This window comes from Hydra vulgaris, chromosome 12 (genome assembly GCF_038396675.1).
Source record: "Hydra vulgaris chromosome 12, alternate assembly HydraT2T_AEP".
NCBI lineage: Eukaryota > Metazoa > Cnidaria > Hydrozoa > Anthoathecata > Hydridae > Hydra > Hydra vulgaris.
Genome location: NC_088931.1, coordinates 31,717,792 through 31,789,880, shown reverse-complemented (window position 1 = coordinate 31,789,880; position 72,089 = coordinate 31,717,792). Strand labels below are relative to the sequence as shown.

Here is a 72,089-nt window from a genome sequence, read left to right as displayed (position 1 = left end):
TTTAACACTCTACTCCTATTCATTAAATCTACTCTTATTTATTAAATCAGCCATGATTAATATTTATTAAATCAGCCATGATTAATATTTATTAAATCAGCCATGATTAATATTTATTAAACCAGCCATTATAAATAACCAGTCGTTACGCAAATTTAAATTGATAATTTTTTCACATGTTTTGAATAAGTACTCTCTAGTGGACGTTTGGTGTGTAAAATAATTTTTCCTAGTACAATATAACTCGCTTTAGATCTTTAATTGAATAATACTGTCTTGTATTGCTCTGTTATTTATATTCGTATACATTAACACCTATTTGTATATACACTCGTTTGTGTTAAATATTTATTTTTTTGGTAATTCTAACTCAAATCATATTTGTCTCCTGATCAAGGCTGCCAATGGAAATGATGTGTAAAAATTCTGAGAAAAATTATATAATATATAATATGGCAGTGCTTCAACAATTCCTTCTCACGTCAAACCCAAACATGGAGTATCTTAAAAGGAACACCTGTTGTCAAATACAAATGTACTTAAGAAACACAAAATTGAAACAGAAACAGAGACAAAAGAAAAAAAAAGGTGGATGCTTGATCAAAAGTCAGAAATATGCTTTGAACGACCAAAAGTAACTGAAATTTGACTTTGAGTTGACTTGGAAGTTTTCAAGCTTGATTTTTTCTTTTAAAGAGTTTGATAATGAGGGAGATCAAAACTTTATGTTGCAATATGAATATTAAATTTACTGCCAGGTATGCATCAACATTTAGATGACAAAAACTTCCGTTGAAGAAAAATGTAAAGTAGGGATTACAAAAAGAACTTGATAATGATATTTAATTACACAACAGAGTTTTTTAATTTTACAACAGATTTTTTGATATACCAAAGCAATGATTTGGTTTGTCCAATATAATTTACAAATATTTTAGTTTAATAATTTCTCTGATTGCTTGCACACCACCCCCTAACAATTACTGAAACCCTAGGCTCTTTTATTTCAAATTTAAACTTAAACAAAGAAGTGCATCAAGCCTGTGGTAACGATAATACCAGCTACATATTTTAGCTGCTAAAGAAAGCTGATTGTTTTACGAATGACGCGATAGAGTAAATGAGTTAAGGTCAGTTCTTAAAGCTAAAGAGCACATCAAAATATGAAAATTTAAATAGCAATTTGAAAGGTCATGCTTTCCAAATGATTGGTGTAATACATTAAAACACATCTTTCTTGAAAAAATTTACAATATTAAAGTAGTTTTATCAACTGACAAAAGGCTAAAAATATACAATGTTATGCCTGAACTTTATTTTTTGCACCAGAATTTAATTGACTAGAAGCATTACAGACATAAACTAACACAAGTTTCCGTCGAAATTCAGAACAGAAAGACAAAAAGGTGTCCTCTAAATAATGCCGAACTTCTTATTAACTGCTTTGCAAATTACTTGGACCCACACTCCCAAGATTTTATGGAATATAACAAATTTGATGAAATAAAAAAAAAAGTTATTGACTCGAACCGAGCAAATTCTTAACCACGTGGTCTTACACATGAGTGGTTTATTTTTGAAGTTTTAACCGTGTTTTGTTGAATAATTTTCTTTTTTGCAATATATCACAGAACAAACAAAAATAAGAAATATAAAAATATAAAAATTTAAAAAAATCGTATATAAAGCTTTTTTAAGCAATGATTTTGATGTTTGCTTCTTTTTATTTATAAAACAGACCCGAAATATGCATTCTAAAACAATCAAATTACTTTGAAAATTTATAACTTTCAAAGTAATTTAGTTGTTGATCAGACAGGTTGAAAACATTTTAGGTAAAGTAGGATGGGATGGTAAGGGAATTTTTCCACACAAAATTTTTATATGAGTACTAAAAATAAATGTTTATAAAAACAAATATAATCTAAAAAATTATCTAAGAAAAATAAACAAAATTAAGCTCCTTTTGTTACTTGAATAATTTTGTCTTTTCCATTTTCCTTTTGAATTATATGTAAATTAAGCTCCTCAGCAGCTTTTGTTATGCTTTGAATTTCTTCTTCAGTTAAGTTTTTAGGTAAAAACATTTCCGATTCATTATTATCCTTGAATCCTTTTAAGGCTTCTCTAACAACATCTACCATTTGTTGGGTTTCTTTTGCAGGAGATTTGTCAGGTTTTTTTTCAGGAGTTAGATTCAACATTTTCCTGGATAGCTGCTGATCATTTTTCTGTGTTTTTTTCATTTCTTCATCTAACTCTAAAAGCTCTTGCATTACCTCTTTATTTCTGGGATCAAGTCGATGGGCTTTAGAAATCTGTCGTTTTGATTCTTCATACTCTCCTAAACATCTAAGACTTCGAGCTAACCTATATAGGGCTTTAACATTTTTATTGTCAATATCTAAAGCTTTTCGTGCATACTTTACAGATTTTCTATATCGCACTTGTTTCAAATCACACAAAGAAATATTTAGATACAGTTTTAGAGCACATTTTTTCATTTCTTTTTCCTCGTTTTCATTTTTTAAATTAGTGTTCTCTAAAAGGCGCAATGCTTGACTGTACTTACTTGATGCTCTATTATATTGTTTTACCATAAAGGCTTCATTACCTGTTAATCGAATAGAATCAACAACTTTGATAATTTCTTCAAAAGGTGTTTTCATCTGCTCATCTTTTGAAAAGTTTTGAAAAATATCAGAAGCTAATTGATCAACATAACTTATTAATTCTATTTCAAACAAAACCTCTGCGTTACTTGGTATGCGAGGCGGACAGCCCATTTTTCCAAATGCAACAGTTGGATGAAGCAAAAATCTGGAAATTTCTCCTCTTTTCATTGTTGAAATAGCAATTTGCCAGCCTTCAATACCCTCGCCTGATCCCAACTTAAACTGGTGCTGCTTTCCACGAAGACGACTAGAGTCAAAAGGTTCATCAGAATATTCTATGTAACCATTATAGTGGACTCGACATAAAGAATTCGGAGGAATTACTGTACCAGAACCTTGTTTCATAATTTTTTTTAAAACCAAACCACATCCTGTAATGTCTTCCATACCTTTTTTTATTTTTTCAAAAGGTGTTGACTTTTCATCAGAAGAATCACAACCATCATCTATGCATTCATAGTTAAGTTGTTTAAAAAGCTCTTCTTGCTCAAAATACCTTGACTCTTCATTTTCTGGTAGATCAACAGATGATGGATTAACAGAAAACTCTGTTTCTTTTCCAGCACGAAGCACATCTAAATCAATACCAGTTCCCTGGAGATCAACAGCAACATAATTTCCTTGAGAACCAAGATTTGTCATTTCATCCAATTCAGGCAATTCATTAAAATTTTCATCCATTTTTAAATAGTTTTCAATAGAAAAAGCTAAAAAACAAATATATATATATATATATATATATATATATATATATATATATATATATATATAAAATAGATTTTTGTAGGTAAATGCCTAATAAGTGAAAGTTAAGTGTTTGGATAGTAGATAGATTGAGTGATTGTGTGTTATCTAGCTCATACATTTAAAAATCATTCCATGAATGTGCAGTTTACTAAAATTAATCTTTAACAAAGTCTTAATATAAAATTTAATAAATAAAGTCTATATTTTGAGTCTGTTAATTTTTTTTTTTTTTTTGCTTCGTAACAAAATTTTTAAAAAGGTTTTATGTTCCATTGCAAAACTTGTAACTAAAAAAACTAAAAAATTATAAAATACTATGACTAATGTCTGTTTATAAAAAAATCACACTCAACAGCTTTGCTTTTACTACGCCTATCCCTACAAAAATCAACCTATATCAAAAAATCAGTTTATGATAAAATCAATATTTTATAAAAATAACTATGAAAAAAACTATGACAAAATATGAAAATGATAACCATAAAAGTAATACCAACAGCAATAATGATAGTAATAAAATAAATTTGAAATTATCAAACTCATAAGTAACATTTAAACATAATGTCAACGGTTTAGAATTTTGTTCATCACGTTTTATTCCTAGAAGTCTCTCCTAAAGGGTGTGTAAAATTTTTTTTTTATTTGAAAACTTAGAATTGCGCAAAAATTTTATCATACAACCATGAGTGGCTTTTTGAAAGTAACAATATTCCGCATTTAAAAATAATTTTTATTTTTATACTTTAGCTTCATATTTTAGGTAAGTAATTCAAGTAAGTTCAAATGAACGTCAATTTTAGGTAAATGTATTTTTTTTTTAGTTTAGATATTTCAAATAATTTTCTCGACGTACCAATTACATCTTTTTTATATTTTATAGTAACAAAAATATATATAAATAAATAATATTTTTTTTTAGTTGTTTACAATGTCTGGCAGCTGCGAAGGGCCAGAATCTATGTACGTTAAACTTATTTCAAGTGATGGGTATGAATTTATTATCAAACGTGAGCATGCACTAACATCAGGAACAATTAAGGCTATGCTTAGTGGACCAGGTAAGCGTTTATAATTTATTTTTTTATCTTACAATTTCTAATTCAGAAAATTTTTCTTTTCACATATATTAACAGATATTCTCAAACGTTTTAGGTTTTAATCATTAAAAAATATTACCGAGAAAGTACTATTACTATTACCACTTATCGGCTTTGAACCAAAATGCAACCTTCAAGTGTTTATCAATTTAAAATGCCTTTATATAGTATGTCAAATATACAATGTTTAATACAAATAAAACTGTTAGTTTTATGCATAATGAATTTTTTACTATAATAATGGGTAAAGTTATCTTAGAAAACTTCTTTATATATAATTTAAGAAAAAAAGACCTTTCATTTGAATAAAATTTATTGAATAATGTAGAAATCACCATCTAGGCTGGCAAGTGCTTGAAATTTAGTATATAGATGAACATTTTACATCACAATTTTACCTCAAAAGTCTAAAATAGTGAAAGTAAATTAAAAGATAAAAAAATAACTGCAAAGTATCATGTTAATTGTAGACTATTTAAAAAAAATAGATTTATTAAGAAATAAGTTATTTATATCAAATCCAGCTGAAACAAAATTAATTTTATCAGGAAATGTTATCTAAAATTGCAATTTTATTTTGTTGTGTAAGTCAAATAATTTTTATTTAAATATTCTTTGTCATCAAAATTTTTCAAAAAAAAGTTTTCAAGTTTTTATATTATATCATACATTTATAAGAAAATTATTAATATTAAATACCATCAAAGATTTGCCTTCTATATTTATAATGTGAGCATTTTTGTAACAACCTACAATAGCAATGTCTTTTATTTTTTAAATTTCTGCCTTCAATGGTCTTGATGTGTAACAGTGTCTTAATGTTTCCTATAAAAAAGAAACACTTAGTTCTAAAAAAAGTGAACATTTATGTTATACAAGTTGTATTTTGTAAAGTTTTTTACAAAGGTTTTTAGAATTTAAGTATCTCGGGTAAAGTAATGTATTCACTTCAAAGACTATGTATCTTTATTTTACAATGATAATTTTCATTTACTCCACTAGATTATAGAGAAGGAAACATCGTGACGGCAGAGCTAATTGAGGTGAGTTCCCTTGGTACTGAGGTACCACTCATATGCTCAGTAGGTGGAGCTAGAATTTGAACCTCTAACCCTGCTGCTATGGCCAATCATAATTAGAAATTTTAGCAGCACTTCAACCAACTGGGCTTGATTTAATTTACAAAAAAGAAAAAAGTCATTAATAATTAACCATGAAACTTAAATATTAAAGGAATACATTTTCAATACATTTTAAACGATGCAATTGTATTACATTGCATAAAATTTAAATTAGAAGAACATTATGCTACTTGTTCAACAGTTCCAGGAACAAGAAACCACTGTTTTATACCACAATCATTATCTACTTTAAAGATGAGACAGGTGTCATTTAGCAATATGTATACTAATGTAAATGTTTCTAAAATGCTTTATATGGTTCCACTTGCATCTCTTCCTCCAGGAATTAATATAGCATATGTTTATGATGCAAAATGGTTTTTAGCAGAGGTGTAACAGATATGGTTTTTTGTGTATCCGGCCGGATACGGATATGCCGGATATTTATTTTCATATCTGGCCGGATATGCCGGTATTATGCTGATATTGAATATCATTATTTGCCTAATCAGAATAGAATTGAATAAAAGGATTCATTTTTAGTGAGTTATTTTGTATACAATATCATTTAGAGTGACAATAGGCATACTCAATGACAGATTAAAGGGTGCAGCTTTTCCCGGACCTCTAAAATTGGGACTCAGCAAGGGGAACCAAACTTTTTTAATATATGTTATTACAGTTGCGGGCCTAATCTAGCCTTTCGTAAATTATGTCCCTTTTATTGTTTCATTGAATTATTATTATTTAAACTTTTTAAGCTAAATTTCTAATATTTTTAGCTGTCATATACATACTTGCATATTATGTATATATATATGTATATATATATATATATTAGTGAGTCCAAATAATCGTATTTTTACGTTATCCGGGTAATCGAGTATTTATTTTTTTAATTACCCGGGTACCCAGGTATCCGGGTAAAGGAAAAAAAATTTACCCACACCATGTTGTGTTAATTAAATTTAAAATAAAATGCAACAATTTTAGTTTTAAATCTATTTTTTATTTAAAAAACAATACTTTAAAAATACAAGTTTGTCCACCGTTTCCATTTTCAACTGATTTCGGGTTTTTGTGACAAAAGCTGAAGCTACTGAAAACACTCTTTTACTTACTGTTGATGTTGGTTGTATTGTCAATAATGCTGTAAAAAGTTTTCCAATAGAGTCACCTTGTTTTGAACAATCTTTCTCCCACAACTTCATTTCTTTTTCCAATGTGGATTTTCTCTCATTATTTTCTTTCGGAACAGTCATAATTAATTCAATTGTTTTTTGGAGTTCATCATAATTTGAAACCAAACTATTATTTGAAATTATTTCTTCATTTTCAATTGTTAACTCTGTATCCATCTGTGTGTTTGCAGGATCTTCATTGAACAGCCTTTTGAAGGTTTCTTTAGCCAATAAATGAATAGAACTTTTTTTTAAATAAGTAAAATGGCAGGTAATCTCTGGTTTAGGATAATTTCCAGATTGTAAAAAACGCAAGAGTGATACAACATCCTTATTTCGTCTTTCTTCAATTCTTTTCTTCAAAGCATGAACATTTCTATGGCTAACTGCGTATTTGTTTCTTTTAGTTTGTTTAGCAAAAAAATGCATACTCCTTCAGCTTTTAAAAGATTATTATTATCTTTACTGAGCTCTTTAACAGCAAGCTCAACTGGTTGTAAAGCATGAGATATTTCTTCTAAAACTTTGATTTGTGAACATTTTTGCTGACCTAATTCCATTAGAGCCTTTTGTATACAATCGTATATTTTTATGAAACGATTTACCATTGGTATTATTGAGTTCCATCTTGTTTTGCAATCGAGTAGCAATCGTAACTTTTTGCTTTCTTGATCTATTATATGCTTTTCAAGAACACTGCTTCGAACTGAAGAATATTTGAAAAATTTAATAATTTTTCGTGTTTCATCAAGGATTTTGCCAATGTCTTCACGAAAGATTGGTAATTGTCTAACTAAATCATTTTGGAAATTTAAGTTACCATCAAAAGCAAATGCATCAGCTACCTCATCATTTTGTTCGGTAGTTTCAACACAATCATCATCTGCTAAATTTTCATCATATTCTAAATTCTAATCATCTTGGAAATTTGTATCAATTACCGCATCATCATTCGTAATTAAACTCCCACTTTTTTTATAAAATACATCAAGTACAGCAAGATGTATAGCATGGTTGTAGCATAACTGAGAAAATGGTAAAATATTTTTCCCATATTTTCCCATGACTGATGCTCCATCATGTGTGGATCCGACGATATCATTATCCATTTCAATTCCATAATCTTTAAGTTTTGCTTTTACCAAATCGATAGTGGCATTTGAATCACAAGAACCTATTATTGCAGATAGACCCAAGACTACAGGTGGCTTTGTTGCTGAATGAAGAGTGATATTCATGAACCTTCTAACGTTTATATCACTCCATTCATCGACAGTAATACTGAATCTCTCTCCAGATTTTTTTTGCTCTAATAACAACGCCATTAATTCTTCTTTTTTTTCTTTATAAAAATCCATTATATATTTCATTACCGTTGTTTCACTTTTTGGCATTTTATAATTACGACTTGCTACGAAACCCCTAATGGCTTCAGATGAAGTAATTCCTTTGATGCTAAATCCATCTTTTGTCGCACATTTCGCCAATATTTCATTCAATGATTCTCGACTTATGAAATTTATTATTCCATTTCCAACTGATTTTGTGTTTTTCGAAGAAGACGTATCAGTTTCATTTGTGTCGCCCAAATTACTTTTTTTTGTAAAAATATGCTATGTAATTTTAAATGATTAATCATTCCAGTAGTATTAGATCCCGGACGTTGAATTATAGATTTGCATATGTTACAAACTGACTCCGATTTCTCTTTTTTTGTAAAATATTTCCATACCTCTGATTTTTTCGAAGACATTTCTGGGTATATGTATATAAATCACTAAAATAAAAAATCACAACATAAAAATTGAAAATTGAAATTTATATGTATTTAAATATGCATTTATTACTTGAAATTTAGTACATTTTACTCAAAACACTTCACTTACCAAAGGCAGCTATATATATTAGAAAATTAAGTATTTATTTTATTTATTTCACAAATTTTTTTTTTGATATTTTACTTTCTTGCAAATTTTACGTCGTACAACTTCAAATTACAAATGTTATTTATTTTATGTAACTTATTTAAAAAAAAACTTTTGTAACTTAGTAAAAAAATCAACGGTTGCTAAGCAACTTTATTATAGAAGTAAAAGAAGAAAAAACGGTAGAATACCGATACTCGATTGATTAATAGTTAAATGAATGTGCAATATTTGCATTTTTTTGTTTAAATATTATACTCGATACTCAAAAAAAATATTCCGAAGAAGTTTTCATTCATTATTTTTAAACTAACGTTCTATTTGTTCTGTAATAAAAGAATAGTGTATACGATATAACGTTATTATCTATAGTATAGATAATAACGTTATATCGAAATTATCATTTATTATTATAGATTCTATGCCAACAAATATTTTGTTATCAAATGTGTGTATTATAGTTAAATATTTAATATCAATTTTGAATACGTATAGTTTTATATTTCAGGAAAATTTAATAATGAGGTGCTTTATCTGGTCATTATATAAAATAAATGACGCAAGTGATGCGTGTGCAACCTGTAATATCTGTAAAAAAACAATTAAACGTGGAACTAAGGAGGCTGGGCAAAAGTTTTTTAGTACGACACCTCTGCATAACCATATTAAAGTAAATCATCCAAAATATCAGAGATACAGGTTTCAATAATTTAATAAATCATCTAGAACCTAGATATTCCTTACCAAGTAGAATATATTTTTCCCAAACAATAACTCCTCAACTTTATATGGAATTAAAGAATAAAATTTCTATTAATTTAAAAAAAGCAAACCACATAAGCTTTTCTTCAGATATATGGACATGCCCGATATCTCACGAATCATTTATTTCATTGTCAGGCCACTGTATTGATTAAGATTTTAACAGAATTGATGTGGTATTACATGCTTCTCATTTTTCTGAAAGCCATACAGGAGTAAACATATCTGAAAAGTTAGAAAGTATGTGGGATAGCTGGAAAATTCAAGTTGAAAGACGACACCTTCTTGTAAGAGATAGTGCTAGCAATATGGTTAAAGGGAGTAATCTAGCCGAAATTCCATCAATCCATTGTACCATTCATTTACTTCAATTAGTTGTTTCAGATTCAATCATGAGTGAAAATATTGTAATTGATGTCCTTGCAAAATGTCGTCGACTTGTAACTCATTTCAATCATTCGTCCCTAGCATGTAGCAATTTTAAGAAAATTCAGCAACAACAAAATCTTGACAATCTTTGTCTTGTTCAAGATGTCCCAACAAGATGGAACAGCACTTATTTGATGCTTGAAAGATTAAACAAATTAAAAATTCCAGTTCAACTATACTTAGCAGAACGTTCTGACTTAATGACTTTTTCTACTTTTGAATGGACACTTATATCAAGCATTATTAAACTGCTAAAACCTTTTTTCCAATTAACTCAGGAAATGAGTTCAGAAATAACAACTTTGTCCTCTGTTATTCCAAATATATGCACATAAACTAAATATATGTTCAAATGTCAAGTTGATTTAAGTATTCAAAAAACTCAGAGTCAACTTAAAACTTCTTTAAAAAATCGATTTTTTGCAGAAGCAAACAATGTAAAGTCTTTGCACATCATGAAAAATAGATGCTATGTTATGGCTACATCAATAGATCCAAGATATAAGTTTTCTTTTTTTGATGATGATACCAAAAAACAGGCCAAGTATTGGTTAATAAATGATGTTTTATCCTTTGAAAAAACAATAGTTTGTTCAGAAGAAGTAGATTTTCATGTAAATGAATCACCACAATTAAAGTTTTCAGTAAATACTGAAAAAGAAGAAGACTCACTTGAATCGTATTTTAAAGAGATTATAAATGCAACATCTGAAAAAACGATACCTTCCAAAGAAGGAAAAGTAGAAAAAAAATCGAATGAGATTTTGATTAGAAAAGAAATAAAAAAAATTATTTCTGAACCACTGGTAGACAGAAAATGCTGTCCATCGAAGGCTTGGATGCAAGAAGAACGATTTCCTCTATTAAAAGAAATTGCTTTAAAACACCTATGCACTCCAGCATCATCCGTATTTTCAGAAAGAATGTTCTCAGAATATGGTAACATCTATGAGAAAAAAAGATCTAGATTATTACCTAGCACAGGAGAAATGCTTTTATTTATTCATCACAATGGTAGGAAAATAGATTAACTCTTTTATTTGCATTTACTCATTTGAAATTAGTTATTTGTTGAAATTTTGTTTGTTATTTTCTATGTATTTTTTCTTTTTTATGTAGTATAAGACTTGTTGCTTCATAAAATTTGTTAATTGGAGTTACGAGCCATCCATAAAGTATGTAGACACGCATGGAGTGTGGGAATACCAAAATATCATATCCAGCCATATCCGGCTGGATAAATAATATATCCGGCCGAATACCGGATTATCTGACATTTTGGCCGGATAATCCGGCCGGATATCATATCTGTTACACCTCTAGTTTTTAGGCAATATTGTGGAAATATCTGAAGAAAATCAAGATGTTCTTATCAAGTTCATGAAGCAGTCTATTTCGGAAAATGACATTCAAGAATTCAATGTCAAAGTTTTATTAAAGTAAGTCTAGAGTTGTATACAACAAAAAAAACTTGGTTTTCTGAAATTTTGTTTATAAAATATAGAGCTTCAAAGTATGAATAAAACATGTTTTTGCTACTAAAGTTTTTATTTTTGGAAAAATCAGAAATTTCAAATGACCATATCTCATGAACCACAAAAGATTTTATGCTGAAATTTTCAGGAATTGCTTTTCTCATTGATATTAACAAACCCACCCAAATTGGATTGATCAAATCAGTTGAAAGTGTCCAACAAAAGTTTACAAAGAAAATTAGGAACCTTAGAAATTTGTCCTATCATAATAGACTACAGTTGCTTGGTTTGGAGTCACTCGAAGTTTTGCGCCTTAAAAACGACTTAGTAACTTGTTTTAAAGTTTTTTATAAGCTTATTTGTACAGAATAATCTATGTTCTTTATCATATTTTTAAAATACGCAAACATTTTTTTTTTTGCTTGGATTTAAGAAAATATATATTTCTTACCGAGTTGTTGACATCTGGAACAATATGACCTCAGAAGCTGTGAATGCAAACAATATTTTAATGTTTAAAAATAGAAATAAATATTTTGATTTTAACTAATACTTATTGTAAAAAGGAACAACTATTTGTTTCTTTATATTTTTGTAATGACATTTTTTTTTTTTATTTATTTATGGGCACGCTGTTAGTGACCATCTTTGTCCTTTAGAACGTATATTTGATGTTCTAATAAATATCAATCGATTACCATTTTGTCTTTAATGTTATATCATATAGTATATATTTTTTCTCTATTTTATTATGATAACATGATATTTTTTGAACACTTTCGTATCTTCCTCACTATGAGACGCTCCTGTGAGGTGACAACTGTTTTGAGAAAATAAAAACAAAAATTTTTTTTATCTTCAGTAATATTTTTTTGATTTTCAGTAAACAACTATAAAATATATATATACATACATACATATATATATATATATATATATATATATATATATATATATATATATATATATATTTTATAGTTGTTTACTGAAAATCAAAAAAATATTACTGAAGATAAAAAAATTTTTGTGTTGGCAAGCCATTTTTTAAAATATATACTATAACTAAAACGATTGCTGTCAAGATTAATAATTTCGAAATTTGTTGTTTTTTCCTTTAAATAATAATTTTTTCTAAATACTAGCCATATTTTAGATATATTTGAAAAAATACTTTACTAATACTAGTCAATTTTCATATACTGTGTTTACTGAATTTCTTGTAAAAGGTTTTTTGTATGATTCTCTACCTATTATATTCCTGATTTTAGCTTTTAATGCGGTTCCAACGATATATGAAATGTTGTAACTTGTTTGTAATATTAATACTATGAGAAATATTTAATTCTTATATTTAATTTTTAGCATTGTTTGAAGAGAATGATACTAACGAAGTACAATTCCGAGAGATTCCGTAAGCATTTTTAAATCTGATTAGAATAAAAGAAAATTCTTTTCTTTTATAATAATAATAATAATAATAGTAATAATGATTTTTATGTGTATAAGTAGGTTTTATGTTCATAATATATCAAACTGTACTTTTATGTTGACAATATAACAAGCTGTGGTATGAATAGGTTTTATGTCCACAATATATTAGGCCAGTTAAGTTTGAAAATGTAGCAATGAAGTTGAGAGTAGTTTGATGTTTAGAGGAGGTTATAAGAAAGAGATGTTGCTCATATTTAAAAAAGCTTTAAAAAAGCTACGAGGAATGTTGCTCAGATTTAAGAAAAGTAGAAGACGCTCAGATTTTATAGATGTTTTATGATTGTAACGGTATAATAATTTTAAAAGAAATGGTTTTTTTCATGGTTTACAGTGTAGAAAAAAATTTTTAAATAATTTTCACTAAAGTATGGTAAAATTGTTTTTATTCTAAATAAAATATTATGTATTTTAGCATATTTGAAATATGTATGAAATATTTTTTTGGGGAGTTAATAAAAGCTACATTTATTAAAAAAATAAATAGGGTTAATGCGTATTTTGTATTTCTTTAAACAGGGTTTTGGGTTGGATCCCGAACCCGTGTTTTTTTGATTCCATGGATGTAATATCTAAGATCTTGGATTGATTTTTTATATTTCTTTAAATGGTCTGGGTAGGGTGATACTTAAAAACCGTTACAGCAATATAATTCTTTTATTCCATAAATATTTTATTTAATTATGAAAAGAAATTGTTTAAAAAGTATTATAAGTTCTTTTTTTTTATATATAGTTTTACGTAAAATATTTTAAAGATCTGTACTTCGCCTATAAAGAGTTACATATTCTGTTTATATACATATTTTATATGTTCTTTCTGTTTACATATTAGGTCGCATATTTTAGAGAAGATATGTACCTACTTCGCTTATAAAGTTCGCTATACAAACAGCAGTACAGAAATTCCTGAATTTCCTATTCAACCAGATATTGCTCTCGAACTCCTAATGGCAGCTAATTTTCTAGATTGCTGATGTAAAAAAAAAACGTTACATTGTATTATATCTTTAGATTTTTCAGAGTTTTTTTTGTTTGTTTTTTGCTGAGGTTAATTTCAATAAAATAATATGGAATATTAAATGCAATGAAATATTGTATTCAATATAGGGTTTCGAATAGCAAGGTTTGCGAGAATTTCGCATCTTTATCTACCTGATACCTTTTTGTTTTTTCAGATGCACTCGCAAAAATTCATCTTACGTATCGTAATATATGAAATATATTACGTAATATATGAAAATTAAAAAAAAAATTAAGTATGACTTGCAAATTAGTTTCATAAGAAGCATTTCGACAGTCACATTCGAAAAAAGAAAAAACATCAGTAAAAAGTGGAAATTTTCAACTGGTAAAGTGCGGATATGGGATTGGGGGCTGCAAAAGCATGCAAAGAGTACTGTTACTTCTACTGCAGATTTGGGTCGGGCAACAATAAGGTTAGAATTAGGTGTAATTTTTCGCACTTTATTTCCGCATTTTACGTTAAAAAATTTTCTCATTTTATTTGTATCCGAAAAAAGCGCTCTGAATTATGCACTTGCGAAAATGAATTAAAAATAAGTATTATTTTTTTAATTTGAAACTTAAGATTGTCAACAAAATATGTGTAAAGAGATCATTGAACCTAAAGATCTTAAAACTACCGAAAGTGTATTTGCGACCGGTGGCCGGCGGTCAAGATGATTCTTTATGACAGTAAAACAAATTTTGAACAAAGACTTTAGCACATTAACCAATTCTTCCAAGTTGATGGGTTCACTTTATTTCCACAAAATATAAATCTGTGAAATGATCATCTAAACATCGCTCAAAGATTGTTGAAAATCTGAAGCTTATCTTATTTGAAGCCAATAAATCAACATTAAAGTCACCTTTAAAATGCGACCCTAATACTTTTAATTCATCCTCTAAAAACTTTATGTTTGCAGCTTTCAGAAATAACTGATCTGCTTGTAAAAATAGTTTGAAGGTTGGTTGACCAAATATATCTTTGATGGCGTTAATAATAGAATCAAGGGCTTCATAGTTCATAGGTTTGTAATGCTGGTACAGATTTCCAGAATAATGTGTTGTCGCTTTTGCCTTAGAGTTTTCTGTGACATATTGTAGCTTCGCTTTCTAGAAAGACAAGGGAGTGAAAGTATTTTTATTTTGCCTGCGGGCAACTTTACTTACCTCATACTTAATAATAACAATTATATTGACATGTATTAAACTTAGCAACAAAATTTATACTAAAATATTTATGTGTATTACTGACTGTATACTGTATAACCACTTCTGATTATATATAAATATAAAATAGACTTTATTTAACCACTTAAAGAGGTACTCGATGATAAGTCTTCTCAGACTTCTACGAGTTTTCCTTTACAACAACATGTTTTTTATAATAAGAAACACTATTAGTTTACGTTATACTTAGTTATATTTGTTAAACCACTTTTTATTATGATACGTGGTAATATTATGTTATATATAATTTTTTTTTTTTACGTTGCATTATGTTATATTATGTAATTGTAACGTAACGATGTGTAAATATATTGAAGTTGTAAAAAACAAAAAAAAACAAAAAAAACTTTATCTTTTCGTAAATTAGACTAAAATCGCAATCTTTGTATAACTAAATCATCTAAATCAAGGTTTTCAAAAAGTCTAAAAAGTGGTTTGATAAAGACGATAACTTAAATTTAGACCAAAACAAAAATTAAATAAGTTCATTTGATTTTTACAGCCCCCAATTCTTGCTCTTATCAAAATCCAAACTTTCTGTTTACGATTTCTTTCAAAAACCACGGCTTCCTAGCTCTCCAGTATCTTTTTAAAACACTTTAAGACATTTAAACATCTAAAAGTTACGGAAAGTTTATTAAACTTTTGATTATAGGAAGATTCCTCAATTTAACATTCTTTTGCTTCCCAAAATCTTTTTTCGCTTTACTCTCTATTTAACTAATACGCATATTTCCCCCCACAGGAAATTTTATTTAACATTGTTACAATCAATAACAACTAAGTGATTGGTGACGGAGCAAAGTAATTTAGAAACAAAAAAAATTTGGCCAAAATACGGTTTTTTGAGAAGTTTAAATAATGTTACTAGCAAACTATTTTTTACAGTTTCTTATGATTGTAACGGTATAAAAAAAAATGTATTGAAATAATAGATTTAAAAGTTAATTTATGTTTGAAAGTGACCGAAAACAGCTTTTATTTATCATTAAAATGTTATAAATAATTATCATTAAAATGTTAAAATGTGATAAATAATTATCATTAAAATGTTTTCAACTTAATTTTCTCCCTTTCATTTTATTTTCCATTACATACAAAGATAATAGATAATTCTGTCTTAATTTATAAAAATATTTAAATATGTATTAGTACATGTTGTAAGAAATACATAAAAAAGTACAAAAGAAATACATTTAAAAATTTTAGTGGTCAAACAAAGAAATAGCTCAGAAACAAAGGATCTGTGGTTCAAACCCCGCCTCTGGGCAAGTTTTTCAACATCGGTTAGGAAGGAGGCGTGAACTTTCAATTAAATGCTCATCCGCGGTGCTCTGCGTGAGGACTTCTTGGGGAACCTAAATAAAATTAAAAAAAAAATACGCAATTTTAACGAAGTTAAACTAATTTTTATGGAGCTAGGACTTTTTTTTTTTTTTTTTTACTTGGTATGCTATGATATTGTCCTAATATTGTTGGTGTTTGCTGCTACACAACTGCAACCAACACTGAAAAATTTGCCGACGCAGTTATTATAAACTGTCTTGTTATTTGTCTTATATCTCTATAGTAAGTTTTAAATTTATTAAAAACAACCAATTAACCTGGCTTATAAATACCTAAAAGTGTCTGCTCACGCTGTGACATCTACTACTGGTTAATTAATGTTGCGTCTGATTGAAATTTTATTAAAAATTTTTTATTTAACAATAAAACTTATAGAAGTAAGTTCAACAACTTTTGTTAATTTTTTTTTCATTTCAAGCTCATTAAAAACCACCAAATTTGTTTAACAAGGCTGAAGAATTAAAAACAATATCATGAAAGTATCTAGTTAAAAAGGACAGAATTTTGATTGATAGAAATGAGTTACTTTTCAATTGCATTTTTTTTTTAGAAAAAAATATTATTTCCCCTCCCTTACCTCACCACATTTGACCCTATTTTAAAGATTTTCAGTCTTCTTTCCTTATCTATTTTTTTACATCATAGAGCAAATTTTAGCAATTTTAAATATTTTCAAAAAAACTAATTTTGGCCTGATGTTAAGGTATTCCTGTGCGGAAGTTTGATGACACCCGGAATAACGATTACTCTAAAAGCATTTGGGTCACTTTTTCCACGCTAAAAGCTCTTTGGATCTGTAAAATGCTTTTTGGTCTTTTAAATTCGCTTTATTATCTTAACAGTGGCATTAGAAGCACAATACGTGGTCGTTCCTGAATAAAAGAATATAATTGAGTTTATCTTTTTTTATTAAAAATTTTAATTTCTTCAAAATATCTTTTTAATAATAAAAAAAAAATGTATTATTTTTTATTATAACGAAGTAGAGAAAACTTTCAGACCATGGCCTACTTTATTTATACGGCCGGATATTTTGCATTTTGAAGAAAAAAATAGAAGGCCAGTTTTTAAAATCGTAATGTTTCAAAAACTTAATACGTTTGGAACATTTTTAAAATTATTTTACTTTCTGAATTTTAAAAGTCCACTAAAGTTGTATATATTCATAATTTTAGATATTAAACGAACATTTATTAAGAAATAAATAAATAAAAAGAGTCTTTATTTTAAAATTTAGAATTAGTAAAAACAATGTAAGAAACAAGAACAGTTATAAGAAATAATAAAATATTTTTCTTTTTTCATTAAAAAATAAAATAATTATATTATAAATAATTTATTAAACATTCTCAAATTTTTTCTTTTTAAAAGATTTTACATGATCAACAGCTACTTCGCTGGTAGTGATAATTCTTTTATTATTAAGAAAAATGTTGACAACAGTTCTTCCAGCAAGTTTTATCTCAATTTTCTCATGCATGGGACAAGAAAAGTCTGAAAAGAGTCATAAAAGTGGTTTAAAAAATATTCTAAAGCTTGTCGTGCATGTAAACTAAATTTCTTTATTTTGTTATAAGAGTAGTCAATCATAGCAAAGGATGTGCAAACATAATCCAAAAGTGATGGTGAAGGAATAGTGAGACCACCCCTAGAAATAATTGTTAAATAAGTATGATCAGGATTGCTTTCATCAATATTGACACAACATAAAAATTCTTTACAACATGTACAAAAATGTTTTTTAAGTTTCTTTGCTATATATCCAGCAATATGAGTACCTACTTCCCTACTTTCTGGTGCAAGTGTCATGATTTCTGGAGAACACTCAGCTTTATCAATATCAAGAAGAAAGTTTTTTAAATCTGTTAAATTATTTTCTGACTCAAGAGGCATTTTCAAACTATCATCAAAGTTAATACTTTCTTTAAATATACTTTTGATTTTTAATATTTTTTCAGAAATAGTGACATCTTTTAAACCCACCAAAAATCTTCCACCGCTCATTTGTCTATATTGTCCAAATCTCCTTTCTAATGGGTCACTTTGAAATCTCGCAGTTAAAACAAAGTGATATCCATCATTAAGTAAGTCCTCGATCAATAAGGCATGACTATTAAGTGTCCTTATTAGTGCTGCAGCTGTCTGAACACTTAAAGTAAACTTCTCACAGTTTGGTATCTTTTGTTTGAAGCATATAACGGAAGAATTAGTAGGTGTCCAATCTTTTCTATTTACAAATTTAATCCAATTTTTTTTTAACTCTTCATTTTTTGGAAACAAAAATACTACTGTAGATACTTCCCCATAATTATGATAATTTGAACGACAATTTACAACGCAACAATTGTTAACCACCTTTTTAAACTTTCAAAGCTGCTTCTTTAAAAACACTTTTCGAGAAAACTGGCCTTCTATTTTTTTCTTCAAAATGCAAAATATCCGGCCGTATAAATAAAATAGGCCATGTGCAGGCTGATCTTTATTAGACTCAAAAAAATAAGTTATTGTCTTTAGGTTGTTCTGACGCATCAATTATTGAAAATAATGTAATGGGGGAGGGTGAGTTTTTAATAAACATTAATTGTTTATTAAAAAATCACACTCACTCTTTCTAAACAATACCTTTTTCAAAACATAAGTTTTACATTTCTCTGTTGCATAACATAATATTGATTTTTAAACTCGTGAAATTCAATGCTTTTGTTAAAAAAAAGAAATTTAGATTTAGTAGAGATAGAGTGCGAGAGATCAAACCGCTGTCTTTAACACCCCCACCTCTTTTTACGTTTTTGGGTACTGCTCCTCCATACCAGTGTACAAGAGAATCAATATTTTCTTGCATACTGAAGGCAAGTTTAAAGATTTTAATAATAAATAAATTTATTCAAAACAGGAGCAAAACTTTTCGAAAAAAAAGCTCCGCGATAACTATAGAAACATGAGAATAAAGAAGAAAATATTAACTAAAATATGCATGTTAATAACTTAAGCTGATACCAGGAAAAAAATTAGCTGTTTTTTTAAAATTTTGAAAAATATAAAAAATACTTGTTTTAAATTCTTAAAACTATCTATTTTAATATGCTCTTTTAAAAGGTTAAAAAATTTCAAAATTTTTATCAAACATATCCTTATTTTGAGCTGCAATATGGTCTCAGCGTCAAAGCAACTGCATTAGCCACGCTAATTTAACTGAAATGCATTTGAGCTCAGTTGTAGATAAGGGCTATGAAAAAAAGGTTTAGTGAAAAATATGAAAAGGGAGAGACATGTGGTTATGGTTAATATTAAATTGTTTATGATATAAAATAATTACAATTTATTATTTCTATCTAAAAATAACTTTAGATATGAATTAGAAGATGGGAAAAAAATTTCAGGTTTGAAGATGAACATCTTGGGAATGTAGTTTATGAAGTAGAATAGGAATTAATTTTTATTGTTGTTTTAGTCCCGGATTCATATATATATATATAAATATATATATATATATATAAATATATATATATATATATATATATATATATATATATATATATATATAAATATATATATATATATATATACAAATATATATATATATATATATATATATATATAATATATATATATATATATATATATATATATATATATATATATGATAAAATTGAGCTGTGGCAAAAAGCGGAGCTGATCAACTGAATATGGTAAATTTTTTACAACTGAACTGTATATAAGTTTTATATTGTTTTCTCATAGCCATCGTAACTCTTTTTAGAGGATTTATTAGTTTCGGAGTTTTTAACTGAATCCGGAAGTGTTTTCCAAACATTAACCACTCTATTTAAAAAGTATTCTCTTTGATAACAGTTACTTGTAAGCTTTTTGATTAGTCGTTCCTAATTTTTCCTAACTGCAATTGCTGGCCCAGGACAATCGCCAGATTGGGACTTGTTTGGAGGCTGGATCCAGGATGTAGTATTAAGACTAGTGCTTTCCTTAAAATACTGAATTGCATCTACCCGTGTGCTACGCGCTTTGATTGATTGGATATTGAGTAGGGCTAGTTGATCTTCATATTTTTTTCCCCTTAATGAATGGCATAATTTAGTGGCTCTTCTTTGTACTCGTTCGATAACTTTTTCATCAACTTTGTTGAATGGAGCCCATGCAGGCTTTCCATACTCAAGGTGAGGTGTTGTATAAAGTTTTAAACATTGAAGGGCTCTTTCTAAACGTCCGCTTGAGCGAAGCTAGTGCTGAATTAGCTTTAACTGCTGCATGTTTTAATTGTGCTGACCATTTTAGATCGCTAGTTATTAAAATTCCAAGATCTTGCTCTTGGTTGGTAGACAATAAGCATATTCGGTTGTTATCTTGATTTTGCATGCTAAATTTGTGGTCATAGATTATTGTTTTGGACAATTTTTTTATCGTCAATACTTTGCATTTGTTTGCATTAAACTCCATTTTCCAATTATCTGCCCATTTAGCCACAGCACCAAGATCTGTCTGCAGCAGTTCAATGTCAAATTGATTTTTTATTATATTTATTGGTTTGCTGTCATCTGCAAAGAGCTTGAGTGAATATTTGACAACATCTGGCATGTCATTTATGTACATTATAAACAGTAGAGGACCTAGAACAGATCCTTGTGGCATACCACTCTGAACTTTTATCCACTCAGAGTAGTTTTTGTCTACAAGAACCCTTTGTTTTCTGTCCATAAAAAATGCTTTTAGCCATCTCAGTAGTTTACCTTTGAAACCATAGGCCTCTAAATTGATAACTAACATTTCATGACAGACTTTATCAAAGGCTTTAGCAAAATCCAGATAGATTATGATAGCGTAAAGGCTACAGTTCAGTGTCTCTGATGTAATGTCTATTGTCTCTAATAAGTTTGTAACACATGATTTTTGTCTTACGAAACCATGTTGATGCTTATTGATTAACTTGTACTGAACCAGGTGACTTATCATATATATTTTTTCAACAATCTTTCCATGATTTTACATATTATGACTTTTAAAGATATTGGTCTATATTCAGATGGGTTGTTTTAATTACCTTTTTCTTTATATATTGGTAACAAGTTCGCTTCTTTTCAATTATTAGGTATTATACCTGTTTCAAATGATAAAACTATCAGAAGAGAAATATGCCAAGCTAAACCAGTGGCACACTCATTGAGGACATAAGGACTTATGCCATCGTGGCCAATCGCTTTGTGTTTCTTCAAATTACTCATCTCGCCAAAAACAGCACTTTTATTAAGATCAAATTGATCAATCTTGCATACCTAATCAGTCCTGTTTGGGAATGTAAACTTGTTTTGTGATCGATTTTAGAAAAGCAGACTGAAACTGTTTGTTAAGATATTCTGCTTTTTCAAGCAATTTTGTTAGCTCCATGCCGTCTTTTATCAAAGAAGGAACAGTGAACTTTGCTTTTTTTTGACTGAAAATATAGTTGTACACAACTATTGGATTAGATTTTGAAAGTGAGACGAGTCATAGCTTTTTCGTGCAGCGAGTATGTCTTTTTTTATCTGCTTGCAAGTTGCTTTTTAGAGTTGGCTGAAAGATAGATGAGTAATGGGTGAGCTAGCTAGCAGTTTTGACCAAATGTTTAAATTTCTTTTTTTTTAGATTCTTAATGCCTGTTGTAAACCATTTTGGTTTTGATCTCTGTTTTTGAATTGATGTTGCTTGATTTGGTACATATTTAGCTAATCCTTCTTTGTATCGATCTCATTATGATAAACCAACTCAATGAGTTGGTTTATCATAATGGGATTGTTTTGAACTTTTCAAGTTGTTTCCTCCATTCTGCATCTGCAAAAAATTTGTTTAGATTTTTATAGTCATCTTTACCGTAGTTTAGTTTGGTTAGTAATAACACCCTGGTTGGTGAGATTGATGGTTCAAACAAGAAACTCCATATAAGAGTGCAATGGAAATTATTTTTAATTGAGATGCCAAGAGATGGACCAATATTGAGTTCTATAATTCTGGAGGGGCAGTAAGTTAGCACCAGGTCACCAGGGGCAGTAAGTTAGCAATAATACTCATGTATTATTGCCTAAAGTAAGTTTCATTATATGCTGTGCAAGAGCTGCAGTGTTGACAGATTCCAAAAAGTCAGTGCTCGACATTGTTGCATTTTTCTTAGTGCTGCCACCAGCTGCTGTCCACTGTATTTCAGTGTGATTTATACCTTTTTTTTTTGATATATTTGCAGCAGAAATTAACTACAATTAATTGTTCTGTTGAGTTCTATGCTTGCAAATGGCTCTCGATGAATACATCCAAAAAGAAATTTATACTTTTGTGAGATATTATACACCGTATAGATATATTATGTGTGATATAGATAAACTATATGTGAGATATTATACGCCTGACATTTTACTATGAAGCTCAATTACATTAAAGTAGGATGCTTGTATATCTTGTCGTATATAAATTTCAACGCCATTATATGAATCAGGTCTGTTGTTGTTATATATATATCATAACAGATATATATATATATATATATATATATATATATATATATATATATATATATTAATTAGTAAAAAACACTTATCTAACTTTTATCTTCTACTCGGAGTTTCACCATCGCTGGATCATCAGGAAGAGTTACTAAATCTCAAAAAAAATTCAATTTATAGAAAAAAATTTTTTTTACAGGAAGTTATAAATTATTATAAAAAATTATAAAAAATTTTTTAATTACAATATTTTTTTGTTAACGGGAAGTTACAGAAAGTAATTATGAAATAAATTACTTTCTGTAACTTCCCGTTAACAAAAAAATATTGTAATTAAAAAATTTTTTATAATTTTTTATAATAATTTATAACTTCCTGTAAAATATTTTTTTCTATAAATTGAATTTTTTTTGAGATTTAGTAACTCTTCCTGATGATCCAGCGATGGTGAAACTCCGAGTAGAAGATAAAAGTTAGATAAGTGTTTTTTACTAATTAATTATTGCTCTGTTCATTAAGAACATTGAGCACTCTATTTGTAAAATACACTAACATAATTTACATATATATATATATATATATATATATATATATATATATATATATATATTTATATATATATATATATATATATATATATATATATATATATATATATATATATATATATATATATATATATATATATATATATATATATATATATATATATATATATATATATATATATATATATATATATAGTTAAAGTTTGAATGTCAAGCTGGTAAAATTGTAAAAAATCAAAAAAGTTCACATTCTAAATACATTAAAGAATTCATGTTCAAATTTTCATACAATTCTGAAAACTTTTGAATTAGTTGTAACATCAGAAAGATTAAACAGATTAGGGTACTACAACACTACACCTTTTTGCGTTTAAGCTGGCAAATTTTCACTTCAACTTGGCATTTTTTCATTTTAATTTGCCAATTTAGAAGGCATTTTAAAGTTAATTGTTAAATCATATGGTCAAGACGCTGGAAGCGCTCATGATCTTCTGAAAATAAAAACTTTTGGAAGTGGGATATATAAAAAAGGAATATGTAATTACTATATATTATTTATTTTTAAAAACAATAACAAATTAACATAAAGAAAATCTTAAAAACTACAAATTAAAAAAAAATGTTCGAAATGTAATGTTAACCATTGTTTATATTAGAGCCTTGCGATTTTCAAACAAGTTAATAACTTCAAAATTATTTCTCATTGCCATTTTGGCTTTAATAGATAACAGATCATTTAACATACCATTTAAACGATTTTGTGGATTCTTTTGAAGTTTCTTTTACTATACTTCTTTACTGCAAGTTCTGAAAGTTCTGAAAGTTTAGTCTGTTATCTGAATGTAGATTGTCTGTTTTAGCCTGAATGTAGATTGTTGCACATCTTTACAGTCTGTTAACAAACTGTAAAGATGTGCAACAATCTACATTCATTAAAAATAGTATCCGGACTATAGTAAAATTCACTTCCACGAGAATACTTTACAAACTGGTTACTTCGACATCAATTCTTGTATTGCTATGTTGTAAAACAGTAGTTCTTTGTATTCTTTTTAAGTAGAACTTTGCTTCGAATTATTGCCAATTCTAGACATTTAAAAATATTTAAAGTAAATTCAGAGCCAGGCATTTAAAAGTAGTTTAATTAGTAGTTTTTAAATAATAATTTTTGGTAATATGTTATTAATAACTCGCTTGTCCAACTTTACCTACATTTGTTTCACTTTACCCAAATAGTAGGATTCTCTAAAATTAAAAAAATATCTACTTTATTATAACCTGCAATTTTAGAGGATGGAATCTGTGCCCGAAATGATGCTTTATTTGTTAAAACTTGTTTGGTTTAGTTCAGTATTTTTTAATGCCCTACTTCTTCCCACTCTCTCTACTGAAAAAATTTGTAACTTAAATACAAGTTTTTTCTACATTAACAATGCATAAATTGAATTATGACATGCGCAAGGAAAAAATGCTGCCAATAGATTAATTTTCAAAATGTCAGCTTGAGAAATATTATATGATTTACTCGAGTTGGATTCATTGCCATAACCTTGTACGCGGCAATCAATTTTAGGAATGTTATACTTTTTGACCATCGTGTTTATCTACAGGAAATGTTATTCTTAACCTCTTAGAATGACATCTTCTATGTTTTTAGTGTTAAGTTTAAAATGAACACTCCAATATCGAAGTTGACACAGTCAGTCGACAAAGAGTAGAAATTCCAGAAAGTTTCGTTTCATTTCTTGCACTTGAAGGACTATTTGTTAACCCGATACAATGACACTTTTTTAATAATGTTAGTATTTGAATAACAATATTTTTATTTAGGTATTTATAAATTAATTAAAATGAATTTGTAACTTATAAAAAAACATTAAGTACATTAAGTCTCGAAATATTGTTATAGTATCGAATGAAGAAGAACGGGAAGCGAACAGAATACCTCTGACAATATCGATTGCAGAAGTGCTAGAGACCGCTATTGACTAAAACTGTAAAAGAGTCCGCTATTGACTCTAACTGTAATTATATGTAAAGATCAATAATATGTAATAATATGTAAAAGTCTATTCGCGCTTTGTTTTGCTTAATAAATCAAATTTCAACATCTCATTTTAACATGTCTTCTATTTTATAAAGCTATGACATTTAAAACAATGCAAGAAAATATAACACTAAAAGTTATTTTGCAAAGTTTAACAAAAATTTACTTTTACTGCGCAAGGAATATCGCCAAAACTCGGCCAACGTTACATTTCATATATAACTAACTTTGTTTTTAGTTTTTCACAAATATACGCCGGATAAATTGTTTATATGTGGTAATATACAATTTCTATGTTTTTAACTACTCGATATTCTTTTGATTTCAGAATAACTTTTATTCAAAGTACTTTTAAAATTTATGTATTGGTAATACATTTAATAAACAATATCGAAATTCTAAAAACCGCTTTTAGCGCTCTAAGCAATTTCTAATAAAAGCATTACCAACTAACGTATATAATATTTTATCATACATTTTAAGAAAATTTATCTCTTAATGTATTCCAAAACCTTTGTATAGCTAAAACTAAAAATAATTGACAACTATCTCAATGCCCATTTTTGATGAAACTTTAAGACCAATTTGTATTTCATATCGTGGTTCGTATTTTTGGAATAAATTAATTATAACTAATATTATTTTTTTATTAAATTAACAAATAGTTTCTTTTAACTTCTATTTAAACGAACTATAAGTTACAATTAATTAATAATTAATTAACTAACTAATAAATAATAATTAAATAAATAGGGGAGATTGGGGAGAAGAGGTACACGAATTTTTTTTTTCAGGGTAATTGCAATACCTTTTTTATTTGATGTATGAACTGAACCAAACTAGTCTTAACAAATAAAGCAGTTTTTGGGGCACCAAATTCACCCCCTAAGATTGACAGAATGTTTTAATAAAGTATATATTTTTTGGTTTAAAAGGAACCCTGCTATTGGGGTAAAGTGAGACTAGTGAGGGAGAAGTGGGACAAGTGTGCGGGAGAAGCGGGACATTTGGGGGAGATGTGGGACTATATAAAAACAACTCCAAATTTAGTTAAATATTAATTTGAGTAAATTTTGATTTTAAAGTTAAGTTTAGTTTAAATAAAACGCGGCAATGGAGTAATGGTAGAGCGCTTGGCTTGTAAGCGAGAGGTTCGGAGTTCCACCACGTCTCTGGAAGTACCACGCTCAACTTAGTTTCTTCGCGCAGCGGGCCTTGTTTGTAAAGGTTCGTGTTTCCGAGTTAAAAGGTTGAGAGATGGTTGTAACCACACATAGAAAAATATCTGAAAATGCTTAGTCTCCTCGACTGAAGTGGCATCAAGTTATCAATGCCTTTTTCACGTTCGCTGCCGAGCTATTTTAAACTATGGTTTCTTTCTCATTGCCAAGACTAGATATCAACATTTCAATAAATAAAATATTTTTAATCTACAACAATTCTATAGTATTTTTTATTCTGAATATAATTGACAAAAAATAAGCACTACGAAAATACTCGTACTTCGGCAATGGAGAAGAAATTTTTTTCTCCAGTGCCGATGTACGAGTTTACTAGAAACACCGTAATGAGTATAACTCATTGCAGTGACTATAATGTAGTTTATTTGATGCATTTTTATAATAAATATTGTTTCAATTTTTTTGAACATGCACATACACATTGGCAGATATTATGAATAAAAAAGGTAATTTATATTTTGTTTTCTTAACTCTAAATTGTTGTGTTTTTAGACAAGAAACTAAAATATATTTGATAACTACATGATACTGCATGTTATTAAAAATGTAAAAAAAATTTGAAGTACTTAGGTATTAAAAAACATTTTATTGTGCACTTGGAATTTTTTACACAACATGCTAATTAATGTGTTTTATATTAAGTAGTTTCTTTTTTATAAATCTCATATTAGCTCAACACAGATGTTCCACAATTGAATCAGCACATATGATTATGGAAGATTGTGAGGATAGTGAAGATGATGATATTGAAGATTCGGATACATTTTTTGCTTATACTGCTACGTCTTCGAGCTTGACTGCATCAGAATCAGGTTCTGAAGATAATAACACTGAAGAAAGTGATGACGATCAGTTAACAGACGTTCATCTAGCAGCCACTGCAGAGGATTTTTTACAATTACAATTTACGATAACTTTTACAATTTGTTTGAATTAACAAAGCAGATGATAAATCAAAAAATACATTTACATTTGTGGTAATTTAAGAACTGACCGAAAGTCAAATCCAAAAGAATGCACTAAAGCAAAACTGAAACAGGGTGACGTTATAAGCAGAAACAGAGAGGGTGTAGTGGTTGCTAAATGGAAAGACAAAAGAGACGTGGTAATGATTAGCAACTTGCATTCGTTGCAAATGATTGAAGTGACAAACAGGAGAGGAGAGAAGAAAATGAAACCCAACATTATTAAAGTTTACAATCAATGTATGTCAGGAGTTGATAGGGCGGAACAAATGGTATCATATTATGATTGCCTAAGAAAGACAATTAGATGGTATAAAAAAGTAGCACTTCATCTCTTTAATACTTTTTTGTTTAATGCTTACTGTCTAAACAGCAAATATGGACTAGATAAAACAATTTCCTTGCTTAAGTTTAGAGAATTAACTGTTACGGATTTATTTGGAAAACGTTTGAATGAAATTGTGCCTCAAATCACCAATAATAGCTTCCACTACTTGTCTTCAATACCACCAAATGAAAAGAAAAAACTCCCAACAAAACCATGTCGAGTCTGCTCTAAAATAAAACGTAAAGAAACACGATATGAATGTGTTGTTTGTGAAAATAGACCTCCGTTATGTATTGGCGAATGTTTCAGAATGCATCATTCAAAAGAATAGGTTTGCACTTTAATTTTCATGAAATAAAATTAAAGCATTATCAGTATTTTACTTTTATCTGTTTTAAACTATTTCTGTCTTTATCCGCATTTAAATTAGGTTTCTTGGATTTTTAAAATAAAAACTTGAATGTAATATTTTCTGAAATCAAATGTTAAGCTAAAAAAAAAAAGTGAATAGACAAAGCAACGTCATGCACAAATATTATTTGAAATAAGTCATACTACGAGTATAAGTATTATTTGAAATAAGTTATACTACTAAGTATAACTACAAGTTTACTTGTAGTTGGCAAACTCATGACACCGGCTTACTACGAGTATTCTCGTAGTTGGCAAATATCAAAGTCCCCCTAACTACAAGTATACTCGTAGTGAGCAAATAAATGACGCTAACTTACTACGACTATACTCGTAGTTGGCAGCAAACGTGTTTATATAGATCTCTCTTTCCAAATTTTGTTTTAAATCAAATAAATAAGAATTAAAACTAAAATTAAATATTTTAATTAGGCGTCTCAATATTTTTATTTTGAAAACTATAAAAAATCGTTGCTAAAATATTCTAGAAATTTCCGCAATAAAATAACTAGAGATGGGCCGATTCCGATTCTCCCGATTCCAGCGATTCTCAAGGAATCGTAAGAATCGCGATTCTCTACCTTTTTTAACGATTCCGATTCTTTCTACAATGACTTTTTAACAACTTCACTTCTTTTATTAATACTTTCTTGATAATTGAAATAAAATATACACTCTTTGCTGTTGCGATTTTCTTTTGTTTAGTTTACGTTAAATTTTCACTTTTGCGTTTAATATCATTGTTGAAGTTAAGTAAACTGTGAAGGAAAACCTTAACAAAATTAAATATTGCAAATGCGCAAAATACTGCCGCAGAATTTCAATTGATATTTGAACCGGCGATAAATACTATTATAATAATCTTCTTTGCTTGTTTTATTATAACTATTATTGTTTGTATTATTATTTTTTATTATTATAAATGCTGCTTTTATTTCAGAATATAGTATCATTATCATGACAAAACGTAAGAAAAGCGAATTCTAATCCTGTTTATAATACTCCTACGACCATGCCAAGGGAACCTCAATCTATAACACTCAAATCCGTATTTATAAGTCTCGGGCCTAAGTCTGAGGATGCGGAGATCAATACTAGAAGCTCTTCTTCTACACTTAGTTCTGTAAAAATAAAGCCTAGATCTTCATCTCCTAAACAACCGACAATACACCAAGTGTTTGCAAAGACCAGGCCTTTCACATCTACAGATCCGAAGGCAATAAAAATTACAAGGCTTATTGCAGAAATGGTATGCACAGATAACCAACCTGTTAGTATAGTAGAAAATTCTGGTTTCAAAAGGTTACTTCAGTTTTTGGAGCCAAGGTATACAATATCAAGCAGGAAATGTTTCTCGACTATTGAAATTCCATTTATCAGAAGGTATCAAGTAAAATTCGTTTCTTGGCAAAGAAAGTTGATCATGTTAGTATAACTACCGACTTGTGGAGCTCCACTGCTAATGTTGATTACATGAGCCTAACAGAACATTTCCTCACAGAAGATATGAAACAAACTCGCATTTTTCTTGACGTGGTACCTTTTCCTTACGAGTCCCACACTGCAGATAATCTTTTTAAATTTGTGAATGGATTACTTGAGCGTTGAGGACTACTTGAGAAACTCAATGTAGTAGTAAGAGATAACGCCAGAAATATTGTCTCTGCTATGGAAGTAGGGAAGTTTTCAAACATTCCTTGTCTTGCTCATACACTTCAGTTGGTTGTAAAAGATGAGTGTCTCGACAATGAACGCATTTCTTTACTAACTGCTACATGTAGAAGAATAGTAAGACACTTTAAATATTCGGTTAAATCGTACAAACTTTTGAGACAATCTAAGGAAATTTTGGGACTTCCTAAACACAGCATCATTCAAGATAAGCCAACTAGATGGAATCGTACCTTCCACATGCTAAACCGTTTAATTGTACAAAAAGATGCGATTCTGTTGGTAACGCCACATTTCCCAAAAGCTGCTCGACAAAACAAAGAATTGTCAACAAAAGAATGGGACAGTCTGGTTTCTCTCGTTGCTACTTTAAAAGTTTTTGAAGACGTCACGCTTACTGCAAGTTCATCAAAAGTAACCACATCAGAAGTTATCGCAATAATAAATGCAGTTAACATGTCACTTGATCGCATCAAGGACTACGGAAATTTCAAAGAATCTCTGTGTGAATCTTTACATCATCGTTACGAAGACTGCGAGAACGAACCTATATATGCTTTTGCAACAATACTAGATCTCAGATTTAAAAACAAGATTTTTAGGAGCAGGACGATGGCTGAGAAAGCTCTTACTTTATTGATCGGTGAGTTGAATGCACTGGAAATAGAAGAAAGTCTTGAAAATAAAGTTGCTAAAAATCAAGAACGAACCACACCTGCTCCAGGTGCTGTCTGGTCATTATATAACCAAATAATCAACTCGAATTCTGTAGTAAGTATTGTATGTGCTTCTATATTATTATTGTACTTTAAATATTGCAAAATATTTGACAATATTTTTCCGCGTAGCGACCATGTTCGTCAAGGTCTGTGTTTCGGATTTATAGAATTGAGAGAGGGCTGTTACCACAATTAAGAACACAAAATAGTTTTAGAAAAAATGAGTAGCCTCCTCGACTGAAGTGGCCCCCTCTGCCTTAGGGAGGTTTTTTTTAAAATATTTTAGATACATACAATGTATCTTAAATATTTAAAAATAAAATTTTATCAGTGCAATACGCACTCAGTCGAAGTAGCAGTGTACTTGAAAGAACCTCGAATCACAAGTCACAAAGACGTGTTTGATTACTGGAGGAAATTTCTTAATATAAAAAAGCTAGCACAGAAATATTTAGGAACGCCTCTATGTACAGTGTTTTCGGAGCGGTTATTTAGTACTGCGGGGCTTATCTGCGACCGGAAAAGAAGCCAGTTTACTCCGGAACGAGTGAAATCCTTGTGTTTTTGAACAAAAACCTGCCTTATCTAAACTATCAGTACTAATGGTATTGGCTTATGTAAATGCTGAAAATACAACATTCTGTTTATCTGATCACTATCCATTACTTATGACTATATCATTTGTTTCTTATTAATAATAAGATTATACAAACATTCTGTATATTATTTGTTATTTAGTTATATGATATTAGTTAAGTTGCTATTATTTCAAAAGGCCGACACGGATTTTGGAGGATGGGGGTGGGGAATTGCATACTCCCTTATTTTGTAAAAAAAATCCTCATTTTCCAGGTCAATGTGGGTAGGGAGTGCTCACTAGAGCCTCGGTGTTATTATCCCTTTTTCACCTGTACATATAATGTTTTTACTTCAATGACTTCAATGTTTTTATTTTTTAAGTCTGTGTAAATATTAAATTAACTATAAGCACTATCAGTTAAATTAAAATAATAAAAATCACAAAAGAATTGGAATCGGTAAAGAATCGGAATCGCAATTGAGAACCGGAATCGGTATTTTTGGGAATCGGCTTATCTCTAAAAATAAACGCCAAGCAGTTAAGGAGAAGTGGGACAGCGTTTCTTTGTTCCGCTTCCGCTCCTCTAAAAATAACGCAAAACTGTTAAGGAGAAGTGGGACAGCGTTTCTTTGTTCCGCTTCACCCCTATGCACAGTGGGCCAGATGGTGGACAAAACCTAAAAATTAAATTTTTATTATATTCAAAACCAAATGATAAAACATATTTGTAATACTCTCATGTAAAGTTTTGAAAATTGTTTTGAGTATAACATTATCTTTTAAAACCACAAAAATTATTTGCGGTTTCATGTTATAATGAAAAATTTTTTTTTTTTTAAAAAGCGTGAAATTTTTTTTTTTTTTAATACATAGCTATACAATACTATAGTAAACAGTAACTTTTCAAATTTTATATGCTTACGGGATTAGTTTATATATTTAAGATATTTAACAGTAAAGCTTTTCGAAAAAAAATATAAAGTAAAGATCAGTCTTTATAAAATACTTATAATCTGGCTTTAAAAAAACGAGGTAAATTTTTAACATTTATTACTTTTATTTTGTACAAAAAGTTTCACAAAATTTAAAGAACCTACGAGGACCTATATTAAATACTTTAACTAGTAAATGTAATATGTATACAACCAATTTGAACTATATGCATTGCCCTAACTTTCCCTTTTGGGATTCTTTAACATTTTAAAATAATGATTTGTAACTTATGTTATTTGCTTAAAATCAACTTTTATTTTTAGTAAACAAAAATACATGTTATTTTGTTTATTATTTAATTCAAAATAAATTGCACTGTTTATTTAACAATTTTTTTGTTTTTTTTTGTTTAGTAATAAAATAAAAATTGCTGACATTTACGGACTTATACAACAAAATAAACTAGTTCCTAATGATATACCATTCTTTTCATTGAAATTAACTGTTCTAGTTTCTACAGATATTAAACTAGAGGATTCTGAGTGAAAAACTTTATAAAACTATAATATAAAAAGTTAATAGCTGCAAATAATGATAATACTCATTTCGAGAGAAGTAATAAAAATTGGCTAGCTCAAAATTTTCAATACACCTACATACATTAAATGCTACATCTTCAGTTAATGAAGTAGGGAAACCGTGTTGCTCTTTTAAAAAAGCTTGTAACAAAACAAAAAGAATAAGCCTAACAACGTTAGTAATATTTTATTTAGCCATAAATTACTTCATGCAATAAAATTGAAACTAAGAAGTGAGTTTAAATACAAAACTGGCACAAAAATTTCTGAAATTTGATATAAAAACCCCATTAAACCTGCTTAGATATATTCACCTGATGAAACTTTATCATTAACTATTAACGGTAATATATAAAAATCAACATACCAGCTTCCTTACAGTGGTAAGGAATTAACTAAACTGACATTTAGATGCAAGGCTGGTTTTGATGGTGCTACAGTATATAGTATTTACAAACAGGTAAGTTAAATTAAAATTGTGACGAATGAAGAGTGCCTGTTGATTATTTGTATAGTACCTTTAGAACTCAGTAGACTTAATAATAATAAAAACGTTGTAATATTATTCACACAGAATCTTCGGCCAATAGATTAAAAATAAAAATAATACATTATTATATATAGAGATGATAAATAATCTACAGACTTATCCAATGCGTCATGAACATGTAACAATATCAATAATAGAGTTTGAAATCTATGTATTTGTTTATATTTTCTATATATTTCTATATATTTATCTATATATTTCAAACCTATTATATAATAATTTCGATAATAGGGTTTCAAATCTAGTGATAAATTTTTATTTTTCCAAAGCATTTTTATTTTTAAAGTTTGTTGCATCAATTTTTATTTTAAGTTTATTCCACCAGAAGAGTTTCTTATTCAGTTCCACGATTTTAAGAAGTTATATGATTTGAAATTTAAAAAATTTAAGGTGGTTTACCAGGAAATAAATTTTTTTTGTCAAATTGAATTTTTTTTCTCAGAATATTAAATAAAATAGTTCCAATAATGAAATTTAGTTACTAGATATGAAAAGAAATTTGAATTTCTGAAATTTTTTATAAAAAACATCAAATTTTAGCCGAAAAAGGCATTAAACTGTACACATGGATGAAACAAGAAAACTCAAAGATAAATTATCTTTTTCTTTCGAAATTTTGCACAAATAATCTTGCTTATATTATCTAGTTCCTGAACTAAAATGATGTTCATTGCACAAATAGAAAGGCTAATTATTAAAATTTGCTATAACTTATGCCACTTTTCAGGGGGTCTACATGAAAAAATCATGAACAAAGAGTAATAACACTGTAAATAGAGCACCTTATGTCTTGATTTTAGTTCAGTCTCCAGATCTAAGTTATAACTGCAAATGCTAAAAATTTCAGCTCCATATCTTAAACCGATCTTTATATTTTTAGAATGCTATCTTAAAACAGCATTCTAAAAGTATAAAGATAAAAAACAGTCTAAAAACTTCCAGAAGCATGCGATTTTTTAGCTTCAAGTTCTTGTTCTTTATCAAACCAGCCTTTAGATAATCCCCTTAATTGAATTCTTCTTTTTTTAATAAAAGTTTTTTCTTTTCTCTCCATATTACTAACACGACGTTTGTCCTTTTTCAATGAACCGGTTACAGTCTTACCACTGTGTGGTATATTTAGATACTCAAAAACGCGTTTATGACCAGATGTTCCTTCATTAAAACTCAATATAGCTGAGTTCACTCCAATTTCAAGGGTAGCTTTCTTCACAAACACATTTTTGGGACACTAGACCAAATTACATTATTGATCCCTTCATTGCAATTTTGTGTTTCTCCATGAACGCACTTTTTCAATAATTGGTCATCACTTAAATCATTGAAATCACTTAATATAATATCATGAACCCATATAGGTAGATTAACTTTTGGTTTATAATTGTCATTTCCCTTGTCATCTTCTGATTTTTTCCACTTACACCAATTTTCAGGTCCTGCAGGACATAAAACATGGCGTTGTGATTGACTGTTAAAATTGGTACAGTGAAAAAGTACTGCTCTAATGTTCTTTTTCATTTGGTATATCTTTTGTGTATCATTTTGCAATTTTTAGCAGTTTAGCGAATAGCCATTCCAAAATAGATCTGGATGATATTCACTACCCTTTCTGTCAGATTATTTTTTTCCAGTTAACTTTAGCCCTCCATGTTTCTAAGATATTAAGTGCACCAATCCTTTCCAATGCCCCTGACAAGTTTGTGTGGTTTAAAGAACAATTCTGATTTGTTTTCCAATTTTCATATTTAGAATGTTGTTTTTTGTTGAACCAAATTTGACACCCTCTGCAATACTTGCTTAATACATCTGCATCAGCACATCGACCGCTACTTATAGCAGTAACTACACCATTAAGAGAAGAATGTCCTCAATTCTGCTAAGTACCATCAAGAGAAACCTGGATTAATGGAACACCTGTAGTGGATTTTTCAACAGCATTTGCTTTAACTTCATTTGCAGCAAACTTCATACAATCTTTAGCAGCAGAATCATAAGCAGCTTGAATCAATTTATGATTATGTTGAAAAGCATTTACATTCATGCAACTCATCATTCTTAAGTTAATATCAAATGCACTTCTGCCTTTACTTTGTGTGCTTTTGTCTGCAGTATTACTTGTAAAAGTGCACCATTCATATGAACATGATGTGCATTTGATTTTCAAACTGTGTGAAAATCCCATTCTCTTTGAATCATCATTTTGTATGGTTACTCCATTTTGACAATCTGGGCTGCTACCAACTTGCATTAATATTTCTTTGAGAATAGGAAAATAAATAATTAAATTAAAATCATCTGAACACTGTTTTTCATTCAATTTAAATTTACTAAGCTTTTTAGCACTACATGATTTTTTTAGTAAAGTTGTTGTTACTATTTTGGTTTTCCTTGCTTTTTGGAACTTGTTCCCAGCGAATGTCCTCTTCACCTTTCTTAAATGATTTTTTTTATTTCCCATTACTTTTTATATTAGCTATATTTAAATAATAAAAGAACTAAAATCCATAAACAACTTCATTAGTAAAGGTAAACAAAAATATAAAGTTTTGTCATTTATTCATCTCTTATATAACACTGAAAGTAAATGTAGTTTGTTTATTTTTTTTTTTAATCTACGGTATAGAGCAGACTTAACCATCATACTAAAATTCAATTTTTTGAAAAGTATGCAAAAATTAGTCCAAAATAAGAAAAAAAAGTGTGTTGATAGGGGCTGTTGCTATGGAAAATTATTTTAACCACCTCGTTTAAATCTTAAAATAAATCTTTTGTGTTTGTTTTTCTGAAAAACAGATTTCAGAAATGAATTCAGGGATAATTAATTATCTTAAAACAATCTAAACTAAAAATTTGAAAAATTTGAAAAATATCAACTTTATTTCCTGGTAAACCACCTTAAATCCGCGTTTTTATAGTTTTATAAAGTTTGTTAAATAATATTTAGTATTAGCAACTATTTAACTAAAATTTATAATAAAAGTAAATATATCTTAATAAAAAGTGATTCTTAAGACATATAAAATGTTTAAATAAAAAAAGATCAAAATACTTTTGTCCACCATGTCTAATATCCGGCCCACTGTGCTATCTAGGGAAAACAAAGTATAACTAAAATTACAGCCACACAGTTAGAGCTAAAATATAAATTTAATTATTAAATGTTAGATGATAAGTGCATTTCCCTATAAAATAGAAAAAAGGTGCAACAACAGTCGAAAATAAATATATACATTATTTACTAGACTGTCAGCAAAAGTACTTTTTTGGGGTACTTTCAAAAAAAAGGGTTTTCACCGCGCACAGGGAGCGGAAATGATGTCTACTAAAAAGAGCACATGAAATCTTTACGTTTACATTAAATAACAGTAATTAGGCGCTGCTGCGAAATAAAATTATAGGGGTATCCCACTTCTCCCGCAATATTCCAAATAACTTTACCTACGAATATATGTTAACGGTTGATAATGTTTTGGTAATGAGAAGTGTAATAAAAGATGAAGACATTTTTCAAGATATTATTGAGGTAGTTGACAACGAACTGCAAGGAAAAGGAAATGAGCTAACCGATGAACCGGTGATAAAACCAACAAGTGAAAAAGCTCGAAAAGCTGTTGGGACTATTTTTATATTTTCTCATTTACGTTACTCAGAGTGGCGAAGTTGAATCAGTTGCTTTAAATGTTTCAAAGCTGTTTGAAAATAAAGTTGTTCGAGTCATTGAGACAAACATCAATTTCAAACTTCTTAAATACATCAAAACTTTATAAATATATCTATTTCAAACTTCGTGCATTATATATATATATATATATATATATATATATATATATATATATATATATATATATATATATTTATGTATATATGTGCTAAATTTCACATAACATTCTGTATTTTCATATATATGAACATAATATTTATATATTTAACAACATTTGATAAGTTTTGAAATCTCGATAAGTCGGGCATTTTTAAAAAGTGTGACAAACCAAGAACTTATCCGACTTAAATATATTTTAATTATATTTAATAAATAAATAAATTAAAATATATTTAAAATGGACAATAAATATATTTTATAAATATAAGTTTTTCTTGAAAAATAACGATTTTTTATTTAACTTTTGAATGGAAATTTGTAGTTGGTAAAAAGGTGCTAGATGGATGTTTATAGTAAATAATTTATAAAATTGCAAAATAAATTTTTTGTAATTTACTTAATTTAATTCTTGAAAGATTTGAAATTTATATATCAGGTAACTTGGGGAATTATTGGCATTTCGGGAAACATTTTCCACAAACATCATAATATCTAAACAAACGGGTTCCTGGAGAATAAGAATGGTATTTAACACAATAAATATACATATGCTATATAGCTAATACTCTATAGTGTTAAATTTATTATAAACATATTTTTCATTAATATAAAATATACTTTACCTGCCTTTAAATGACATAAGGGTATATTAAGGGCAAATTTTTTTTAGACTTTTTTTTTTTATCAATATAGATTTATAATAGCTTATCTTTTTTGATAAAGTTTAATTTATATTAATCAGTTTTAAACATTAGGGTTTGTTAGGGCAAATCCTAATAAAGTATCGGATAGGGCAAAATCAGGGCTAGCCCTTAGTCGACCTAAATTTTAAGGAATTTAAAACTCAGAAGAAAAATAAATTACGGAATGATTTTGTAAATGGGCTGTTTTTATTAGCATGGTTTTTGTGAATCATGGCGTGGTAATTGTCAAACAGCTTTAATTTAATAATAAAAAAGTAGTTTAATAAAAAAGTTGTAATTTGTCAATCGTAGCATGGTAATTGTTTATCCTTATCCAGTTAAATTGTAATAGGTATTTATACTTTGAATTCAATTTAAAAATATATTGTTGGAATATATTTCTTCATAATTTCTCTCTGTACTGAAGTTGTCTTTGATATGTACAAACGAGTGGTTTGATTTTTGCTTTATTTATTATTTATCTATATTATATTTATTTATTATTGTAATATTGTTATCAATGTTATTATTATTTATTTATGTGTTATTATTGCTACATTTTATGTTATTATTATATTTAATTGTTATCTATGATATGTACATACAATTTATATTGTATTATAATTGTTCTTAGTATTATTAATACTTTGTTATTATTATTATTTTGTATTATTACTATAATTATTACATGAATCATTATTATTTGTTTAACAATCTTTTCTTCTTTTTTTTCTCTCTTATTTATATTTTTTATGTTTTTTAGGTGTCACTCCATTGACTAGTTTGTAACTATATGAGTGACACCTAACTAAATTCTATTAATTTCCGATGAGCATTTGTAAATTTTTATTGATATGGTTAGAAAAAAAATTTTGAATTGTGTCTAACAAAGTATGTTAAAAAACCAGTATTATCTAATATTTTGCACTAAAATTAGATATTACTAATATATTGTAAAATAGTTGAATTAATGGTGATAAACAACCATAATAATATCAAATTTGCCTTTATCATATATGATAAAGGTAAATTTGAATCCCCATAATTTGATAGTATTGTTTAATAATTACAATACAAAGCTTTATTTTGTGTATATATATATATATATATATATATATATATATATATATATATATATATATAGGCAATATATAAATATATATATAGGCTATATATAAATATATATATAGGCTATATATAAATATATAGGCAAAATTACTTGCCTGATGATTGTGGTAACACATGAAACTCAGAGTTGCAATATTACATTATATTATAAACATTAGCATTTAGCTAATTCCTGGTACTGCAGGTAACAGTAACATATATATATATATATATATATATATATATATATATATATATATATATATATATATATATATATATATATATATATATATATATATATATATATATGATTAGCTTTTAGTTTTGCAGTGTGCAACAAGTTATGACACCCTGAAAGAAACTTTAAAGTTTATTTATGAAATGAAAATGAAAAAACTATAAATTTTATACAAACTTATTTCAACCCAGTCCATAGCTTATATAGACAACAGCTGCCTCCAGTTTATGTAAATATAAAATACAAAACTATGTTTATAGATATGTTTATATTTTCTGTTTATATTGTTTTTAATTGTTTTTTATTTTTTTTAAAGAAATTATTATCCAAATTTTTTTTAATCCATCCACTTCATACAGCTTCTGTAAACTCAAGTTTTAATACAGATTTTTGTTCTGAGTCACTGGTAATGTTCTATTTATTGCAACAGTTTAGATAGTTTGTTTAGTAATTTTTTATCTATAAAATATTTTGATATTTTAGGTACAATTTAACCAGGATACTGCTGTTAAATCAGCTTTAAACCCCTGCCACCTTTAAAACTAATTATGTGAATGTTATTAAAATGGTTTTTTTAACTAATGCATAAAGTTTCTACATATTTTTAGAGTACAAAAGAAACAAATATCCAAACATCATCAAGTGTATGTAATGTAATTTTATAAACATATAATTCTGCTATAATTTTTCAAATGATAAGTTTTTGATACAACTTTTTATTGTTTTAATGTTTCTCTTCAATAACTACAAGTTGTTAAATTAAAGTATGTTTTCTTTTTCTAAACCTTAAAGGTAAAATACATTTAATATTGCTTTATTCTAGTTTTATTGCATCAGAACTTATTTTAAATTTGCTGTTTATGATAATTTGAGATTTATTCTATTTTGTGTTATTGCTATATATTTTTTAAAGATTTCTAGTTTACTATTACCTGCATCTATCCAGGCAACTGCAATTTTTTAAAAATTGTGATATACTTTTATATCTTTCGCATAATACATTTGATTATGTTAATATCTTTTTTTTCGTATAGGTTTCAAGTGTTCCACAAACAGATAATCAGTCAAATGTATGCTGCAAAATATTTATTTTTCATGCAAAAGTATTATCTTGTATATATATATATATATATATATATATATATATATATATATATATATATATATATATATATATATATATATATATATATATATATATATATATATATATATATATATATTGTTGCTATTATTGTAAAATGTTGTAATTTTAATTGAGTCCCAGGTATTCTGCTGATTCAAGTTTATTACAGATGCGTGATAGTATGCTTGGTATTTGCAGTCGTCTAAATGGTGAACCATTTGGTGCACAAGGTTTAGATATTTTATATTGCTAAGGCTCAGTATTTATTTTTTACAATGTTTTTTCATGGAAATTATTTGTTTTAAGTAACATTAGTAACAGGTCATTATCTTATGAATGCGTATATTTTTTGTGAACTAAATTCTATTCAATCTAAGTTGACAAGCCTTAAAAAATCTCCTCAAAAGTGAGTGAAATTTAGAGCTGCTTCGAATAATTTTGATATAAAAAATATATTGATATTATCTTTTAAATAGCAGTCTTGTGAGTCATTTGACTTACAATCACTGTTTGAAACAATAAAATGAAGTAACAAAAGTTGTTAATCTATTGTTATAAACAATTTACTTATATTTATACGCATATTTATATTGTCGATATGATTATATGTAACAGTCTCTTAAATAAATAGTAATTATTAAGTAATTATTTTAATATGATGTATTTTTAGCTTCAACTGTTCACTTTTCCCCCGGCATCACGAAAAAAGAAATCGAGTTAAAGTTGCACGATTTTTCAATAACGCCATGAGATTACACTGGTGGTCGGCTGCGGCGATGTAAGAAAACAACAGTTTCGAGTGACGCGAAAGATACAGTGACGAGAGAAGTGAAGAAGACAACGAAGATGATAACGCTCCTCGATAAAAGAAGCGAAAGACATCTTTAAATAAATAATAGTATCTTGTATTTTGAATAGCATTACTATTTAAATAATATGTAATATATAACAGTTTATGTAATACGAATCGTAATAATAAATAAATTTAAAAAATATTTTTTATATTATAGATAGATTTAATCGACGTCGTTCATAATATCAAGGTCATTCCGAAGTCATGATATCAATATCACTTTAACATCGTTGCAACAACTTTCCATTGTCGAAAGACATCAGAAGACGTTAAAAACGTTAATAAAACAATGTCGCTATATCAATTTTGGAATGACGTCATTAAAAAGTTTTTAAATCTCTGTTAATAAAATATTTTTTAGCGGCCCGTAAACTGAAACGTCATAGAAAACAATTTTCATGCATTAACTGGTGACTTAACGCATATTTATATCCGTTGAGAGGCCGTTCATAAAAACAATTATGGTAGAAGTAACATTTTTTACGGATGGATGAAGTCATTCACCAACCATGAAAAGAAATTCCAGTTGGCAAATCCGTGTTTTAAACGGCTAAATATATATAATACATATTAATACGTTTTAATACGCTTTTTAGAAGCCTTAAATACGTTTTGTGGGAAAAGGTTCACGCTATCTAAATTATAACGATGCTGACGTTTTTGGTAATTTCCATTTCCAAATACGAAGCTAAGAACTGTTTTGTAAAAGTAATTTTTTTGCGTTTTTGGGTCAGGAATCACAGCAAACACATCATGTTTTTTGACGTATTTCTGTTGTACTTTAACGTATTTCGACGTCAAAAATACGTTTAAAAAATGTCGTTTGTTAGTGATCGACTAAAACAGAAAAAAAAAGCCAATACCGAAATAAACCGGAACTTCGGGTACTCTAGTTTGGTGCCGAAACCGAAACCGACATTTCAGCAAATATTTTACCGATACCGACATTTCGGCTAGTCAAAAATAATTTCATTAGAAAAATTTATTTCAAAATGAAATTTTACATAGTTGTTTTTTTATAATCGTTGTTTTTTTTATAATCATATAATGTAAGAATCGATTAAACGTGTATCGCAAATTGAGATTTAATACATAAGTTGGTGATATAAGTTAATAGCGAAAGTTAACAACTGGCAGATTTTCTCTGCAAAATTCAATGTCAAAATTCTCAAAAATTTTTGTGAAAATTCTTAAAATATTTTAAGAAAATTCTCAAAAATAAATGTTTCAAGGCGATTTTTTTTGATTGATTTTCTTTCACTTGCTATGGTTTTACGAGATTTTTAGAAACGGACGTAACGAAAACAATTTATTTTATTTTTACGCACCAAGTAAACAAATTTTCTATAATTAAAAATTCTATAAATAAAATATATATATATATATAAATTTTCTATAAATAAATTTTCTTTAAATTTCTATAAATAAATTTTCTATTCTATAAAATTCTATAAATAAATTTTCTATAAATAAATTTTCTATAAATAAATTTTCTATAAATAAAAATTTTCTATAAATAAAAATTCAAAATGGTTTCTGAACCATCTTTTTACCAATAAAGTAACCTACTATCAAACTCGATCCATGATGCATCTCATAATCTAAAAATTCACACATTGGTTCATAATGTGTATATCTAGGATTCCAGTTTACAACATATACCTTCTGATAACTAACATCGTAAATACTACTGTGATCAAAAAGTAAGGTGAATTTTTAATTTAAACTTCCGGCCTTATTCGAATCGTCCAATCTTTTTTAATTTTAAGTTGGTAGGAATGTCATTAACATTTGCGCCAAATTACATGTCAAACTCATAATTATTTTTTTTTGTTTACGCTTGTTTCTGAAGTACCAAAAGTGCATTCGGCGATTTTCACGATGTCTGATTTTGTTAAGCAAAGAAGTGCTATTAAATTTTGTTTGCGGAATGATATTTCTGCTGCTGAAACGTATCGAATGTTGCAAAAGGCCTTCGGTGAAGAGACTATGTCTCAAAAAAATGTTTACAAGTGGTACAAAGATTTCAAAGAAGGCCGAGAACGTGTTGATGACTTGGAACGCTCCGGACGACCATCGACTTTGATTGATGATTGCCACATCAACAAAATCAAAGAATTGGTGCTTGCAAATTGTCGGTTAACCATTCGAGACCTTGTTGACATGGTTTAAATATCATTTGGGTCGGTGCAAGCGATTTTGAAGGATCATTTGGGCCTCAGAAGACTCAAATCACGTTTGGTGCCAAAATTTCTCAATTTCTTTGAAAAAGAGCGTCGCGTTAAAACGTGTGAAGCAATGCTTTCTGACTATCAAGACGTCTACAAACAAATTATTACTGGCAATGAGACTTGGGTCTACGCATACGACCCTGAAACAACCGACCAATCGAGTGAATACCGTGAAAAAGGCGAGCCGAGACCGAAGCAACCACGTCAAAGTCGCTCAAAAATCAAGGTCATGTTGACTGTTTTCTTTGATTATTGTGGTGTCGTGCACTACGAATTCCTTCCAACTGGCCAAACTGTCAACAAGGAATATTATTTAAGTGTTATGCGACGTTTGCGTGAAGCTATTCGCAAAAAGAGACCGGAATTATGGGCCAATAACTCTTGGATTTTGCACCACGATAATGCGCCTTCGCACACAGCACTGGTTCTTCGTGAGTTTTTCGCCAAAAACTCTACCCATGTTGCTCCACAACCACCGTATTCGCCCGACTTAACACCGTGTGACTTCTGGCTGTTCCCAAAGCTCAAGAGACCACTCCGGGGAAATCGTTTTGAGTCCATTGAAGAGATCCAACGTGAATCGACACGCGCATTGAAGGCTATCCCTACCGAGGACTTTTTGGCATTCTTCGAAGACTGGAAAAAACGTTGGCAAAAGTGCATTGGGGCCGGGGGGGATTATTTTGAGGGGGACGATACAGATTTGGAAGAATAAATAAAGATTTTTCATTTTATAAAAAAATTCACCTTACTTTTTGATCACAGTAGTATATATGTATTTAATTAAAAAAAGAGTGATTTTTATGTCTATTTTGCTTAAAACTACTACTTAACTGTATGAGTGATAATAACATTGATAGTTATAAGTAATAACATTGATAGTTAAGGAAACTGTCATTTAGCTGATTTTTTCTAGTTTTTGTACTAGTTTTTTAAATAAATTGAATTTCAATATCTATATAACTTTAAAGAGCAGATTTTATATAAAAACGCATGATATGTATTTACACTTTAATACAAATTAAAAAAAAATGCATAAACTTATATTTATAGCTCTAATTCAATGTTAAAGATGGTAATTTTTTGCAACTTTTTATAAAAATTAAAAAATTGCGGACCTTTTGGACCAAATTTCGTATTTCTTCAAAAAAAATGCTTTGAAATTTTTAAGGCAAAAAATATCGCCGTGTTTATCTAAATTAGATAAAATTGAAAATCTTACAAATTTTTCGGTTTTCGGTAAGTTTTTCAACCGAAATTACATTTTTTTAAATAAACTTTTCTAATGAAATTAATTTTGCTAGCCAAAGTCTCGATTGCGGCTTTGTTAAAATATTTACCGACACATCGGTTTCGGTTTCGGCACCGAACTAAAGTATCCGAAATTTCGGTTTCGGCTTTTTTTTCTGTTTCGATCACTGCTTAAAAACGTCATTTTATCAACTTTAAGATTGATTTTTGAATTATTTAAAACTAAAAAAGACGATCAAAAACGTCGTTAAATGACAATAAAAAAGCACCAATTTAATACTTTGGAACTGCATGATTATACTTACTTTAGATTGCACAAAATACAATGCCCTCAACAATTCCTGCTAAACTTTTTTATATCAAATAACTTAAAATTGCAATATTTTTTTACATTTTGGTAAAATTAGGTGACGACTAGTACTCCATTATTGCACAGTCAAGTTTAAAAGTTAGGTGTAAAAAGATTCAACCTTTTTTTTTAATTTTATGCAAAAAACCGTTGTATAGTGACTTTAAACATCTTTCTTACTATAAATGTCTGAACTTTCGACGTGATATTAACAGTTACTGAATGATTTTATTAACTGAATCTTAAAATGATACTGTTATAACGTTATTAACTCAAACTTAAAACGATACTGTTATAACGTTATTAACTCAAACTTAAAACAATACTGTTATAACGTTATAAACTCAAACTTAAAATGATACTGTTATAACGATAAAAAATCAAACTTATAACAATACTGCTGTAACATTATTAACTCAAACTTAAAACGATAAACAGTTACTGAATGATTTTATTAATCTTAAAACGATACTGTTATAAAACTAATGGTAATATGATTTTTTTTGTTGCTTTTGGCTGTTTGCATGAAATTTTGCCATCTTATTTTTTTCTGAACATGGAATTTCAACATGGATTCATTCCAGCAATAAATAAACCAACTCAAATTACTGGGAATAGTACAACCTCAAACGATCAAATAATATTGAATTAATTCACCTCTTAATAACTAAAACTTCATTATTTATCCACGATATGTCTGATAATTTTTTGATATTTATAATAGCATAAAAATGTGTCCAACGCGCCCCTCTGAAGAAAAAATGTTTAAGAATAGAATATAATTAAACGTTAAAAACAAAAATTGCAATAAAGTTGTTTAAATTATAATTCATTTATTAAATTTATTAAATTATAATTCAAAGTTGATTAAGTTAAAATTCATTTTATCTTTTGAAATTAGAATAGCTTTTCAAAAATGATTTTTTTTTTTTTTGAATTAATTTAGCATATCAAATACTTTTTTTTTAAAATTCAATTAACTTTTCGAAACTCATTATTTTTTTCAAAATTAATCTAATTTTTCGCAATTCATTTTAATTTTTGAAATTAAAATTTTGCTGCTTGATAATTTTCAAAAAAAAAAAAATTATATTCGAAATAAATTGTTAAAAATTATTATTTCGACAGGGAACCCAAATAAATTAAACTAGTTCAATTAAACCGCGATCGTGAACAGACGTGTTTTTTTAACAAAGAAAAACTAAAAATGGCGAAATTTTCAGTAACTCAATTTAAAGATTTACTTGAGATTCACGAAAACACACTAATAAGACTTTTTAATGATAAATGCAATAGAATGGAAAATAAAAATATCAACACACAAGAAGAAAATAAAAATCTCGAATAAAACAAAATGAAGGAATTAAAAAAGCTATCACCATTGTAAATGAAAAGTGTAAAACGACTCTTTTCGAATTAAATAAACTGGAGAAAAAACAACTCTAAGAGTTCACTAAACAGGTATCATGAAATTTAATGTTTACAACAATGATGTGAAAGATATGTTAGCCAAACTTGAAGATTGGAGTCTTAGAAGTAATTTAGTGATTATGGGATAAGAAATCGAGAACGAATCATGGAAAGAGAATGAGAAAAAAAATCAAGAAGTCATAAAATCCAAATTGGCTTTACGTTTAATGTCGCAAAAAAAGGGGCACACAGAAAAAGTTAAACAGAGTTAAAAAAAAACAACAGTTGTTATAAAATTTCTTAACTGCAAAGATAGAAGCGCAGTTTGGAAGAGTTTATTAAACTAAAACTTTGGAATGAAAAAGTACTCGAAGACTATAGTGAGATCATTGAAATAAGGAAAATTGTTTAAAGATGCAAGAGAATTAAAAGCCCAAGGTAAGTTTGCTAAATTCATTTAAAAAAAACTTATTACGCTTGATTTTTATAATTTCCCTTCGGCCAGTATAGAATATACATTTAACTGCGTCTATCTCTAAATTAACTTTTGTTTGCCAGTAAACCATCATTTTCGATAAAACACGTTTCAAATTGAAGCAAGGCGCGCCGTGCATAAATCCGCCAAAACTCTTTTATTTCTAATTATTTAAGTTCTAAAAAATAATTCTAATTACCAAAAGAATTATGAATCACAGAACTTTTGTTAATCTAATGATTCAGTGCTTGACACTAATTTAGATCCGGATTTAAATTATTTTAGTGATATAGGTGGTTTGCAAAACGATTGTGCTTTTATAACAAAAAATTAAACGATTTCTTGCGCGGGATCATTTAAATATTATTCATTTTATAATAAGAATTTTAAAAAAAACCTTTGTAAATATGATAGTGTAAATATGTTTAGATAGAACAAGTTTTCAATGTTTATTTTCTATTATTGAGGAAACCTCAAATATATTTATAAAGTAGGCGTAACTGAAACGTGATGTGAATTTGATCACGCAAAATCTTTAAAAAAATTTAAATTACCATCTTCCAGGTTTCAATACAAACCCACTTTCACGTAAAGCAAAAAAACGCGGAGGTGGTGTTCTTTTTCATATATAACGAAAAACTTGAGGTTGATCATTGAGTAATTCTGCTTACAATAAAGAGGTTTTAACGGTTGAACTTTTAACCAATAGCACTAAAAGCATATTTTTAGGCTGCTGTTATCGCCCACCATCTGGCCATATCGGAAGCTTTAAAGCATTTTTGAGTAATGATATTAAAAATTTTTTTTTTAATAAATGACGTCAATTGAAAATTGTTTTAAATATCTCGTTAACAGTAATGTTAAAAAGTTTTACTATACTTAAAAATGATGCAATTCCATTAATTAACAAACCAACTAGAATAACCTTAACATCAGATACTTTAATTTACAACTTTGAATGAATGTTTTTACTGAGCGTTGACGTTTCTTATCTTTTCCCTACTTTTTTCTTTATTAATATTGACAACAAATTAATACAGCAAAAAAAATTTTTTTTTTTTATAAGCTTTTTCATCGATAAAAATCTCACAGCTTTTTAGGATTAATTATTTCCAGTAACGGATTCAAAAATTTTTGGTAGAGGGGATTGGGGTGGGTGGTTGGAAATATTTTTGTATTTTGTGTCACATTTGTGACTCAAAAAAAAAAGCATCCTCTTTTTCTAAGATATTTTAGGGCTTTCAGATTCTAGGGATGGTGGTGGTGGTGGTGGTGATGGGGGGGGGGTTGATACTTACCCCCTACCTTGGATCCGTCACTGATTATCTCAAATAAACAGGATTCGTATGCTGTTAATTTTAAGCATTTGAATAGAGTGTACGACATTCTTTTAAACCATTAAAGATTGTAAAACATCCTCAAAAATTAAATAAGAACTATATAAAATATTCAAAAAAAATAAATATTTGTAAATATAATTTTTAAAAAAACTAAATAATAAAAATTTAAAAAAGTTGTGATTGACAGAAATTTTGTTTTGGTATCGGTTTCAGCCAAAATTTTAACTTGAACAGATACCGAAATTTCGGTTTCAGTACTTTTTATAAATTCGGTAAGAAACAAAAATTCGATAAGAAAGCCAAATTTTTGTTGAAAAACATTACAAAAACCAAAAATTTTGTAAGATTTTAAATTTTTATTTAAACTATTAATCCATTAGTAAATAATTCATCAGTAATCCTAAGTACGTTAACTGCAATATTTGAAATAAAATAGATCTCGCGGATCTAATGATCCTAAGTACCAGACTGTCAGTGGCCTTTCGTCTCATCTAAAAACTCACCATCTTCTTATTGCTAAATCCAGTTCGACTTCCGCAAAGCTAAAGGTCTCAAAAGTTCAATAAAAATGTGATTCTGTTTCTAAACAAAACAAAAAAAAAAATTCCTATTTTCAACATCAGGTTTAAGAAGCAAAGAGCAAAATGCTTCAATCTACTATGCCCAACTATTTTTAAACCACAAAAATTGAATTAATCTCATTAAAAGGAAAAAGCTCCTTTTTTGAAATGATTATTCTTGACATGCAACTATAGTCAATTGTCAATTAAACTGTTTTTTTGTGACACCATGCCCTAATTGCTGTAACTTACAAAATTGCAAGCGCAAAATATTACAAAATCTTATTGGATCCTACATAGGATAAAATAAAAACAGTTCTAAAGAATTGTTTTGCTGAAGAAATAGTCTTATATGTGTCAATTGAGTTAGATGAGTTGTCAAAACTTCATTACGGTTATTTGGTATGACAATTCATCTCATTTCAAATTACTGGGAACGAATAAGGTTTTGTTTATCATTCTCCAAGTTTGACAAACGTCACTCATCAGCAAACATTTATCAAAAGATTCAAGAAACAGCCAAAGACTGGGAGATTACTTTAAAAATTCATATTTTTTTATAAAGGCAGTACTGTTAATATTAAAGCAGCCATTAATGAACAAGGTTGTACCTATCAATCAACTGGGTGTCTTAACCATTCTCTTTTACTGGTTTTTTAAAAATAACTTATTTCATTGGGTTCAGTCTTATTTCATTGGGTTCAGTCGCTTGGGTTAAAAAATGACGTTGCAACAAGGTTTAGCTCAACTTTTTATATGCTGCATAAAGTTTTGTTTCTTATACCTGCCACAATCCTCGTGTTGTCTTTCTATGGCATCGAATTTTCACGGGAAGACTGGAATGTTTGTGAAAAAGTAGTCAAAGTTTTGCTTACTTTTGAGGAAGCCACTAAACCTCTTTCTGGAACTGATTCTTGCATCAGTATGACAGTTGTGCTTTATAGTTGTGACAACTATAATAAAATCACTAGAAACTGAAAGTGAAGATGGTGACATGATTACAATGAAGCAAGCAACGAAATTTGCATTGGAAAATTGTTTTCGAAACATGGAACAAACTAAGTACTATTCCATTGCAATCTTACTTGATCCAAGATTCAAGCCTTTTTTTCCGTTCCCTTGATGCATGTAATGCTGCAAAAGAAACCATCTTAACATAAATGGATTCTTTACTACCATCTCTCAATGAGTTCAAAAAGAATCTAATATTTTGAGCTTATCTAACTTGTAGAAAAATACAATTGCCCAATATCACAATAAACTAAAGTTCAAAATCTAGACTAATCAAAGAAGTGTTGAATGATTGTATGGATTCTCAATCATTCTTTAACTGTCTAAACTTCTAGAATAATTATAAAAACAGTTTGAATAGTGATATCAAGCTGGCCCTTGATAATATTGCCAAAAAATTTCTCACCCCCCCTCCCCAACCAACATTAACAATGCATTAAACATGACTGTTTAAATAACTGTAATATTATAGTATCACCGTGAAAGGTTTTATGCGACACTTCAAAACATATTTAAAATCACCAAAATTAAATTTGAATTAAGTTTAAATTATGTATAATTAAAATTATGTTTAAATATTATAACTAATAAAGTTTGAATGCAACATAAAAATTTGAAACAATGAAAACAATTGCCCACATTGAAAGATCTTCTTTACATGATTTTCTAAATTTAATTTACGGAATTCCACAGAGGTCTATACTAGTACTATAACTATTTCTAATTTATGCTAATGATACTTTAAAACCTCAAAACTAACAACATTTACGTTTGCAAATGATACAGGCCTATTCTTATTTTATAATAATATTAATAAATTCTTTTATATGAATGTTGATCTATTAAAACTCTTTGAATGATTTAAATCAAATAAACATTCACTCAGTATTGAAAAACTCTTTCCTATCCGAATTTAAAAAGACATTTACTTCTAAATAATATCATTCGGTACATCATCAAGTACGTTTAACACTTAAGCAGGATCATATAGTCCTGATTTACATTAATAATACATTGTAATACCTACAAACTTTTTAGATATCATTATAGATAAAAATCTATTATGAAAGATTCACATCGGACTTACGCAAAAAAAATTACAAATAGTATTGGAGTTTATATAAAGTAAAATGCGTATTGTACAATGCACTTTTCTTTCAACGTCAACGTCGACGCTTGCTTAAATTTTTTTTAAAAGGAATGCAGTGTTTTACCTTTTTATTAGGAGTTTAAATAAAACATTAGTTTTACCGATTTTATTTCAATTATTTTATTGAAAATTAATAAAATGTTAGTTTTTTTGGTTTTATTTTGTTTACAATTTGATTAAAACTTTCGTTTTGCTGTTTCATTTTAATTACCTTATAAGAAGTTTAAATAAAACGTTCACCCATTTTTATTTCAAACATTTTATTTAGAATTTAAATAAAATATTTGTTTTGCTGTTTATATTTTGACGAAAGTTTAATTATTTTTACTGTTTTTATTTTTACTAAATTATTTAGAAATTAAATAAAACGTTCTTTCTACCGTTCTTTTTCAACTGTTTTGATAACAATTTTAGAGTTTTTGCTCCTAGAGGTCCGAGATTCGATGCTGGACTTCTTTGAGCATGTTAAAAAATAATAATAATAATAAAGGAAAAAAATTAAAACTTAAAGTATAAATAACAGGTTTGTATTTCGAGTTTAAATAAAACGTTTGTTCTGCTGTTTTGTTTTAATTGGTTTATAAAGAATTTAAATAAAACTTTTTTTTCCGTTTTTTGTGTGCCGTTTTTTAAGAATTAAAGTAAAACGTTCCACGATTAACACGGATCCTGATAATGTTAACCTAGCTGACCTAAGAACACCACTTATATGGGGTGATACGCACGCATTAAGGTACCCTGTGATGCAAATTTTGGAAAATAATTGAGTTTGAATGTTTAAATTAAATGAAATTTTGACTTTAGGGAAAGGGCAGGTTAGTTGATACATTTTTTAGTTTTTCCTCATTTATTAGAAGGTTTTTATTAGAAAGTATTGTTTGAAGCAACCTAGCATAACTTTAAAGTATTGTTTATGTGTGAGGACATTGTAAAACATTCAGTTTTTTTAATCTTGGAATTCCTGCCCTCAAAAAAATATGTATCTAATGTATCAACTAACCTTATAAATAAGGTTAGTTGATACATCCAGTGAAGTTAGTTGATAAACTTCATAAGTCTTGAAAAAGTGATTTATTTTAAAAAATCTAGTAATATGCTCTTAAAAAAATTGTTACAAAATAATTATAACATAATGATACAAAGTAATTGAAAAACATAAGATCTAGAGCCATTAAAATAAAGGCAATACAATATAAAATAAAGCAAAAACATTAATCATTACAAAAGTTGAAAAGAGCAGATTCTATGGTATATTTGAATTAAATTATTTTGATATTAAGTTATTTAAGATAGGCAGCATTTTTCAGCTTACCTAATATTTCATTTGGTCAAATTGCAATTAAATCTCATTTGAGCAGAACACCGTGAAGAGCCTCCCACAACTCTTGGTTGTGGGAGCTTGTAAAAAATGTCAGTGGCTGAGAATGATGTTTCGTCATAATCATTTGGTGTAAAAGTAGGTCTAACATCTTCGGTATTCATCCGCCCAGAAAGTTTCTGAAGAAACACTCCTCCATATTTTCCTTCTCCAACAATATCAACTCGTGCAAAAAAATGCACTTCTCTTCCTTTTCCTACGTCTTTAACAATAACAAAATCACCATCAATAATCTCATCAAAAAATATGTCTTCATCAGAGATGTCATCATACTCTATAACCGATTCATCAGAGAAGCTGCTGGCATTATCGTAACAGCTGCATTTATTAGCTTGGCGTTTCCTGATATACAGAGACAGAGTCATTTTATTGATACCAAACTGCTCTGCTGCACTACGTAATGAACTGCATTTTCTCACCTTCTCTGCAGTTCTTTCCATTACATCAGGGGGTGCTCCGATCGCCTTAGTAGTTTTTCTTTTATAAACATTCGGCATTTTCCTGCAACATTGAAATAAGCTTTATCATTACACGAGTAAAAATTCCAATGATTAAATTTAAATAAGTTTTAAATAACCAAATTAAAATAAAAAAATGATTTCAGAAAAACCTTATTTTACAGGTGATTATGTTTTAATACAAAAATAAGATTACAACCAAGCAAAAACAAAAGCAAGAAATTAGGTTAAATGAAATAAAAATAATAATGACAATAAAAATAATAAATAGGAAAGAAATCTCAAGATTTCTCTAAAGCTAATGGAATTCTAATCTTTTTGTCTTTGTAAACATAAAATTTTATTATTGCTTACTAGCAATCATACTTTATATTGAAACTACTTACCTCTAAAATAAATTTTTGATAAAGTTTGCTGTTTAGATTTATTATATAATAATGAAATTTTGAGTGTTTATACATAAAGTTATTAAAATTTAGTAATTACTTCAGATCTGTAAGGTATTTAGTGGTGGATATTATTTGCTTAGGAAAATTTAGTTAATAAGGGTTGATACATGTATTGACTAACCTAACATGTTTTGTATCAGCTAACCCTATTACCACCATTTTGTTTTGCCTTTCCCTTTTTCACGAATTTCAACTTATTTCCAAAGAATAAAACTAACCTAAAGTGTAAGTCATAAATATGTACTCCAACATGGGGGTGGGGAATTACTAAATACTCTAAATATAATTAAAATAAAAGACACCTTACCTGGTCTTGGAGTTTTTACTTGTGATAATGCAAAGCACTTATTTCTAAATATTATAAATACTTTATACAGCACTTTACCTGTAAAAGGATTTAGTTAGCCAGGAAATTGTGTGTATCAACTAGCCTTGCGTATCAACTAGCCTGACTATCCCGTTTGTATTAGCAAGTTGCTAGAGCACATCAAGAATTTTAAGAAGCTTCCTGCATTCTTATCCATCGAACTAGTCCCCATGATACGGGTAGGGTTGCCAGATATTCTATTATCAGTCCGGGACATTATAACGGAGGACGAAAGCCCGAAAAATTTTTTGTCTATTAGCATATGTATATATTTAATAAACTATTGCTTTTTCTTTTTCATTACGTAACCGTATTTCTGGCTACTGGCAGCCGCGTCAAGTACTTTCTGATTTTGGGAACAAAGTCAATTTACTGAAACTTGGAGCTCTGCGCTCACAAGTTTAACAATTGCTGTATTTCTTTCCGACCTCCACTTGGTATTCATGAGTGAGAAGATTCTTTCACAAAATGCATTACTTGCCGGGATAGACAACACATAGGAAATAATTTTTGTTAAATTTACTAGAACATGCTTTTCACCACAACTAACGAAAAATGTTTGCCATTATACAGTAGCGCTGTCACTTTTATCATCCGCAATAACGTTTTCTAATCCTCACTGATAAAAGTTCATCGTACATGATGTCGACGTCCATACTTGAAGTTAGACCAAGGACACCACTAGCAGTAATGACGTTCTTAAAGCCTGGGACAACCTGTTGAGAGAATGGCTGCAAAATACGCGTAACTGCTCCAGATAAAAAATCAAATCACTGATCTAAATAAGTCATAAATTTGACTCAATTGACTTTTTCACAGCTGCGGAAATTAACTCTGACTTATGAATACACTGGGCGCTAAACCCAAAAAAACTGTCTTGAAGCTCTACGGTTAACTTGGAAAACTCTACGTTTGGCTAAAATACTAAAATGACAATAAGCTGCAGTAACAAGGGTTTCCATGTCATAATCGAACAAGTCAACAACTTTTCTAAGAGTGTTATGAGTGATATGTGCATTGCAGTTGGCTTTCACAATATTTTTTTTCAGTGCTTTTAACTCAGTGAAAACTTATTGTCGGACGCCATAATTGATACTGGCATTGTCAGCCGAATATGCACTAAAATTTGTGACATCAAGGTGAATTTTATCAAGACCTGTTTTTATCATTTCACCAACAGCAACTGAGCACTCATCATTTTGCTTATCAAAACAATCAATTTTTTGTTAACACCACATTCAATATTGAAATATTTTACACAAATCGGGAACATCTTTCGGATTTTTAAGTTTGATGCATCAGTTGACACGGCAAACACGTCGGTTTGGAAGGATCGCTACTGGTGAGGTCATCAACAATCATCTCAATCGACTTTGGAGTCGATTGAGAAGATTGTCCACGGGCCATCTTCTTGCATATAGCGGAGTCAGGGAAGAGTACAGAATCCAGCTTTGAGCCACAGTCAGCTGCATTGTATGACATGTGATGTTTGACAGTGTGGTAAACTCTCACCACTTCAGCAGCAACTGCCTATATAGTATGCAAACAAATTGAATAAACTAATAACATTGATACCAATTTACTAAACAAAATAAATGATGTAATTTAGTATTTAATTCAACTTTATTTTATTTACAGTTTCTAACTAGTGACCTGACTAGGCTAACTTGAGAGAGAGAGGCTTGGATGAGATTCTTAAGTCGAGTCCTGAGTGCAAATAACCTGTTTGTCTAGGCCAGTAGGTGTAGATTTCACGAAGTATGAGAGCACTGACAAAGAACGAGCAGCATTTACGTTTCCCTTGTGGAGATTGGACTTTGAATGAATAGTCAAATTGTTGCGTCCGCCATGTCCCATTCCAAAATTTTGGTTACAAAGTTAGCTTCAAACATATTTCCTGCCACTCAACAATACCAATCAAAATTGGACTCCCACTTTGTTTGAAATCGACTCAATCGCTTCGCTTTCTTTTTATTTTAGGTGTATCATGATTGAGCGCTATTGACAACTTTGCCGTTGCGGTATTGTCCATTTCCAAGTTAGAATCAGTGCCAATATCATCAATCATATATATTCTGAAAAAATATTGTCATAGATATTTACAAATAGTAATTCAACTAATATTAAGTAAACACCAAAAAATGCAGATCTTTATATATATATATATATATATATATATATATATATATATATATATATATATATATATATATATATATATATATATATATATATATATATATATATATATATATATATATATAATTAATAATAATAAACACAAAAAAAAGAAATATAATGACAATAAAATGTAAAAGAAGAAAAGAAGAAGCTTCAATAATCGATTCAATAAAAAATTTTTATTGAAAGAAAATGTATAATTAGATCAAAAGAATTACACCAAGTTAATGATAATATAATAATAAAAACAATATTTAGAGAGGAAAGAAATAACACTTTAAAAATAATTACCAAAAAATTACACATAACAAGCGTAAAAAAAAAGTAAATAAAGTGTGAGAACCTTTTAAAAAATGTATAAAGACCAAAAAAAGCAAAAAAAAAAACAATAAACAAACAATAACAACAAATCATAACTAAGAAAACTTAAAATTAGAAAACCGAATAGCTTACGACAAATATTATTTAACGATACAGGACAAACAAAAAACAACAAATGTTAATTACAACAACACCAACAAATAGTTTACAAAAATCGTAAAAAAAAATTTTAATTCGAATATATATCTTTTCTCTTCTTCGACTTTTCTTTTTTTTTTGCTTATTATCTATTTTTCTTAAATATCTTTTGTTTCATCATACTTTCCTTTTTTTGTTTTAATTTTCAACTTTTTCCCTATTGTTTTCTTTTAATTATTTTCTTTCCATTTTTTTTCTTTTTTTTTTTTCTTTTCTTTACCATTTATTTTTTATCTTTTTCTTTTGAAAAAAAGACGTTTGCGATTTTGCGAAGCCATTGCGAAGCTCTAAATTTTTTCATTTTTTGTCTGAACTTATGCGCGTGTCGCAACAAATTAATACAACTTTCGGCGTGCGACAGTGTGACTGCAAGACCCACAAGAGTAGATAAGTAAAGTTGTAGTTATTAATAAAGTATTCAAGAAATGTGTAATCTATATTTAACCATCACAAGTTTGTAGTGGCTCGAAGATTTAGAACAATTGATGACATTTGAATGATTTTGAAACCAATTTTTATCAATTTTCGGATTCGGAACATTTAAAGTCATGGGTAGGGTTGAGCCGGGACGCGGGACACAGACAATTGAATCCGGAACTTTTTTCAAATTTAGGACATCTGGCAACCCTAGATACGGGCTGCATATTTTGAAACCCTATACGGGCTCAGAATAGGCAGAAATACGAGAAATCTGATTCACTGATTTCGAAAGAGAGGCAAATACGCTTTTGTTATAACTTATAAATAAAATCAAAGCAAACAGATTTTCGAAATAAATTTCGAAGTAAGTTTATCAATACAAGTCTTGCGTACTATCAACACAAGAAACTCATTTTATTTTAGTACTCTTTAGAGCATTTAAAAGGTATTAAAATCTATTTGTACAATAGGATTTTCACTCGTAAAAATCTCAAAATTTCAATAAAGTTTTCTTGGTGATAATAGGGGTTTATCTATTATTAATTTAAAGAAATGGAAAGAAAATGTATGTGTTAAAGTAAATTCAAAAAGATTTATAAATGTGTTTCTCATAAAAAATAAGGTCCTTGAACTTGAAGCATACTCAACTATAAAGCTCATACGCAGTTGTGCGAAACTACTGGTGAAGTACTTTTGCATACAAAGATTATATGCAGTTTTACCAGACTACTGGTTAAGAACTTTATTTATAAATTGGTTTATATGTAAATTATTAAGAGTTGAACATTAGAGTTTAAAAAAGAAAATTAATGTACTGATTGCAAAACTAGCTTCCATGTTCCATGTCAATATGTGAACTCTAAAGAGATTTTGTTTTCACATTTTGGTTTCAGCCCTTGTTTTGAGGAGACTGATATATTTTTTTAATTACATACCTCTAATAAAACATCATTCTTCCATCTCATCATCATCATCCTTAAACCATTAAATACTTTATGAAGATTTAGGAAAAGTTTGGCAAGCTACATTAACTTATATATAAAAGATGAAATTTGATTTTAACATTCTATTTGAGAATTTAACAAAAGAAGTGAAATTTATATGTTTGTTTTTATACGTTTTACTGAACAGTAATTTTTTGTAAAGGTACATATAAACACTGACATTACAAGCAAGAAAAAGTATTGAAGTCAAATAAGTTAACCAAATAAAAATGGATTATGGCATTAAAAAAATGCAAATGATTGTGGCATTATTTGGTATTGTAATAATTAAAAAAAAAATGATTTAAATAAACCAAATTAAGAGGTAAAAATTAAGTGTTTTAATGAAAACAGAGTAATGGAGAAAAGACAATAAAACTATTAGAAAAAAACAAACAAAGTTAGTTGTCATGTTATGTGTTTGAAATAATAAACGTGAATTTGGTATTTTTACCCTTGGTTTTCCATTAAAATGTTGTACCTTAAAAGTTTCTCCAATAGATAATTAGTTTACTATATCAAAACATATATGTGGTAATAAAGTCATTAATTTTTATCAAATAGTTTACAATGCTACAATGCTTTGTAATCTGTTAATTATTAGATGATCCTCCATTTAAATCTAAATTGTAAATGTGAACAGATTTCTAAATGTGTTTCTCGTCAAATGTAATGTCCCTGTTCTATGAAGCATACTCAATAAAAAGTTTATATGCAGTTGTGTCAGGCTACTGATAAAGTATTTAAAGTATGCAAAGTGTAAAGCTTAAGCTGGAGCAGAGATTTTTCTAAGCTTTTTACTGCATCTTTATATCAACTTGTTAATTATAAAGAGTTACTTTTAAGTTTTTGCAAAAAAAACTTTTTTTAGATGTTTTACAGAACTAGTTTACATGTTCCATATAAATCTACGAACTCTAAAGAAGTTGCTTTTTAACCTAAATTTTGCGAAGACTAATTAGGAGTACATCAATATTTTTCATTATTCACTCTAATAAAACGTCATCCTTAAACCTTTAAAAACAGCTTTGATATTACAGTTACATTTAAGCTTTAATATTACAAACTAGCAAAGAGTATTGAATTCAAAAAAATTTAACCAAGTGAAGGCGAATTATGGCATATATTGTTATTAAAAAACTTCATTAAAACAAGATCATACATTTGAAGAAGCAAGTTTTAATAAAAATTTATGATATTATTATTATTATTCCACAACAACGTTTTCTATACTTATTCCTTACTTTAATAGTTTGAATAGTTTCCTTTTTTTTTTTAAAAAAGGAAACAATAATTACTTATTGTTTCCTTTTTAAAGATTAAAAAAAAAATTTCTGTTATAATTAAAATCGCGAAACTTCATAGATTATTGTTGATTTGGTGCGATTCGAACTCACGACCTTTGGATAACGGACTCATGCCTCAGATCACTTGACCATTGAAACATTGTAATAAAAAATACCTAATTTTAATTACTCATTAATGTGACATTATACATACATTATAATTTATAATTTAAATAATGTATTTTTGGGAAGTTTTTTTAAGCTGGTTTGATGGTCGAGGGGTCTAAGACGCTCGCCAGTTATTGGGAGGTTGTGAGTTCGAATCACGCGAAGCAAATGATAAAACTGGTTAACAAACACACAAAAAAAATAAAATTTAAATTGAAGAGGGCTAAAGACCATGTTTCGATTCCATCAAATTAGTATTTTGGTTCTTAATATAATAAATATTTTTGTTAAATTTAAATTATGTATTTTTGAAAGTTTTTTTAGCAATGTTTCAATGGTCGAGTGGTCTGAGGCATGAGTCTGTTATGCAAAGGTCGTGAGTTCGAGTCCAGGCGTGGAGATGCACTGTTCATGGATTTGATGCAGGTGGAAAGGAGGGAAAATATTGCCCAATCTGCCAAGGGTCTTTCAAGCAGTATATCAATAACGCCAAAGAAAGCACCAATGATGGAATCAAAGGACAGGACAGACAATGATTGCCAATGATGTCCCAGTGGTCGTTGAAACATTGCTTTTTTTTTTTTTTTCAACAAATTAAGTAATAATAATACGAAATTTAACTATAGTAATTTTAGTTAATTTACTAATTTAACTAATATGAATATAATTTATATAATTAATATATAAATATGAATATAATATGAATATAATATGAATACAATTTGTGCGGCCGTGGCGCAATGGTTAAAACGCTTGCTTTTTAAGCTGGAGATCCAGGTTCGAAACAAGCTCTGGAATATTTTCGCGTCACGGTAAGGAAGGAGGCGTGAACTTCCTGGTTAAATGCACTTCTGCGGTGCTCTGTGACAAGACCGTTAGGACTTCTTGGGACAACCTTCTGATAACGGGACTCGTACCTCAAACCGCTCGACCATTGAAACAGTGCAATAAAAAGTTACAAAAATACATTATTTAAATTCAACATTGCTCACAAAAAAAGTAGTAAAAAAATTATAAATGTACATGCTTTTTAGTTTTTATTGCACTGTTTCAATAAATTAGTAATTTAAAATTACTTAGTTAGTAACTTAGCCATAAGTTAAACAAAAGTTTAAAAGATTTTAAGGAAAAAAGAAATGAAACAAACACCAACTTTACCATTTTATTTAATCAAAAGTTAAATAGTAATTTATTTCATAAAAAAAAATTAAGTAAAGTCAACAAATTAGGCAGTTGGAGTTGATGTGGCAGGTCCAGGTGTAGCTGTGGCAGGTGTAGCAAAAGGGTCATCATCTTCAGAATCATCTCCAAGTTCAACTAGCGGGACAATCCCTTCAGACATAGATGAGGAAGTAGATGTCCTTGGTGTATCCTCTTCGGCAATAGCCTCTTCAGTGGAAGTGAGCTTGTAGGTTTTTATCACTCGATCGTAGTTTTGCTGGATGTAAAGCAATTTTTCAACTTGCTCAGGTTGAAGCTTGGTCCTCTTGGAGGAGACAATGTTACCTCCAGAACTGAAAACTCGCTCAGAAGGAGTAGAAGAGGCAGGAACACACAACCATTTCCTGGCAGCCTTTGAAAGCAATGGAAACTTTTTTTGGTTGTCCTTCCAAAATTTCAGTGCATCAGTTCCAATCTCTTCAGGCATTTTAGTGTACATGTCCCATTCACTGATGACTGGGTAGGAGGTCTTTCAGGCCCAACAATTGCCATCTCTTCATCTTTGAACAAGTCAAAACATGGGTTATCTTCGGGTGCCTTGACATCCTTGAGCTGATGTACATTTGTGGTCATTTCCTAGATTGAAACAAGCCACTGTTGATGAGCATTAGAGCTGACAATCAAAGCATTATAGACAGCTTCAAAAAACCCGCCACCAAATTTTTTCAATGGTTTACCCTTGTACAAAGGGTTGAGAAGGTTAGCCACGGCATAGAATGTGTTGTTGGCGCCACCATTAGGAAAATACTTTTCTAGATTTTTTTTCAACTTTCGATAAAACATTTCAGCAGTTGGAGACAGAGTTTTAGTGTCAATCTGTTCTTGTGCCCGAACATTGATGCCAAAGATGTGAGCAATGACCTTCTGGATGCAGACTTTTTTGTCAGCTGAAAGACTTTCTGAGTTGTCACAGATTCTTCTCAAAATTGGAAGAATCTCATCATAAAGGTTAAACTCCTCTTCAGTAGGCACTGACTCAGCAAGTTTCTGGCCAAAGTCATTTCCAGGATTGTCTCTAATAGAGCTCAAAATCTTGCGCATTCGCATAATGCTATCAAGCATCATGTAAACGGAATTCCAACGAGTTTTGACTGGGGCAATGTCCTTCACGACTTTTAGAGATTACCTTTCTTGACTGCTCAGGTCACTGTCGTCCATTAAAGATTTGTACTAAAAAACCAAAAAAAATAGTTATTAGTACATGGTAACCAATTATAAAAACCTGAAATAAAATTTACAATTTAATTGTAACTTAAATAAAGTTAAATTAGCAAATTAAAACTAAATAAGGTCAAAAACATTTAGACAATTTTAATTTTTACCTCCTTCTCAATCCTTTTGCTCTGCCAAGTTTGATCGGTGACACTTGGAACTCAATGCAGTGGCTTTGATGGTGGCAGCTTCGAGATTCATTGTTTGAACTGACTTTATCTCCTTAATCGTGTTTTCCACAACCAGATTGAGAAGGTGATCTGCACACAAGAAAGAATCATCAACATACGTGCACTTTGGAATAGCTACCTTTATGTTGGCAGCTGAATCATGAACACATACCACTGAACTGAAGCCGTCATTTCCAGGAATGTCAGAAACATACCTGAAAAAATCAAAAACAATAATGTACATAATGTTACAAATTTTACAATTTTGTGAACATTTTCGTTATAACTCGTTATAACTCGTAATAACTCGTAATAACTCGTTATAACTCGTTATGTCCTGTTATGTCCCGTTATGTAAGAATTATAGTTTCGAGATACAATTAATTGAGCTAGAAATGTTAATTTCAAGAAATAACAATATTTCCTGGTAAGAAATAATATTTTATATTATAATACTATTATAGTTGTATTATAACTAAAACTTTCTTGTCAAGTTTGTCGGCAATTGCACCGGCAGTGTGTCTTTCAGCAAAAGGTCCAGTGGCAATGACAAACATCCTGAGCTGGAAATCTTCTCTGATGTAGTGAAGGATGATGGCTTGATATAAGTCATTGTTTCGACTGCGCCAAAGTTCTGAAGAAAGGGCAAATCCAGGTGATTTGGGAAGTTTGGCCAGCAAAACGTTGTCAACGGCATTCTTGACATTGGTGTGCAGCAATGGTAGTCTAAAAGCAAAAAGAAAACATGGTTTAAGGTTAGGTTTGAAATTTTTGTTTCAATTTCATATAGGGGTTGTAAATGGGAATATAAGTATACTATACTTATACAATAAAGGCTTGTTTCCAACATTATACCTAAAAGGGTATTTTTAGGAAAAGTAAAACACACCACTCCAAAGTATTTATTTAAAAAATTTAATAATCCCAATCAAAAAAAACACCAACCCAAAATGATTTATTTCAAAAAGAAAAATTCATACATTTAACTTACTGAAACTTTGAATACGTCTTGGCCTTCTTCACATTCATTTTAGGTGCAAAATAGGCCAGAAAATCCTTGAAGCCATCTGCCTCGACCAAATTGAATTGGAGGTTGCATCTTGCAAGAAACTTGACAATTTCAATATCTCCTCGCAGTTGTTCCTTATCCTGTAATTTGTACTTCATGTACGCATCAATGTTCTTTGCCTTTTCTGGAGTGGTCTGTGCTGCCAACCTTCCTTTCTTTACAGTTCGACCTTTTGAGTTTTGCCACCTTTCTCCTGCTCATATTGCTCATCTTCATCATACAACTAAAAAAGTAACAAAAAAGCAATATAAGTACATTATAAAAATTAAAACAATGTACATTAAAGGTACATTAAGGAATTATTTATAATTTAAAACTTTCAAAGTACTAAATAACAATAACTTATGACTTGTAAGTAACTTTACGAAGCTTTAACCAATGTTTTAATTAAGTTATTTTCAACAAAAGTCAAAAACTATTCAAGATTAAAAAAAAAAATGTAAAATTAAATTTTTAATTATTGCACCTGTTCAAGCTCTTTATAAGCTTGGTCTCCTTGGCGCTTCTTTTCAGCTTTTTCCTGTTCCAATGCATTTCATTCAACAGAGTGTTGACTGACCATGTGCCTTCTCATTCCACTGGTACTGCCATCATTGATCTTCGACAGGTGTCCACAGCCCCCAATGTTGCACTTAACGTAGGTCTTGTCCACACCACCTTCAGTGACTTTCTCCTCTGTGAAATGCTTCCAGATCTCTGTTCTAGGCCTGACCATGTTGACTTGACTTGAGTGTTGAGCCTAAGTATCAAAAATTTTGTCACAAATTAATTTTTTTCCGGACTTCAATCAAACACGTCTGATCTTCAAAAATTTCCAGGAACTACAAAACTAACCAAGCATTTTCCCGGAAAAAAAGAACCGAAATATGTACTGCATTTTACAAATATGGACATTTTGTTAACATGATAATTCTACTGTTGAATATTTTAAATTTTAGTCTAAAATGTTTTAATAATACTTACTTTTAAATTAATGACTTATATTTTGAATTATTTAACTAAAAAAATTGAATTATCAATATATTTGTTTCTAGCAATTTTAACAATAATCTTGTCTAATAATGTTCTTTTAAAAGTAACTAAAATAACAAAGAAACAATTAAAAAGTGTTTTCTTACCGTAAAAAATGAAAAATCCACAAAAATTAGTTGAACTTTATTCTTTTTTCTTGATGAATAATATAATAAAAGACTTTAAATTAATATTTTCAATCTTTAATTGTGTTTTTTAAAAAAAGAAAACAAAATTCAGCTGTCGCGCGCGATAATTGTCCTGAAAATGCGTACTTCAACGGATTAACCGGTTAATCAAATTTTTTGCAAATCATTTCGGGAACTCGAAATAACTCGAAATATCCCGAAATATCCCGAAACACAAATAATTATCAAAATGAGACAATGAAAATTTTGGAAAAATGAATTTCGGGATACTCGAAACCATTCTCGTAATGCTTCTCGTAACTACCGGGAAATTCCCGTAACGTAACCGAAATGTTACGAGAATTTAGGTGGTTTTTCAAAGTCGCTCTCGTAACTAATCGAAACCTCTCGTATTGTAACGTAACAATTTTCTCGATTGATTTTTTCTTCAAAAAAAAAATCCTCATTTTTCAAAAGAGTTTTATTTTGTATTTTAGAAAAATCGAAGAAGACTTAACATACAAAAAAAAATAACAATATGAAAACAAACGCCAATGGTAGGAATCGAACCTTAGCTTTTTGCTATGGAAGCCCTGCGTGCTATCCACTCGGGTACGTAGATAAGTACGTAGATAACTATATAAGAATTAAAAGACTTGATAAAAAGGAAATAAGTGCTACTGATCAAATCTTAAGGAGATGTTGCCGCAATGCAATTTTCAAGTGAAAGAAAAACTATAAAACTTGATATATGTTTTAGTATGTTTTAACATTGCATAATTTGAAGTTTACGTAAGTTAGATATTTGCATACACTTTCATTGGCTTGTCTTATAAAAAAAAGTGCTGCTACTTTTTCTCGCTATTACCTCGGTTGCAATGGCTGCCAAGAGTACCATGTCAAACACGCTCTAATGAGTACTGCTATTAAGTTCCTTATTATATTATAATATGATATGATACACACACACACACACACACACACACACACACACACACACACACACACACACACACACACACACATATATATATATATTATGATTTGATATATAGTTTCCAAGAAAGATTAGAAGTAGAAATTAATCTTAGAAGACTCAGGGTCTTCCGTTCATAAATATAGGAAGATTCAGATTATTAGGATAATAATTAGCTGAAGAATAAAGTTATTAGATTCAAGATTCAAGATTAAGTGTTTGTTAATTAAAGATTCAAAAACCTTGCTTATGATAGGAAGAAGACTAATGGGACGGTAGTTAGACGAGTAAGATCGCTTACCAGTATATTTGAAAATAAGGATAACAAATGCCGCTTTCCAAGCTGTAGAAGAGTCTAAGCAGGAAATCACTATAGATATAGAAGCTGGCGTGATATAAATGTCAAGCAATGTATTAATCTGTTTGTCGGCTATATCAGAAAAGATGTAATTAGTGGAATTAAGAAATGAAATTGATGAAAAGCTTGTAGCAAACACCTCAGCTTTGTCTTTAGTTGAGGTAACAAAATCTGAACCATACAAGAGAGGAGGAATAAAATATTTGCTCTTATTATCGATACTGTCAAAGATTCTCCAGAAGTCACGGGAGCCTAATTTTTAAGATTAAATAAGATATTTTTTGACCAGAGAATTGCGGGTTTTGACGTTAGACAAACCTTTTTACAATGGTTTCTAGCAATAGTAAACAGACGTCTGTTTTCTGAAGAATTTTTTTGCTGAATAATATAAAAGTAATGGTTACGAATGGAAATTGCAGCAGCACAAAAAAAGGAAAACCATGGAGAAGTGTGAGGCTTGACTTGGAATTGAATTGGAATCGAGTGGGTTTTGGAGCTGTGCCCTCATTAGAAGATATTAGATTAAGCTGCCTAGTCGTTAAAACAGAGTCACAAGTAAAACCCATGCATTACACATGCATTATAAGTTAATAATGCGTAGAACTTCATAAATTTCACTTTTAATTCCCCCACCTTTAATTCCAGCACTGTTCTTAATTTATATTCTTTAAAAGAAAAAATAAATGTTCTTTAAGAAATGATAATTTTGTTAAACAACCAATTTTCCAAGTATACAGTTGTGGTGTAGTGGTAGAGCGCTCGCTTCATAGAAGGTTCGTCAAGGTTCGTGTTTCAAAGTTTAAGAGTTGAGGGAGGGTTGTAAGCACAATTAAGTTACAGGAAGTCATAAGCTACTGTAATATTGTGTCTTAGCTACTGTTTCTCACATTTGTAGAATATGCTGACACTATTATAAAAAAATTCTTTAGAATTGTTTACTTTTTTTTTTTAATTTAATATATTTTTAAAAGGGAAACTTAACATAACTACTTTTTAAGCTCACTTATTTTTATAGTTTTTTAGGAGAAACTTATTTTCATGCCTGCATTTAGAAATTAATTCGGATTTTTTGTTTAATAAACAATCTTGGTTTGCATGCATAATAATTTAAAATTTTTCTTTAAAAAAAATACCGACTGCTTTCTAAAAAAAAGGTTCTTAAAAGCTAAAAATCACCTAACTGAAGTATATCAAATGCCCGATAAATATATTTCTCAAAAAACCGACTAAAACTTGAAAAGCGCCTTCTTAGGGGGAATGGGGGAATGATACCCCAAACACACGATCGAGAAATTGCCCTTGATTGAGTTTGCCAGTGTACAACCATATTGTAAAAATTTCAAAGTGTTTGTATAAAAACTTTTTTTAAATAAATGAAAAAATGCGGAAATTTAAAAGAGAAACCAGGATTTTGTCAGTGTCCTGTAAAAAAAAAACATTGCTAGAAAATAAAAGGTTTGACAAGAAAAACAAAAACAAAGAATGTACACGTAAAAGTTTAAGTTCTAGTCAGAATATTTATCTTTTTGACTATGAATTTAATTTTCTCCGTTTGACGTTTTTATGAATATCTTGTCAAAGATATAAGTAATGGAGTTTTTTGCTTTAAACCTTGACCTGTTCTATATGTATAATGTACAGTGTGAAAGTTTCTTTTCAAGTTCTTTTCCTAATACAAAATATAAAAAATATTAAGGGATTACCAATATAAACCAGCTTTTACAACTTTTTATCTCTTTGATATCTTATATTTCTAAATTATTAATCTACATTTCAAACTACATTTTTAATAATTTAGAAACATCAGATATCAAAGAGATGTTAAATTGTAGAAACTGGTTTATATTGATAACCCCATGGTACTGCTTATACATTTGATTTATCTACTTTTTTTACTTATCTACCTTATCAATACGAATTTGCTTCCTTTGCACAGATGTGTTTGCTATTTATCATAATAGTTAGTAACTTTTTTTGTTTTAATTTATTTATCGACAGCAAATTCTCCGCACCGAGGCTTTTAAAAACTCACAAACCGTAATCGCGAGAATAAGCTTTTTTAAATTTATTCACAATGATTTGCTTTTAGTCAAAATGTTGGTTTGTTGTCAGACAACCAGTTACGAATTGTCCGAATATCCAAGCCAATGTGTTTTTTAAAATCGAAAGTAAGTAGAAGAGTTTCGCAAATATTTTATTATGGTTTGATTCAGTTAAGTTATGAAATTTTGTTAAGTTATGAAATATTTACGATTCAGGCAATGTTATATAATTTTGAAATAACTTATAAAATGCAATGACCAAACTTAAGTGTGACATTTATCATAAAAATAATTCAAAAAAAAAGTAATCATCTTGGAATTTCGTTGGTTTTTATGTCATAACAGCATTTTTTAGTGAGTACAAACATACTTTCCTTCTTATGCTACTTTTTTATTTCATCTTTTCTTATTCAACTTTTTATAAAACCTTTTTCAGTAAATATGTCGAGGTTTGAACACCGGAAATAGCTGATGTTTCAATAACTAGTATTGATATGTATATTTTCTATATATTTTTACAAAAATAATCTTTAATTTTTTTAAGTATTAAGAACAATAGTTTATGAATTACAGAAAATATAAAAAATAGAATAAAGTTTATGTAGAGATAAATTGATTTTTTTAGAAATAATGGATCAACTTAATTCAGCTAAAAACAGTTGTTTAGTATTTCAGGAGAAATACATTTTGCTAAAAGTAAAACTATCAAAAGTAGAAGATTTTGGGACACAGAAATGGTATTATGAATGTCTGAAACTACTTGCTAACTCCTTTAATAATTTTCAAAATGAGTGGCAACCAGAGGTATCCAAAAAAAAATTATTCAAAGACTTTTTTTTGTGTGATGCTTGTGAGGAAATTATGTATCAGCCTCTTGTATTGTCTTGTGGTCATACATACTGTAAGCATTGTTTAGTTAATAGACAAAGTGAGAATTACATTGAACATTGTTTTAAGTGTGGAAATATTTCAGCTAAGCGAAGGTGGCATTCATCTAAATCCTCTATAAACTCACTAAAGTTAAATGTTTGTTTAAACTCTATACTAGAATATTGTTTTAAAAATGAACTTCAATCTATACAGCTACGTTTAGATGGAAATAAGCAATTTATTGAAAAAAATTTCAAAGAAGCAGAAGAAAAATATAACAATGCTTTGTCATTATGTAAGTAAATATTCTTTATTTATTACGTTTTGGTTTTTTTCTAACTTGACTAACATTTAAGTTTGATAAATTTCACTCCCTCCTTTATTCAAACCCTGAGATGCAAGCTCTCGGGGAAGTACTGAAAATGTAATGTTTGATTAACTTAGGTGCAATGTTACAATGCTAATATTGTATCTATATTTGTCAAATATTACATAGTGTAAAACTAACAAGTGTTTCCAAACCTAATTGCAATACCATAAAACTGTTTGGGATGTCGCTGATGCTTAAGCCATATGAAAAAAAAAAATACTTTAAAAATTGTTATGTTTTGTGTATAAACAAAATATATTATAATCATATAAAATTGTGTAAGATAAAAAAGGACAATAAGTTCTCTATGACATTCTATTTTTAAGGAACCTGCACTACAATCATTTATGACATTCTATTTTTAAGGAGCCTGTATTACAAAGATTTTTGTTTTTAAGTGATAGGCATTAAGTGTTTAGATCAACAAGTGATGATTATAACTACCGCAAAAAAGCTTCTTTTTTTTTAAATCAGCACTATGTGAAACTTTTTTAGGTTTTGTAAATAAATATGCTTTCCACTTGATGGAGCTTTACTCTGTTTTTTTTTTTAAACGTTAGTCACCACTATATACCTATATATATTTTTTAATTAAATTATTAACACTCCAAAAAAACTTTAAATGTTAAAGTATATATTTTAAAATAAAGTATTGAGAGTATATTTTAAAATTAGATTCAATATTTTTTTATACGCTCTGTTTGTTAATTCTAAGAATGAAAAAAAAAAAAAAAAATTTAACATTGTATTTTTTATTTGTTTAGATGATAGTAATTTTATAGCATTATCAAATCTTTCAAATTTAAAAGCATCTCAACATCAGTATGAGGACGCACTTAGTGCTGCACAAAAAGCAATTTTGCTCTCTAATTTTTCTTGGAAAAAGGTGGAAGGCTATTTTTATTTAGTATTTATTATTATCTACTCCAGGTAATTTTATTGTATATATATATATATATATATATATATATATATATATATATATATATATATATATATATATATATATATATATATATATATATATATATATATATATATATATATATAGAACCCTTGTATGTTGTCCGAAAGTTTTTTCCATATTTTGTTGAGAAAAAGTAAAAATTAAAATGCAAGGATTTTTTTTTTTAATAATGATAGACTGCCTGCCCCAACCAAACCCTCAGTCGATGTAGCAGCACTCCCTTGTGGGTCAGGCTATTTGTCAGTCAATGTAGCAGCACTCCCTTGCGAGTCAGGCTATTTGTCAGTCGATGTAGCAGCACTCCCTTGCGAGTCAGACTATAAGATAGTCGATGTAGCAACACTCTGTGCATGATTTACAGTAAAAAAAATAAAAATAAAAAACATTTTATTAAAAAAAATAAAAATAAAAACATTGTTTATATTGTTAAAAACATTCAGAATGTTTTAAAAACATTCAGAATGTTTTAAAAACATTCAGAATGTTTTAAAAAACATTCTGGTCAATTAAATTTGCGTTTTTGTGGTTTTTTTATAAAACGATTAATTTGTAATTAAATTAATGGTTTTGACTTTCGTCCAATACGCAAATGTTGGACGAAAGTCAAAAGTAATTAAAAGTGATGTAATGTTGGCGTAAGAATCACTTTTTTCCTTCCGTGCTTCCCAAACGCAACAAATTATAGAACTATATATATATATATATATATATATATATATATATATATATATATATATATATATATATATATATATATATATACACACACATACATACATACATACATACATACATACATACATACATACATACACACATACACACATACACACATACACACATACACACATATACACACACTAGGGGTAGAAATAGGTGATGGATATTGCCGCATCCCTCAAATCATTTTTAAGACACAACTTACAAACATTTTTTAAATATATATAACCATTTAAAATTACAAAGGTTCACTCTGAACAAAAAAATAATTTTAAGTAGGGTGCCCAGATGTCCTGATTTTACGTAGGAGAGCGCAGCGCTAAATTAATTAAGATTAAACCTTTCATTGTGCTCTCCTTCATAAAGTCAGGGCATATAATTATCCTGTCTGAAGGTAAAAAAAACACGCCAACCATAGACATTTAATATATTGCGACCAGGATTATTATATGTCCAGACTTTATGAAGGAGAGCGCAATGAAAGGTTTAATTTTAATTAGTTTAGCGCTGCACTCTCCTAAATAAAATCAGGACATCTGGGCATCCTAATTATAAGTAAAAGTGATTGCTACATGCAACATTCTTGGTTTAAACTTCTTCCAGTGCATAGTAGAAGGTAAAAAAATTAAATCAACAAAACTCATCAAAGAACTGCGAAAAAGTCGATATTATGTCAATAATAAAAAAATCGTTCCAGTTATGGAACATAAAAGAACAAAGAAAAACATTAAAACTTTGATGGAGGAGAATATTCCTTGATGTTTTCCGAAATTCTTATTATGATAAAGAAATCATAACTATTGAAATTTTGACAAGATCTTAAAATTCTTCTTTCACATAACAAGTTTATATTTTTAAGTTGTTATATTACGATTAATAATTGCAAACTTAAAAAGTATATATAGTTAATCATCTGTAAATTATGAAATATATATATTGTTTTTGCATGGATTATAGTAGCATTTGGGTAGAATAATGGGTAGTATTTGATAATGCTACCCAAGTAGTAACCAATGGGCAGGTATCCATGTACCCATCAACAACCCTAACTCTATATCCTAATATTTATCATAATTTATGTCCAGAGGAGAATCACAATCTTTGAATGTGTTAATCCTCCTTACTTTAATTTTAGACTCAATCTGATTTCACATTGAAAGCAAACTATTTTTAATAGAGTATAACAAAATAATGCATTTGATAATTTTTATAAACCAGGGGTTGGCAAGCTGCGAAGGCGGAAAAGCCAATATATATATTTAATTCCTTAAGATAAAACTTTAAAAACATTATTTTCTTTAACTAATTTTTAACAACAACAACAAAAATTATTAAACAAACTGTTTCTTTAACAAAATATCTTTTAGTTTACAATTGGGGTTAAATGCTTTTACTTACGACTTTATTTCTTCTGAATAAACGTCACATAAACGATATCAAAGGATAATTTGAATATTCTAAAAGATAAAAGTTTTTGCATAACGCAAAACTGCTAAACGCATAGGCAAATTGCCTTTTCGCAGGAAAAATGCGAGCTGCGTAATGCTTCTTAACAAGGCCTGCAATAGTATTTGTCCATGGAGCTGGAGAGCCGCATTTTAATATCAAAATTTTAACATCAA

The 72,089-nt window shown here is 28.7% G+C and overlaps 6 protein-coding genes and 1 long non-coding RNA gene across 14 annotated transcripts in view; 5 read left to right on the top strand and 2 right to left on the bottom strand.

Annotated features, from left to right (window-relative positions):
* Positions 1 to 1,904: 1,904 nt before the first annotated feature.
* Positions 1,905 to 3,415, bottom strand: LOC100214413 (inactive peptidyl-prolyl cis-trans isomerase FKBP6). The gene has a single exon (XM_065812933.1). The coding sequence runs from the start codon at positions 3,354 to 3,356 to the stop codon at positions 1,956 to 1,958; it is 1,401 nt and encodes a 466-aa protein (XP_065669005.1). The 5' UTR covers positions 3,357 to 3,415; the 3' UTR covers positions 1,905 to 1,955.
* A 662-nt stretch (positions 3,416 to 4,077) lies between these two features.
* Positions 4,078 to 13,921, top strand: LOC100210839 (elongin-C). 2 transcript variants are annotated; one of them, XM_065812931.1, is made up of 4 exons: positions 4,078 to 4,182; positions 4,342 to 4,480; positions 12,775 to 12,823; positions 13,735 to 13,921. In XM_065812931.1, exons 2-4 carry the CDS (start codon positions 4,351 to 4,353, stop codon positions 13,874 to 13,876), a joined length of 321 nt encoding a protein of 106 aa, XP_065669003.1. In that variant the 5' UTR covers positions 4,078 to 4,182; positions 4,342 to 4,350; the 3' UTR covers positions 13,877 to 13,921. The 2 variants fall into 2 exon arrangements, with proteins under 2 accessions (XP_065669003.1, XP_065669004.1); XM_065812932.1 differs by having other exon boundaries at positions 4,092 to 4,222.
* Positions 13,922 to 27,235: 13,314 nt separating this feature from the next.
* On the top strand, positions 27,236 to 28,426 carry LOC136088064 (piggyBac transposable element-derived protein 4-like). The gene is made up of 3 exons (XM_065811718.1): positions 27,236 to 27,248; positions 27,474 to 27,654; positions 27,790 to 28,426. The coding sequence occupies exons 1-3, from the start codon at positions 27,236 to 27,238 to the stop codon at positions 28,424 to 28,426; spliced, it is 831 nt and encodes a 276-aa protein (XP_065667790.1).
* A 1,748-nt stretch (positions 28,427 to 30,174) lies between these two features.
* Positions 30,175 to 31,092, top strand: LOC136088063 (zinc finger BED domain-containing protein 4-like). The gene has a single exon (XM_065811717.1). It carries the CDS (start codon positions 30,175 to 30,177, stop codon positions 31,090 to 31,092), a length of 918 nt encoding a protein of 305 aa, XP_065667789.1.
* A 1,246-nt stretch (positions 31,093 to 32,338) lies between these two features.
* On the top strand, positions 32,339 to 42,386 carry LOC136088661 (uncharacterized). Of its 2 annotated transcripts, none has more exons than XR_010642377.1 (5): positions 32,339 to 32,508; positions 39,997 to 40,032; positions 40,423 to 40,458; positions 40,656 to 40,744; positions 41,185 to 42,386. It is a non-coding gene; the product is annotated as an uncharacterized LOC136088661 (long non-coding RNA). The 2 variants fall into 2 exon arrangements; XR_010642378.1 differs by lacking the exon at positions 32,339 to 32,508 and adding an exon at positions 39,486 to 39,794.
* A 9,810-nt stretch (positions 42,387 to 52,196) lies between these two features.
* Positions 52,197 to 56,514, bottom strand: LOC136088660 (uncharacterized). Of its 3 annotated transcripts, none has more exons than XM_065812928.1 (5): positions 56,431 to 56,514; positions 55,450 to 55,871; positions 53,815 to 55,326; positions 53,551 to 53,647; positions 52,197 to 53,023 (listed from the first exon to the last, which is right to left on the bottom strand). In XM_065812928.1, the coding sequence occupies exons 4-5, from the start codon at positions 53,586 to 53,588 to the stop codon at positions 52,465 to 52,467; spliced, it is 597 nt and encodes a 198-aa protein (XP_065669000.1). In that variant the 5' UTR covers positions 53,589 to 53,647; positions 53,815 to 55,326; positions 55,450 to 55,871; positions 56,431 to 56,514; the 3' UTR covers positions 52,197 to 52,464. The 3 variants fall into 3 exon arrangements, with proteins under 3 accessions (XP_065669000.1, XP_065669001.1, XP_065669002.1); XM_065812929.1 differs by having other exon boundaries at positions 56,485 to 56,514; XM_065812930.1 differs by lacking the exon at positions 56,431 to 56,514 and having other exon boundaries at positions 53,737 to 55,326; positions 55,450 to 55,653.
* A 10,905-nt stretch (positions 56,515 to 67,419) lies between these two features.
* Positions 67,420 to 72,089, top strand: part of LOC101235827 (LON peptidase N-terminal domain and RING finger protein 3) — a 17,017-nt gene continuing 12,347 nt past the window's right edge. Inside the window, exons 1-4 of one of the 4 annotated variants that reach the window (XM_065812924.1) lie at positions 67,420 to 67,458; positions 67,588 to 67,666; positions 68,166 to 68,705; positions 69,545 to 69,666. In XM_065812924.1, coding sequence (XP_065668996.1) covers positions 67,435 to 67,458; positions 67,588 to 67,666; positions 68,166 to 68,705; positions 69,545 to 69,666 — 765 coding nt within the window. In that variant the 5' untranslated portion in view covers positions 67,420 to 67,434. The other 3 variants (XM_065812925.1, XM_065812927.1, XM_065812926.1) reach the window with 3 other exon arrangements.

What these genes read in the sequence shown, in the direction of transcription:
- LOC100214413 (XM_065812933.1), bottom strand. Translation starts at nt 3,356, where the DNA reads ATGGATGAAAATTTTAATGAATTGCCTGAATTGGATGAAATGACAAAT.
- LOC100210839 (XM_065812931.1), top strand. Translation starts at nt 4,351, where the DNA reads ATGTCTGGCAGCTGCGAAGGGCCAGAATCTATGTACGTTAAACTTATT. An exon ending in GGCTATGCTTAGTGGACCAG is followed by an intron (nt 4,481 to 12,774) that starts GTAAGCGTTTAT and finishes TTTAATTTTTAG; the next exon opens with CATTGTTTGAAGAGAATGAT. An exon ending in GTACAATTCCGAGAGATTCC is followed by an intron (nt 12,824 to 13,734) that starts GTAAGCATTTTT and finishes TTTACATATTAG; the next exon opens with GTCGCATATTTTAGAGAAGA.
- LOC136088064 (XM_065811718.1), top strand. An exon ending in GAAGAAAGTGATGACGATCA is followed by an intron (nt 27,655 to 27,789) that starts GTTAACAGACGT and finishes TGGTAATTTAAG; the next exon opens with AACTGACCGAAAGTCAAATC.
- LOC136088063 (XM_065811717.1), top strand. Translation starts at nt 30,175, where the DNA reads ATGGAAGTAGGGAAGTTTTCAAACATTCCTTGTCTTGCTCATACACTT.
- LOC136088660 (XM_065812928.1), bottom strand. Translation starts at nt 53,588, where the DNA reads ATGGTGGTAATAGGGTTAGCTGATACAAAACATGTTAG. An exon ending in GCTGATACAAAACATGTTAG is followed by an intron (nt 53,024 to 53,550) that starts GTTAGTCAATAC and finishes TCAATGTTGCAG; the next exon opens with GAAAATGCCGAATGTTTATA.